This window comes from Elaeis guineensis, chromosome 7 (genome assembly GCF_000442705.2).
Source record: "Elaeis guineensis isolate ETL-2024a chromosome 7, EG11, whole genome shotgun sequence".
Taxonomy (NCBI): Eukaryota; Viridiplantae; Streptophyta; class Magnoliopsida; order Arecales; family Arecaceae; genus Elaeis; species Elaeis guineensis.
The window spans coordinates 99,753,251-99,825,339 of record NC_025999.2 but is presented as its reverse complement, the minus strand read 5'-3'; the positions used below and the strand labels follow the sequence as shown (position 1 = coordinate 99,825,339).

The 72,089-nt window shown below is 36.9% G+C and overlaps 4 protein-coding genes and 1 pseudogene across 8 annotated transcripts; 1 reads left to right on the top strand and 4 right to left on the bottom strand.

Annotated features, from left to right (window-relative positions):
* Positions 1-14,837: 14,837 nt before the first annotated feature.
* On the bottom strand, positions 14,838-18,242 carry LOC105048087 (E3 ubiquitin-protein ligase CCNB1IP1 homolog). Of its 2 annotated transcripts, none has more exons than XM_010927275.4 (8): positions 18,010-18,242; positions 17,019-17,144; positions 16,857-16,929; positions 16,537-16,582; positions 16,414-16,444; positions 15,892-16,147; positions 15,608-15,771; positions 14,838-15,348 (listed from the first exon to the last, which is right to left on the bottom strand). In XM_010927275.4, exons 2-8 carry the CDS (start codon positions 17,086-17,088, stop codon positions 15,107-15,109), a joined length of 882 nt encoding a protein of 293 aa, XP_010925577.1. In that variant the 5' UTR covers positions 17,089-17,144; positions 18,010-18,242; the 3' UTR covers positions 14,838-15,106. The 2 variants fall into 2 exon arrangements, with proteins under 2 accessions (XP_010925577.1, XP_010925576.1); XM_010927274.4 differs by having other exon boundaries at positions 14,838-15,378; positions 18,010-18,241.
* Positions 18,243-21,644: 3,402 nt separating this feature from the next.
* On the top strand, positions 21,645-28,373 carry LOC105048088 (B-box zinc finger protein 22). Its single transcript, XM_010927276.4, has 3 exons — positions 21,645-21,968; positions 26,919-27,347; positions 27,885-28,373. The coding sequence occupies exons 1-3, from the start codon at positions 21,780-21,782 to the stop codon at positions 28,155-28,157; spliced, it is 891 nt and encodes a 296-aa protein (XP_010925578.1). The 5' UTR covers positions 21,645-21,779; the 3' UTR covers positions 28,158-28,373.
* Positions 28,374-41,360: 12,987 nt separating this feature from the next.
* LOC105048148 (protein FLOWERING LOCUS T 1-like) lies at positions 41,361-43,047 on the bottom strand. The gene is made up of 4 exons (XM_073261031.1): positions 42,857-43,047; positions 42,685-42,771; positions 42,511-42,551; positions 41,361-41,596 (listed from the first exon to the last, which is right to left on the bottom strand). The coding sequence occupies exons 1-4, from the start codon at positions 43,045-43,047 to the stop codon at positions 41,361-41,363; spliced, it is 555 nt and encodes a 184-aa protein (XP_073117132.1).
* A 1,924-nt stretch (positions 43,048-44,971) lies between these two features.
* Positions 44,972-54,834, bottom strand: LOC105048089 (transcription elongation factor 1 homolog). 4 transcript variants are annotated; one of them, XM_010927279.4, is made up of 6 exons: positions 54,691-54,755; positions 51,989-52,047; positions 49,006-49,147; positions 48,649-48,719; positions 45,438-45,459; positions 44,972-45,340 (listed from the first exon to the last, which is right to left on the bottom strand). In XM_010927279.4, the coding sequence occupies exons 3-6, from the start codon at positions 49,116-49,118 to the stop codon at positions 45,280-45,282; spliced, it is 267 nt and encodes an 88-aa protein (XP_010925581.1). In that variant the 5' UTR covers positions 49,119-49,147; positions 51,989-52,047; positions 54,691-54,755; the 3' UTR covers positions 44,972-45,279. The 4 variants fall into 4 exon arrangements, with proteins under 4 accessions (XP_010925581.1, XP_010925580.1, XP_010925579.1 ...); XM_010927278.4 differs by having other exon boundaries at positions 51,952-52,047; positions 54,691-54,752; XM_010927277.4 differs by lacking the exon at positions 51,989-52,047 and having other exon boundaries at positions 54,691-54,834.
* Positions 45,471-47,385, bottom strand: LOC109506120 (probable galacturonosyltransferase-like 9; annotated as a pseudogene).
* Positions 54,835-72,089: the final 17,255 nt, after the last annotated feature.

Here is a 72,089-nt window from a genome sequence, read left to right as displayed (position 1 = left end):
GAGATGCTCAATTTGTCTGAAGAATTTAGTTACTTTTGCATCAGTTCGACATGGAGTTTCAAGTGTTAGTCATGGAATTAAATGTCAAGTTCCCAACTAACAATGTTGGTGAAGGACTACCTTAGAAGGTCAATTGGCAATAGGAGACCAACCTTTTAATTTTGCGGTTTAAGCTCACACAACTGAGAAGCAACCTTTGGAGATTCTCACAAACTTGGGAAAGAACTAAGCAAAGAAGGGAAAGTCTAATGGAGAATATCTATCCAACTTTTCTTTATGGTGTTACATAAGTGCAAACAAAGATAAGAAATGTGAGTTTGTAGTTAGATTCATGATATATCCTGAGAAGACTATATTATCATAAATTCAAGAAAAACATTGTTAAGAAGAAAGATAAAGTAATGCCATGATTTGCCATGTGATAATTCTTCTCAAATTTTAAGCTAGAGTTATAAGCAGACCAAACTAAATTTGTAATCTAAAAATTCATACAAAAGATTTTTAACTTTGAAAAGATTATTAATGTGGGACAACATTGACAAGTGTCCACAGAATGCACAAAAACCAAAAGCAAAAAAATAAATAAATAAATAGTTCATTCTTGTAAATTTCTTTGCTTCTATATTCAGATTCTATGATGAATAAAGTTTGGTGACTACTGTGCTAATGCACAATAATCTCCATTTTATATATTAAAAAAAAAAAAGAAAGTAGTCTATTGTGTATGTACTGGTCATTCAACTAAGAAGCGTGTATTCAGTTGATGATTGCAATTTTAAATGGTGAGTGGAACAATGAAAATGCAACGTAGTGGAAGTTGCATCACTCGCAAGTGAAGTGAGCAGAAAGTTACAGACGAACACTATATTGAGGGTGCTAACTGGTCAAGATGGGTTCAGTGGCAACATCGCTGTAATATATATTTGTTGGGCTTCCCTTTATCGTAGTGCTCAAAATAAGAACAACAAACACTCTATTGTAATTGGGACATGATTGCTAAATAAGAACTTTTTATTTTCCTCCTCGTCTTCGAGATACCATCATGTAATGATCATCAAGCTCAACACATCAAGTGCACTTATGCAGCTTTCACACACAACCCGCATCCTTGCAACACATCTTTCTTACATCTAAGAAATCCACCAAGAAAGATATTGTACACATCCCTCCCGGTGAATCACAACAGTAAGATCCTCATTAAAACACTAGTGAGTAAATCTGATTTGTGGCTTGCTGATCCAATTGGGAAGAAGTACAAAATTTTCACTCACTCAACTCAAATCTCTCAGAATAAAATATTAAAAAATATTAAGAAATTTTTAACGGGAGGATTTAAACCCATTCTTTTCGTTGAGAGAATAAACCAATAGACAAATTCTCCATTTGTACTAACGAGGCTCGAGACTTTGAATTCAAATCAAAATTTCTTTTCTAGCTAAAAGAGAAAATAGATGAAAAGCAAAGTACATTGCTTGTTGCTTTCTCCCAATGCATATGCATAAAACTATGGTATAATGCCTCTATTCATACAATTAAGGTTTATCTTTTAAAAATCAAGATCAGATTTCTCTGCCGGTTGGAGCTGCTATTTTTTAACATAAAAAATATTATAAAATTTTAAATTTAGACGGAAGCTAGATATCGACTTCTTCATCAATTTTTCCTTTTGTTAGGTTACCAGATTTCTCCTATACTAGATGTGGTGGCCATCCAAATTTTTATTTTGCATTTGAGCTGAATCTTGCTTCCAAATCCCATCCAAACCAACAACCAAGTCGAATCACATCATGTCCAATGATTCTTCTAGATCACTTAACCAAGACCATCTAACAAAAATTTATTGTTGGGGTGATTCAGCCGACTCTCCGACTTTCGATCAATCTGATAAGCACGATCTGCCGATTATCAATCGATTGTCTGACTGACAGTCGGTAATCCTCAAATTTGACAAACTCCAACTATGCGACTTGACTGATTTCAGACTGATGACCGTTAGTATATCAGAGTTATCAACCGATGTTCATTCGGACTTCCACAACTACCGACATACGATCGACATATTTTGATTACCGATATATGATCGGCTTACCAGAAACTACTAGTACAGAAAGCACATAATGGCCAAAATATGATCAGTGACGGATATAACCACCCATCTCACAATCATATAATGCCGAACAAATGAGACCCACGTGTCTAACCATTACAGATGGTTACCAACTATATGTCTATAAAAGGAGGTAAATGAACAACATTTGGTAAGATCTCTTGAGAGCTAACACTCTACTTCTCTAAATACTTATCTCCTGTTCACTACTTCTCACTGACTTAAGCATTGGAGAATTTTTGTCAGACACAATTTCGATCAGTGTGGACTTCATTTTATAGATGCTCTTCACCGACAACAAGCGTAACAGAGGATTGACGGTAACAAATTGGTGCACCAGATAGGGGAAAGAATATGAGCAATCATGGCAAAGATCAGAGCTCAACATTCTATAGGATCTGTGAGGCAATCTTTCCTCCAAAAAGATCTTCCTCCCCCACCTCCATTGGAAGAGTCCAGCTTTTCGAGTCCTGTAGTTACTACGGATGCATAAATTGTTACTCTAATGCAGCAAATAAAGGTATTAATGGAGGCAGTGCACAACCTCCAACAACAACAGACACAGCAACAGCAGCAACCACCGGCGGAGGAGCCGATGGGTCATTTAGTGCCATCCAGGCACAGCTGCCATCCTCCACGGCGTTCACGCTCTTCATCTCCAAAATGACAACCATCTCGACACTCTCATTGAGTCGAGCAACCGTATTTTCGACATTCTCATCATGCCATTCATCCTTCACGACGATCTCCTTCTTATGTACATAGTATCAAGAAGAAAAAGAGGCCGCATATACCATCTCTTCTGCATCCTCGAGTTCTTTAGGAGATTCTACCCTTGGATTTTTCAGTAACGACGGCTCGACAACTACGAGCGCAAGTTCAAAAAGATCGACCGTCAACTTGCCCAACTTCAAGTAGAAGGTCAGAAGTCATCCAATGACTACGACTTCCACATTGCCCAACCTCTCTCAGCATATCCTGGACGAGCCGATCCCGTCTCAATTCAAGATGCCACAGATGGAGCTATATGATGGCTCCACCGACCCAATTGATCATTTGGAGAGTTATAAGACTCTCATGATAATCTAGGGGGCCATCGATGTCCTCCTATGTATTGACTTCTCGATAATTATTCGAAAGACTGCTCGAGCTTGATATTCTGGGCTTCAGTCGGAGAGCATAAATTTTTTCAAGTAACTCAAGCATTCTTTCGTGGCCTATTTCAATACTAGCTAAAAAGTGCCACGCACATCTGATAATCTCTTCTCCATCAAACAAGACAAGATAGAGACATTGAGAGATTTCGTGGCTCGCTTCAACATGATCATGCTTGAGGTCAGGGACCTCAATGAAGATATGACTATCTCGGCCATGAAGAGAGGTTTGAGGGGATCCCGATTCACCTACTCTCTGGATAAGACTCTCTCCCGAACTTATACCGAACTCTTGGAGTGCGCATACAAGTATATTCATATGGATGAGGGCGCTTCTGACCGATGCCAAACAGAAAAAAATATCAAAAAAAGAAACAAAAAAAAAAGTGAAACTCCGACCGAATCAAGTCGTCAACGATCAATATGCGAGCTTCACCTAGTCGATGGAGTCCAAGGCCGAACAACTATGGTAGCAGGTATGACTCCTATACTCCTCTTTCTACCCCTCGTACATAAATCTTAATGGAGATCGAAGGAGAGGAGTATCTTCGACATCTTCCACTGATGAAAGCGCCATCGAGGAGTCGTGATAAAAAAAGTACTGTCAGTTTAATCATGATCATGGTCACGATATCAAACAGTGTATTCAACTTAGAGATGAAATAGAGGCCCTAGTTCGATGTGACTATCTCGAAAAATTTTGAAAAGATCGTCCGACTCAACCTCCCACCGACCAACAGCCTCAACTACAAGCTGAAAAAACGATCAACAATCGACCAATGATGGGAGTGATCAACATGATCTCTAGATGACCGAAGGACTAGGGAGAAACTTCTTAAGAAGAGTCGGTGAAGAAACAACGACTTGACAATATAATCTCTTTTTCGAAAGATGATGTTTGGAGAATACAAACTTTTCATGATGATGCTATCGTCATCTCGACGATGATAGTAAACTATGATGTAAAAAGAGTTCTAGTCGATAATGAAAGCTCAACTGATGTTCTTTTTTACTCAATTTTCTTTCGAATGCGACTACCGATTGACCGACTCAAAAGAATCTCAACGTTATTAGTCGATTTTACCAGAGATGCAATTACCGTGGAAGAAAAATTACTCTCCCACTAATCGCAGAAATAGATCTACGATAAAGTATCATTCTCTTGATATTCACAGTCGTCCGAGTCCTCTCGACTTACAAGCCATACTTGAACGATCGGGACTTAATGCCTTGAGAGCAATAATCTCAATATATCATTTATTGATCTAATTCTCAACAAAAAAATGAAGTCAGAGAAATGCGTGGAGATCAACAACTTGCTCGATATTACTTTATGGTCTCTACAAAGAATAATCAATCTGAAGACTCTTTGTCCGTTGAGCAATTGATTTCTATCTCATTAAAAGAAGAAGATCCTGAGAAGACGATCCAAATTGGATCATAATTATTTGATCTGGAGCGACAACAACTGATGAATCTACTAAGAGTAAACATCGATATTTTTGCTTGATCGGCAATCGATATGCCAAAAATTTTTTCGAAAGTAATAACCCACCGGCTGAACATTGATCCTAAAGTTAGACCGGTGAGACAAAAAAAAATACCTTTTGCTTCTGAAAGATAGAATGTTATCAACGAAGAAGTCGACAAGCTCCTTGCAGCTGGCTTCATCAAAGAAGCTAATTATCCTGATTAGCTTGCCAATATAGTGATGGTAAGAAAAGCCAATAGAAAATAGAGAATCTGCATCGACTATACAAATTTAAATGAAGCTTGTCTGAAGGACAGTTTTTTCTTATCAAAGATCGACCAACTAGTTGATGCGACTTCGAGACATCGACTTTTGAGCTTTATGGATACTTTTGCAGGCTACAATCAGATTCAGATGGCATCCAAAGATGAGGAGCACACTGTCTTTATAACCGATAAAGGCATCTACAGTTACAAAGTAATGTCATTCAGTTTAAAGAATACCAGAGTCACTTATCAACAGTTAGTTAATAAACTGTTCAAAGTATAAATTGGATGAAATATGGAAGTCTATGTCGATGATATATTGGTGAAAAATTTTCAAACTTCTGATCATGTTCAGGACTTAGAAGAAATCTTCGACACACTTCGATGACATCAGATGAAATTGAATCTGATTAAATGTGCATTCGGAGTAACTTCTAAAAAATTTTTTAGATTTCTTGTATCACAATGAGGAATTGAAGCTAATCCCGAAAAAATAAAGGCTATCATCAATATGAAGCATCTAAGCTCTAAGAAAGAGATACAATAACTCATTGGAAGGTTCGTCACACTCAGCCGATTCATCTCAAAGTCGGTAGAAAGATGTTTATCTTTCTTTAAGACCTTAAGACAAGCAAAAAAAATTCATAGTCGGATGAGTGCCAACAGTCCTTCGAGGATTTGAAAAAATATTTGACATCTCCACCATTACTTACAAAATCGAAGGTGGTACAAACTTTGTATCTCTATTTAGCGACTTTGACAGAGACAGTTAGTTCGATACTCGTCCAGGAGGATAAAAATTGAATTCAATGGCCGATTTATTACACCAGCAAGGTGCTTCATAATACTGAAATAAGATATTTAAAGATCGAAAAGATGATCTATGCTCTAATTATATCGTCACAATGACTTCGTCCATACTTTTAAGCATATCCAATAGTCGTCTTGACAGATCAGCTGTTGAAGGCAATTCTATACCGACCTAATATTTCAGGTCGAATGATGAAATGAATAATAGAACTCAGTAAGTTTGATATTCAATATCATCCACGACCATCAATGAAGGTATAAATTTTGGCAGATTTTATCATCGAGTGCACCATATCCGATAATAATTCTGAGGATGGATCCGACGACAAATCGAAACAAGTTAAAACTCCTGAGGCTGACTTAGCATCGGTGTGGATGCTACATATTGATGGAGCATCAACGCATAAGGTAGTGGAGCCAGTCTCATCCTCACCAATTTCGAAAGAATTGTAATCGAATATGTCCTTCGATTTAATTTTAAAATCTCAAATAACCAAGTCAAGTATAAAGCTCTTCTAGCTGGCTTGAAGATTGCCAAAGAGCTTGATATTAACAACTTAAAGGTCTTTACCGACTCACAGTTGATTACTGGATAAGTTAAGGATGAGTTTGAAGTCCGAGATCCCGTTATGCTGAAATACTTTCAGAAAGTAAAGATCTTATATCGATTTTGAAATATTTTAAGATCTCTCATATTTCAAGAGTAGAGAATGCTCGAGCTGACATACTTTTTCGATTCACAATCACTTGATTCAACTTGCTGGGTCGGACAATCATCGAATATCTTGAACCATCGAGCATTGATAAAGTCGAAGAAGTACTACAAATCAATGACAAGCCAAGCTGGATGGATCCAATCATCCAATATTTGATTGATGAAATTCTACCTGCAAATCCTTCAGAAGCTAAGTGACTATGATGGATGGTCTCGCAATATATTTTGATGAATGAACAACTTTATAAAAAGTCATTCTCTCTTCCCTTACTAAAGTGTTTGAGACCAACGGATGCCACTATGTACTCCGAGAAGTTCATGAAGAAATATATGAAAATCATTTGGGGGATAAATTATTGGCTTATAAAGTTTTACAATAAAGATATTATTGGCCCACCATGAAGAAAGATGCAGCTGAACTTATCCGAAAATATGAACCATATTAGAAGTATGCTAACATACAGCATCAACTGGTCAGCCAACTGATATCAATTATTGCACCATAGCCCTTCGCACAATAAAAAATCAACATACTTGATCCTTTCCCTTTGGCATACGATCTGAGAAAATTTATAATAGTTGCTATTGATTACTTTACCAAATGGATAGAAGCTGAACTCTTGACATAAATCACTGAAAGTAAGGTGGAAGACTTCATTCAGAAATTAATCATATACAGATTCGATCTATCATATATCATTATCACTGACAATGATCGACAATTCAATAATCAAAATTTTAAAAAATTTTATATAAAATTTTATATTACGTACAAGCTCACATCAGTCGACCATCCACAATCCAATGATAAAGTGGAAGTAACAAATCGAACAATCTTACATGGTCTCAATACCAAACTGAATGAAGCTAAAGATTTATAGGTGGAAGAATTATATCCGATCTTATGGGTATATCAGACAACTCTTCGTATACCGACAGGAGAATCGTCATTCAACCTAGTCTACGAAACTGAGATGGTGATTTTACTTGAGATCGGATTGCCATCAGTAAGAGTTGAGCAATATAATGAACTGAGTAATTTTGAATGTCGGAGAGCCAACCTAGACTTACTTCTAAAAATCCAACAGCAAGCTCAAGTTCGGATAGCAGCATATCGGTAAAGAATAGTTCGATATTACAATATAAAAGTCAAGCCGAACGTCTTTCATCCAAGATATCTGGTCTTAAGAAAAGTAGAAGTTTTAAAATATCTGGACCAAGAAAAATTATTTTCAAACTGGGAAGGACCCTATAGAGTAATCGAGACACTTCGACCAGACGCATATCGACTAGAAACCCTCGATGGGAAGACTATCTCTCGAACTTAAAATACTGATAATTTGAAGATATACTATCAATAAAATTATACATATATGATATTCAGAATGAAATACTGAGATTCTGAATCATGAAATATTCAATCAACTATAAGTTTCTACAAAATGGCATCAGACCAACAAGTAATCGGTTAACTTGTACTGACTGTATCTCAGTTTTCATTGTAAAAATTGACTTAAGTCAAATGATGACATCGAATCAACAAATAATCGATCAGCTTGTACTGACTATATCTCAACTTTTCATTGTAAAAACTAACTTAACTACTCATGCCGACTTAGCTGTAGCTAAGTGGAACATTACGCCGACTCAACCCCGATCGAGTAGAAAATACATGACTAAACTACGGTCAGTCAAAAGATATTCGGCTTAATATCATCTATCAAATACCTAAAGTATACAAGCAAAGTTGGCTGACACTCGACTAGCGAACAAATTTTACTATGATTATTGGTCGACATGTAATTCACCGATGGATGATCGATAATCCGACTATCATTCAACGACATTGACAGTACAGGTGTAAAAAAGGATTCCATACTTGAAATTTTTTTTTATTCATTGAAGAAAGATTACAAAATTAAATCCAAGGTCCAATTACAAAATTGGACTTAGTCCGATTATAAAAATTCAAAGAAAAAGTATTACATCGGTCACCAATCAGCTTCTTCTTCACCTTGTTCCGATACAACTTCGGTGGTTGGAGCAGGTTCTGATGTAGCCAGTGCATCTTTTTCAATTGGCATGGTAGTCTCCTCAGTAACCTCTTCTTCCAAAATAGGAGGGATGATGCTGCTCAGATCCAAATCTGGATATAATTTTTTGACTGCATCTCTGCCTTCCTCGTATCTGACACAATAGGAGATGAATTCGCCCTCCAGAATTTCATCCTTGAATTCTTACGATTTTTTGAAATTCTCGATGGCCAGACTCAGAGTATCTTTTGCCGATTCAGCTTCTTCCTTGATGGAGGTCGACTCTGCATCGGCCAGTGCCAACCTCTCCATGGTGGTTCGATGCCTTCCGCACTCTACCTTAAGCTCTTCTATGCATCCGTCTCTATCTCTTTGGAGCTGATTGATGGAATGTTTCTTGCTTTTGATCCGGGATTCAAGAGACACGATGCTTTGTTGAGCCGATCCTAAAGGCCGTCATGCAGGAGATCTCTTCCTGGAGCATCTTCTTCCGTTCAGCTGCCGCCTGAAGTTGTTCAGCAGCAGCAGCTTTCTCGGTATTGGTGACCACCATCTTGTCCACCACGCCCGACGAAGCTCGATGATTTTTTAATATCCGCTCTCTAAAGCGTACATATTGTGTGCCCACTGAAAGCAAAGGACAAGTCAAGTCGGATCAACAAAAAAAAGAGAGGGAGAGAAAAATATCATTAACTTACCCCAAGCATCGTCGGGTAAAACAAAGAAAATATTTTGGACACTGTCCGATCTCTCCTATTCTCTTTGTCAATTGGGAGAAGTGTAGCTTCGATGAGTCGTCTGGCCAATGACGGATTGACCAAGGCCGATTCACCGATAGAGATTCGGATATCGAAAAGAGTGAGGAGATCTGTCGATGATCCATTATCAGCAAAGATAGTCGGTGCCTTTTTTCGCTCCACAGTCGGCGGTCATTCGCTTGAAATTGGCATAAAATTGGAGCTCGACTGCGCCAGAGACCAAGCTACTTGCAGAATGGCTTGTGCAGCAGCAGATAGTTCTGGTTCATCTGCAGATTCAGTCCGAACCCCTGTAGATGGTGCCGCTAATGATTTTGGTGCGGTATCTTCACCTCTTGCTGTCTCAACTCCGATCAACAGCACTTCAGCAAAAGGAAGCATTGTCGGAGCTGACAATGCAATAACCGGCTCACTACTGGGAGCTGTTACCGACGAAATGTCGGCCTCCCTCATCGGTACCGACTCAATGTCACCTCGACTTCTCTTCGACGATCAAGACGGTCCAACGTCGGTCGCTACTCTCTTTTTAGCAACATGTAGATGGATGTCGGTAGCTGAGACGCGCGCTGTCGACCATATAGTTGCAATCAAAAGACAAAGTTCAGTACAAAATTCAGAAACAAACAAAAAATAAAGCGACCGATTATGCTATATCTAAAGAGATTACCAAACTAAGTCCGACATCGTAGAGAGCCTGCTCTGTCATCAGCTCTCATTGTACTGAGACTTTCATATCTTTAAGTTGGAGGAAATCTTTTCGATCGATGATGTCAATCCGACTATGCTCATTGGGACCAGTTCTCAGATCGTCCCAGCATGAAAAAAATCCCCAAGGAGATGAAGAAGAAATGAAGAAATTGATTCTTTCATCTATGAATGGATGATGGAAGATCGAAAATGAAAGAAAGATCCTTTCTTGGATTGAAAAATCACCAACCCTTGGCTTTTGGATGGGGGTGAAGAACAAAGAAAGCTCGAAAAAAAGAAGGACAAGAATTTATTGGGATAAGATGACACAACAGAGCAAAGCTGATAATCAGTCGAATAAAGTTTGGAACCAGCTGAGTGGGACAAAGATAATAATAATCAAAAAGATTTCGAACAAACTCCGAAATCAGAAATCGAAGACTGGCCTGAAGGTCCTCGACATAAAATGCAATCTGACCTGAAGGAGAAGAGTTTACTCATCCATTCAGACCAAAGATAAAGAATTGATATTGCTCTAAGATACGGTACTGTGCCCGAAGTCGTTCGATATTGGGTCCGGACAAGGAAGAGACTTCCATCTCTGAATTCGAAGGAGAATCATTGGTCAGATTCTCCGACCGACTATCATGAGAAGATGAAGCTTTCGCTTTCTTTCCCCTACTTGCCATTGAAAAGAAGAAGAAAACAAAACAAAACCTAGAAGAGAGAAACAAGAACTCGACCTGGAGAACTAGAAAATGATGTGAACGAGGAAAGCTCTCAGCACCTGAGGACAGAACCTTCTGTTGCAAAGGTAAATGATGAATGCAAAAGCGAAAAGTCCAAATGAGAAAGACACTATATATATAGGACCCCTCAATGGTCCGAATGAAGTTATTCGAATCAAAGCTCCCTCAGATTTCGACACATGGCTATATCAAAATCGATCATTGATCGGATGGTTCGATGCATCTACCCTCAGATCACACTACTTCATCACTATCTGCATAAATGGTGCAGAACCAATGATATCCGAACATGTGGCCGAATCGACTAGTCAGAATTGAATCGTCCGAATTTATCGGATGTCGAACTATCTTCTCGAAATGACACCCCAATGATGATTTTGTAGTTATCGAAACGACAAAATGGCTGGAGACCCTTCATATTTTAAAAAATCATTAATGTCTGTAGTCGAATCGGAGCTTGAGACAACATATGGCAACTCTCTTCGTTCAACGTGACAGACCACGTGACAACACGCATGTCAGACTACCTTAAACTTGAGAGTGGGGAGCAACTGTTGGGACGATTCAGCCGACTCTCCGATTATGACTTTTGATTAGCCTGATAAGCACAACCTGCCGATTATCAATCAATTGGCTGACTGACAGTCTACAATCCTCAAATTTGACAAACTCCAATTATGACGACTCAATTGATTTCAGATCGATGACCATCGGCATATCAGAGTTACCGACTGATGCTCATTCAAACTTTCACAACTACCGACATACGATCGACATATTTTGATTACCGACATATGGTCGGCTTACCAAAAACTGTCAATGCAGAAAACGCATAATGGCTAGAACATGATTAGTGGTGGGTATAATCACCCATCCCGCAATCACATAATGTCGGAATAAGTGGAACGAATGTATCTAACCGTGACATATGGTTACCAACTACTCGTCTATAAAAGGAGGCAAATGAACAGCATTTGGTAATGTCTCTTGAGAGCTGAAACTCTGCTTTTCTAAATACTTATCTGCTGTTCACCACTTCCTACTGATTTAAGCATCGGAGGATCCCTGTCGGACATAATTTCGATCAGTGTGGACTTAATTTTGCAGGTACTCTTCACTGATAACAGATATAACAAAAGATTGACCACAACATTTACCATAGAAATATTTGCTTGCAACAGCTACAATAAATAAGCAAACTGAATATGATATACATTTGGTTCATATTGCTTAGATGGGATCTCAGAAGAATGATAAACATGGCTTGATTGTCCTAAAGGTAAGAGTGTACGGTAATCATATTCAATTTTTAAAAATATTAGTTACCTCATACAAATATAAACTCACTATATTCAACAACAATATTGGAATCGTGATAGTGCCCACTAGCTTGCAGCCAATGGCTACCCACAATTGCATTAGAGATCTTAGTTCCAATCCCACCACCATTGATATCCGGAAGGCATACTAAAATAGGGCTATCCTCCATTGGCTAATCCAAAATTGCCTCCCATGTACCAAGACATAATGTTAGACATATGATTTTTGATTTTTTATCTTAAGAGTTAATATTGGCATATATGAATTCACTTAAAATAATGTATTTATAGTTCACTAGTTCTGTTTCATGTTTCTCACATCCAATTAAGTGCTTCTGGAAAAAACATTCCAAATAACTGAATCAGGATACCTGGCATTCTCATAGTGGATATAGTAAGAGACCAGTAGAAAGTACAATTTTAAGAAAATTTTTATTTTGAGGAAAGTGAAATGTTGAAGACTTCAAGGGCTAAACAACTGAAAGTTTTGTATGTGAGGTCTATCGATTCTTTTGTCAAAAAATATCGTTGAAGGGCATCTTAAAATAAAGATACCAGGAATTCAGACCCTGAAAAATAGCTCATGTCCATATCTTTCAATAGAATCGAATCCAATTACTTATTTCATTTTGTTTTTGGATGAATGATTGTTCCTCTCTTACCTCTTCCATTTGAGTGCATAATATGCTCATACTCTAAATCTAAGATGTGTTTCCTCTAACTACAGTTGGATGAAGCTTCAGTGCAGAAACATCTATAACTTTTCCATTGCAAGATTAACTGAAGCAATGCCGATCTAATCTGATCTTGTCATCGCAAAGAATAGTTATCCAGTCACAAAATTAATTGAAGCAGGGTTAATCAACCTATGCAAAATTTTTTGTGCACCACGGGTGATATAAAAAATCCAACGTGGAGTGCAGCATCTCATCCGATTGATTCACATAATCGTCACTTTTCAATACATATTTAATACCTGCAAGTCGATTTTTTCATTTAAAAATTTTGTATGATGAAAATTATAATATTTTATGTTCATATTATGACATCCTGCATCCATAATATGCACAAGATCTCATAATTTTTTTAAAAAATAAGAAATATTTTTTACATTCAAAATTTTCAAGCGAAAAAACCAACCTATAGACATTAAATACATGTTGGAAAGTGATTGGACAAAAATACCTCTTTATATTATGATATCTCAAACCATATTATGACATTCTTGACTATATTACGTAACACGATGTTATAATTTTTTTTAAAAAATAAATATTTTCATCATATAAAATTTTTAAATAAAAAAATTAACTTACAGATATTAAATATGCATTGAGAAACGATGACTACGTAGATCAATTAGATAAAATGGTACGTTGAATTTTTTACATCACTCGCGATGCATAAAAAATTTCTCATCAACCTATTTTGGTCACCGCAAAGAATTTCAGCTACAAAAAGCCAAGAGTCACTGCATCATCCTCTCTTCATCCTGATATAATTTTATCGGATATCTCCCAGAAGACATCCCATAAAATTAAAAGATAACAATAATAACATAATTTTTGGGGGAATAAAAACATGCAAGTGCTCCAAAAGTCCGCGTCTACTGGGTAAAAGGAATGGAGTCTTGGACGCATCCTAGCATATATTACTTTTTCACGTTTCCTATCAAAATCGCTTACTTAAGTGCCAATCACATCACCTCATACCTTCCCCTCATGCCTCAAATTACATCGACCTCACCCCTTCTACTCATAACAACTTAGGGTCTGCTTGCATCCAAAATCCTATAAAATTTATGGGACCAACATAATATGCAAAATCAGATTAGACAGGATGTATATTCTGAATATCTTTGAAATAGACTGTTCCGAATATCATAAAAAGAAAAAAAAAACCTTAAAAGTCCTAAATACTCACAAGATCAAGGTCTGCATCCAAAATTCAACTATTGGATTTGCTAGAGAATTGCAGAAATTAGTTAATTAAAATTTTTCATTAAAATGCGCTCTAAGAAATTTTACCTTAATATGTAAATTGTTACAACCCATATTCAGAAGGTAGTGGGAAAAAGTATCATATCCTAACTCTGCTTTCCTACTGCATTGATCTATGAAAACATCCGTAATATCAACCAAGTCTCCAATCAGTAGAGTCATGACTAGAAAATATTATGGAAGAACAAATGTGGCCAAGTCTGCGAGGCACCCAAAGCTGTGATTTCTCATACACCTCATGTTAGTGTTGCCAATACACATGATTTTTCAAAGCCTTATGTACCATGAGGAGAATTATCTCCCCATATCAGTTAGAATGTGAGGTAATAAAAAAAGCAACATTATTCTTATATGAAGACACTCTATTTACGATATCAACTAGACTGAGGGGATGTTTAGTTCGTAACTAAAATTAAAATGAAAATCAAAATCAAAATAGCTTGAAATCAGAATTGAAATAGCCAAATCCTCTGAAGCATTTGATTCGTGACTGAAATCAGAATCAAAACTGGAATGAAAATTTGAATCGATAGAGGAAAATAGAATTGAGTTCTATATAGACTGAGCCATTCCCATTTTATCTTGAAATCGAAATCGAAATGTGACTCCTCCCAACCAAATGGTTGGAATAAGAGTCATCCATTCCAATTTTGATTCCAGACTCTCACTCTCCCCAACCAAATACCCCCTGAGTATTATGATATCATTGTGTCAGATGATAGTTCCTTTTAACATCTAGCTATTTTGTAAAGAGAAAAGAGAGACTGCTAATGGCAATGACTAAACAGCAACATTCCCAGCTGCCCTCCTATGTTACAGCCTAAAACATCAGTTTGATCAGTCAGAAAAAAAACATTTACAGCAGCATTAAAAAGAGGACCATGTTGATATGTTGCTTGTCTTGATTGAGGCATCAACCAGCAGACTGCATCCCTGCTGAAACAGTATCAAACTCAGAGGCACCACCTGCTTGATAGGCATGTGTCTACTGGAACATTATCCCAACAGCTTATTGAAAACCAACCAGAGAATGAACCTTATGTAAACAAGTGAGGGCGGCTACGTGACAGCTGGGGCCGCTTCATGGGTGAGATTATGAGATTGCGCAAAGTAGAAGCAGGATTGCTCGGACCAAGTCCAAACAAAGAGTGTGCCTGTCTCCTGATTCCAGCATCTACAGGAACTGGTGCAATCTTTGCTGGTGAGCCCCCAGAAAGGTCATAGGCACCCGAGTTGGAATTCTTCTGTCTGGCTGAAGGCCACATGTCCTCTCTCTGCCCTGGAGTTTCAGGGGTAACAACCGAACGATCTGTGACAAATAAATCAACTGGTATTTTGGGGAGAGCTTAAGGAAAACATTAATTAGCTCTCTGCTAAATTTGAAATAGAAATCAGACAACATCATTAGGTTTGCTTTACAAAATTAGTATAGCCAATTGTTCAAATTTGAAGTATGAAAAATCTTCTCCATGATTAATTCTTCAAGTCCATAAATCGAGCTAAAAATTTTACTATAGATTAATTTTGAAACAAATTACCTTGTCTGAGGGGGTCTCTGCTATCCATCATATTACCCATGCCTGAGAACAAGTCTGGTTCAGTTCTTGGAAAAAAGTTGCCTCCAGGTTGGATTGCTGTACGCTTTACAGACTCATACTCACTTCTCAACTGATCATACATCTCATCTAGTTTCCTCTTCTGCCTGGATTCCAGATAACTTTATCAGAACTAAATCCACCTATTGAAACAGAAATAAAAGGATAGGAGGTACAAAATGGATAACATCTCTTTTAATACTTCAAATGAGCAGCAAAAGATCAACCTGGATTTCTCAGCATATTTTTCTTGTAGTTCTTGCTTATCTTTTGATAAGCTTTCAATCTCTTGTTCCATCATCTGGCACCTCTTGGCCATTTTTTGGTATGCCATATGCACTTGCTCCAATTTTTCTGTAAATTTTTCCTGCATGGCCTCACATTTCTGTCGGCATTGCCCAACAAGCTTGTTCAATTTGTACTGCATCTCCAATTCCTTTTGTCCAATGTAAAACATCACACTTCGATATGCACTCTTCATGACTGATTTTTACTGGGTCAAAGTAGGACAGAGGATACATGCTCTTGCATAAATCTGTAACTTAATAATTGCTACATATTTCTGTTTAGTTATTAAAATGAGATAGAATTTGTACTTTTTAAGGGAGCAAACAGAGTCTCAATCCCTCTATTACTTACAAATTGGATGAGCTTTAGTTGACTGGAGCTTTTGTTCCAAATTGCCAGAAGCAAATGAATTTTTAAGATCAGAGAAATTATTTTTTTCAAAAAAATGACAAATAGGATACGAATTTGCGGGGAAACTCCAGCCATTGCCATCTGCAGTAAAAAAATATGATGAGAAAAAAAAAAAAAGAAAACAAACCAAAAATACAAATATCATAGGCTTAGCTTATTTGAGTATTCCTTACATTTATCCATTCATCCCCAGGATTTATGTCCACTGGTCTCATATGGCTGAAACGCAGAAGTTCACGATCTTTTATCAGAATAATAACAAAAGAAAAAAAAATCCCAAATGAAGGACTCAAAAGAAAGGAATAATAAGTTATGCTACACTTTTCCCCTTGGAGGGAAAAGCATCTATTTGCCTCTAGGGGCACTCAAATCATAGATGTTACAAGACTGCTAGGCAAAAATCAGCTGGAGTATTCTCAGATATATCACTAGAAGATTGGTAATAATCATTAAATCTATATTTTCTGGGCTTTGAAGACTAGAGGATGCAAACCTTTTGGAGAGCACTTGATCACAAACTGGACATGCAGCATCGTTGCTGAGTATCTTGCTTGCATCCTCAGTGCCTTTTCATGTGTTAAAGATAATCAACCATGCAACATTCACGTATACATTTTGATAAATAAATAAAAGTGTCCAAGTGGTTGTAGGATACACAAGAGATGACCACAGGTGGTTGATATGGCTTTCCCTTCCAATTCTCGCCAGCAAGCATTGCACCTCATCTCACCACTGGACTTCTAATTCCATGGTACCCGATAATTTTCAAGACCTACGATGCCTGCAAAAGTATAACTGACTCTTTAAGAAAAACGAAAACTTTTTTCTGTCCATTATGGCTGCTCGACAGACAACCTATAGAGGGATCAAGAGAAAGAGATCATTTGAGAGTTAATTATCCATATAAACTCCAGTAAAGGGCAAAGATGAGCACTTGAGCAATGAGGGTTCAAGATCGTTCTTTTTTAAAGACAACAGATAAACAATGCTGGAATAAAGGTATTGATCGTGCAATGGTCGGACAGAGGTACAGGAAAACTATGATATCTGGCTAGGAATCAAAAATATGATTGAACTGAAATCAACCAGTTATATAGCATTAGAAGATCATCAGGAATCGCCTAATTAACAGATTATATTGTTGGCTAAAAAAAATCACGGAATTCCTTCAGAAGACTACATCACGTATCAATCCGATGGAATTAACAAGTCCTTGAGGAGCTACGGTTATTGATTACCCCTCACAAAGATCTGTGGAAAACCTAGGGTAGAAACTCAAAATTTAGGGCAAGCAAGTTGAAAACAACCACAGAGAATACCTTTTGGAAACCACATGCCTACATATCAGAGGTTTTACAGAGATGCCGGTGGAAGAAGAAGAAGAAGAAAAATCAGATTTATTATCCTAGAAATCGGAAAAATTAACAAGTACCAGATAATTTCGAACAGCTAAGAATCCACCGTTAACCTAAGCACAGCACTACGGAAACTAGAAATTCCTCTTTTATACTCGGATCTTGGCGGAAATCACAGGGAAAAAAAAAAGAAAAAAAAATATGGTAGCTTTTTATCAACGAAAAGAAGTCCGCACTTGAATTTGAGATTGGAAAGAAGTAAAGGAAGAGATGACTGGATCAAGGTGATACCGCTGCAAAATAGAGAGATCGGCAGATTTATATTCCGAGATTGATTCGAAGCACCGGGTTCTCGTACCACAAAACCCTACAAAAGTGGCATCTCTCGAGCTGCTTGGGACAGAGAATCGGGAGAAAAGAATTGGAAAGCCAAAAAAAAAATAAAAAACAGGGAGTGGCGGCAGTCGCTCTCTTATGTGGCAGACACGGGCGACCCGCTGAGGCGAGTCGGGGCGACGCCCGCTGAGGCGTCAACCAAGCGATCAGCTACTTGTCTTAGAATGCTGGCTGGGAATTACTCGCAGACCGATATCTTCGCTAGAGCTGATCATCGGCCTGATGGCCCGTTTGGCCCGCCTAGCCTAAGCTAAACTTTGATGGGTTTCTACAGTAAAAATCGGTTCAATCTGAATATCAGAAATCTTTTGTGCGCAGACAGTACAGAATCGTACATACTGTTCGTGTTAATTGATTTTGTACATAAACATATATTGCACTTCGGTCTTATACATGAGTCAATCACCGTGGATAATGCATGCGACCCGCGGTGCACAAAAAATTTCTCATCAATCACATCTGGATTAAAAATTAAATCGATACAGCCTAGCCCGGATACTTATATATATGTACACATATATATACATATATATTATATATATATATATATATTAGAAAATCAACTAGTTATATTATTATAATAATAAAAATACTATATGAGGTCTGTTGGTGGGTCTGGTATTGACCTTGCAGGATTGGATCGGGCTAGGAGAAAAAAATAGAGGCCCGATATCCATGCAGTGGCGGGCCTGGGCTTACTCTGGCCTAAGTTCTATCATAGAGCTCGGCCTGATCCCGGCCCGGCTCGACATTGATCAGCTCTAATTTTCGCCTCCAAGCTCCAGTTGTCCTTCCCGGAACATATCACCCTTTCTTCAGGTGTAACCTCATGATGAATGAAAACTGGGAAGTGATGTAGCTGGTCATATTTGATTTTCTCATCATCTATTCACCCATTATTGATGAGGGACACCAACATGAACGGACGGTGATGGGTGATTTAACTGGAGTCTACCTGATGGGAACATTGTTTGGAGAGTGATGCTTTAATCTAGATGCATGTCATCATCTCATATTATACGCATCAAGGATGAGAAATGATCGCTGTCCTCCATCTTGCATCACATTAATATTAACCGATTCCACCTGAATTAGAGACTCCTAGATGATCCATCAATCAAGATGCCAAGGCCTGATCAGCGATCAGTGTAAAACGTTATGCGTATGCAACCTTGGTTGCCTCAAACGAATCCTCGGATTAACATGAAATAAACGTATTACTACTTGAAGAATGCCAAGCATATAGCCAGATATTAACAGCCTGCTCCCGCGCTGGGAATCATTTGGACAGATACATAAACAAAACTCCAAATTCAAAGCTGCTTGGGATAACTAGCATCTGCAATCGATTGGTCAATAAAACAATAAAAGATTTTCTTAAAATAGCGAAAAGCATAAGGCGATCCAACTTTGATAGATCGAGCTAAACTCCCATCAGGAAAGAGTAGTCAGCAACATTAAACACTTAGAGAAAGACTTCGAGATTTGTTGACCACATAGACCAAGTCAATCTATTTTTTTAAAAAATATCTTTTCTAATGTTTACCCATACCCGCACATAAACCTCTGTGCTCCATTAGTTTAGTTTTTGTCACAGAACTTCAAAGAATAGTTTTTTTTTTTTTTATAATTAATCTATTTATGACTATCGAATTAAAGATGGACGATTTGAATTTCTCCATTAACAATCAATTAGAATACAAATGTACGTAACTGATGAAATAAATATCTTAAAAATAAAAATTATTTAAATATTGAAATGCATAGCAAGTCCCTTAATAAAATTAAATGCAAGATTTTTTTTTTTTTTGATCAAAAGTCTTCACCTCATTTTTTTTCTCCCTCAAATGGCGATATCTTGGTGGGGTAGGTGGTGGTAGAGTTGGAGGTGAGTATTCCTCGTCAAGGGTAGAGGAGGAAAGGTGGGGGTGGGGGGGGTTATACTAAGGATGGAGGAGGAGGAGAGGGGTGGTGGGGTAGTCATCAGGGGTGGAGAAAGAGGGAGCAAGGCTCTCGAGGGGAGAGGAGGAGGGAAAAAATATGGCAGCACAAAGATAAGTGATAAAGAGATAACATTTGTTAACTTTTAGCAAAAATATACGGCAATGTTAATAGATTATTAAATTTTTTTTATTCACTTAGTAATATATTTGATTTTATGATAATAAAGTTTAGTTATTCGACTTATATTTATATTTATATTCATATTTACCATATTCGATTTGCATCCGTATCTATTTAAAATAAATATAAATATAAATATACTGATATCCATCTATATTCGATCCAATTTCAATTCTAACCTCACATTATACAATGTAGCCAACAAGTTCTTTTCTAACTCAGAGTCCATCAAATTTGATCATTTATCATCTAATTGTTCATCAAATATTTTGGCATTCGTAACATTAGGATGTAATTGTGCTGATCTTAATCAAGCTTGATTTGAAATTAGTTCTATGCAAGAACTTTGAGATCAAGTTTAACTTCTATTAGCACTATTGCGAGCTTAATTAACCCGGTTCAGCACAATAATTTATATGCGGACATCCTGAAGCTAGAGTCTCCCTTCTAGCTGGTTTGAGATGCGACTGTCTCGTCATGGGTGACAAAATCTGTCCGGGCCGTGTTAAACTGCCAAATTGATGTTTCCTGCTCCGTTTTCTGGGAAAGATCAAGAGGACGTCACGATGAGAAAAGCGTAAGGAGTGACGTCCGAACGCATTTAGCTGATACCGCAAGTAACAATAACGGCATATTATATCAGTCATGCTTAAGATAAAAATACTAATTAATGGCCCCAGGCATTCGCTGAACCGCGAATCTGGACCATCCAATCGGTACTCCCTGCTCCAGATGGCCGAATATGCGCACGCTATGGTGGACCAGCGACGTCCACGGAACGGTGGTAAGAAGCACTGACGTGGACGTCGAGCAGTTAGACGGCGGACACTTGGGAAGATCTTTCGCCAGTCGAGGCGTGCTCCGATTCTCCTCGGTCCACGTTGTTGACGCCCCGCCCACTGGTGTGTTCACAGCCTAAAGCTGCGGTCTGCCGAACAGGCAACACCAGTCTCCCCTTGCCTTTATGATATGGGGCCCGCGCGACGTGCCTTGTTATCGTAGAGACACGTCAACGTTAGTGCTATTTTCCTACCGCCACCGTTGCAGGCGCTGGTGCGGGTTGCCATGTCCAAGTTGTGCGACGCCGAGGAACAAGGTAAGCGACTGTCGACTCATGAATCTGGACCGTCCACGCTGATTAGTTACTAAAATCTCTCAATGAGATCATTTGGAACATCTTGGCTCCGGTGTCTCGGAGGATGCCAGAAGGAACAGCAGTACTAGCGATATTTCCAACCGCCATATCGGGGGGTCGTGGCGTCACGTGACGTAAGAGAAAGTGTCCGTACGGACGAACGGCCACGTGTCAGTCAGAACCTCCTGCCTCGCAGCGGAATTACGGGAAAATACCATTACCATGCTGCCCACCACCCCGCCTTAAAAAGTTAAAGCATGGCGAAAAGCCAGGAGCAAAGCTAAAGTTGAACCCGGCTCTTTACGACGGAGCAATTCCTCTCTCTCTCTGACGGCGAAATTAGGGTTCGATCTGTTGAAGTAGAGATATTATTGATCGACCGATTGGAATCGAAGGGGAGGGAAGGATGAAGATACAGTGTAATGCTTGCGAGGTGGCGGAGGCGACGGTGCTATGCTGCGCGGACGAGGCGGCGCTGTGCTGGTCGTGCGACGAGAAGGTGCACGCGGCCAACAAGCTCGCCGGTAAGCACCAGAGGGTGCCCCTTCTCTCCGGCGGCTCTTCTCCTCGCGTCCCCAAGTGTGACATCTGCCAGGTTTCATCTCCCTCCCAAACCTCTCCCTTCCTTTTTATCTAATTTTGCTGGTTTCCTTCTGATTTTGTTAGCGGTTTACCTATGAAATTGGTCCCCGATTTCTTCAGCTGTTATGCTAATGTTGCCTGATTTTCTGTTATACTTCTAACACTATTTTCTGGTAATTCTCCCCCCTTTCCCCTTCTTTGGTTAATTTCCTATTTTCGATGTACTGTAATGGGAAGAAAGAGATTTTTAGAATTAATCGATGTTCTTCTTCCAAAAAAAAGGGAATTAGTTGATGTTTTTCGAACTGAAGTAAGTAATTGACTGTAATCACCATGAGGAAGACGAGTGATTGATAGTTGATCGCTCCTAGTTTTACCATCCTCGTATTCCTTTCATGAAAATGCGTATTGATCGCTCAGGTTTTCTTGGGCTTTGGCTTTTCTTCTTGAAAAAGAGTTTGTTGGTTGTTGTTCTCTCTGGCTCTGTCCAATTTTTCATGAAATAGACCCAAGCTAGTGCGGGGCAGAGGTTGGTCATTTTTGAAACAGGTCGGAGTCAAAGTCATCCACTTGAAGCCTTATATTTTCACACCTCCAGTCTAGCTTGACGTAGATACTGCAGGTTCTTGACCTTTAGTTTCGCCTTTGCAAATATGCATATTTTATCAAATTTCAGAGGGGAACCTTCAACTGGCAGTTTGTTAGATGTCCTAAGACACATATATGTATGAGTGTGCCATCTTGCTGATGAAATAGATCTCTATTCTTCATAGCTGTTTGGTAAATTGGCTCTGAAGGGCATCATGGTGACATGAGAATGCAATTGGGAATATATTCTTTCTGCTTTACACCGGCTTGAGTCTAAATAGCAATCCACCTTTGCTTGCATCTCATGCCCTGTTGTGGTTTGTTCGATCATTAATTGTTACAAAATAATCAGATCAATTCCAGGAATTCAATTCATGTAATGCGAACCATGACAGTGTTGTTGGTTTTGATGTTAGGTTAGCAATCTGTAATCTTTCTCACTTTCCATGAAAACTGATTCTCCTTGCAGTGCACGGTAATGATTTTTTGGATCTCATATCAGATGGAGAGTTAAGCCATCTAGTATCATCATATGGATTAACCCATTTATGATCATTAATTTTATACAGAACCTGCTTTTATCTTTTGGACATTTAAGGATACCGAAAACTGCACATAGTCGAGCTACTAAAGGAGAATTCTTCAATTGTGTAGCTGCGTACTAATAACAATTACAGTGTTAGGGATTCTAGTGAATTTCTAAATAGTTTGTGCCACCTAGTAAAGTTTGGAAATCCAAAATCTTCTTTCGATCACTCTCCTAGCCTAATAGTTAAAGCTAATCAATTCATTTGCACTCAAATATAAGTTCTTAAAAATTCATTAACTATATTTTTTTGTTGAAATGATTTGATGCTCTTCTTGGACCATGCATCTTTGAAGCTTGGAATGGAAAATACCAACATCTCTTGAGTTGTAATACTTTGTCAGATACCTTTACAAGTATTCAGTGCATTCATAATTGGAAAGAAAAAATAGATGATGAAATTTTGCTTACAACATATAACATTTTATTGTCCACTCTTTTTTTTTTTTTCATTGAACCAATGCATATTATGCATGGGCAGCCATAACTAAGGTATAGAAATTAATCGTGCTGCAATATTATCATGCTACACCACCCTATCTTGGGAAGGTGGGGTGTACTGTGTTACATACCATACTTGTACATCCCCATGCTGCAGTACTTAAACCTTGACTCATAACTAAAAACTACAAAACTCTAACTATCATTCTTGGTTGCTAATAAAGATCGGAAATTCTGAAATAAGCTAATGGGGAAATTAGAGTATTTATTGGTTTAGTTATTTTGACAAAACAAAACTTTTTTATACTCACAGTTTAGAGTTCAACTCATAACACATGGCAAGAAGAGAACTGAACACTTGGACATGGAGATTAGCTGTTGGTGTGTTTAGAATATGGTGCAGCAATACCAGTGAAATTGAAAGAATATTATAGTACCCAAGGCTCACCATACTGGTGTATACTACCTTGTACTGGGCGTACCATATCGGACTGGTATTGGACTTGGTACGAGTATACTAACAGTGTACCAGCATAGTATTGATATGGGTTTAGTTCCAAAATGGCAAACCTTGGTAGAAACTAATAATTTATTTGGTATTAATTGATTTCAAAATAATTTGGAAACTCTACAAAGGAAAAAGAGGAGGGGGGGGGGCAATATCTGTGTGAAAATAGTGCTTGTGGTATATATACCATGAGAACCCTAGAAGTCTATGAATAATCTAATCTTAGAGAGAATACGGGCCCCAAAGCCATTTTGGTTATGTTGATTTCAACAAGGAAGAGTTTCATGAGGTAAATGAGATGGCTCTCAGTGCTTCATCCAATCAGCTGAACAAATCCTTTTTGACAAGCTTTATGTGGGAACCCTGGCAGACAGCTGGTTCAATTGAAATTTGATGGATCTTATGATGTCCCCAATACAAGGGGAGATGCTGGGCATGTGATAGATAAATTAGATGGGCAGGATTTTCCTCACTGGTTTTGTTGGGGTCAACATGTGATAGGTCACGTCCAATGAAGTTAGGGGAGCATGGAATGGGATCAGGAACCTATTGTCTGTTTCATGACCTCACTGCTACATCTTTCCTTAGCTTCCATGTCTTTTGGGGCCTTTTGTAGTGAATCAGCCTGCTGAACAATTGACAACCATGGGAAGGTATCTCCCAGTAAGAGAAGTGAACTGTTAAATATTCTACCACAACCACTGAGGGTGAATAATCTGTGTTAGTGCATTTTGTTATGAGAATAACCATACTTAGCCTCATGGCTGGTCTGTTAAACGCCACCTGCCTATCCACCCACAGAGAGTCACCTTTCATGTCCCACAGCCCCTTGCAAACCCCCCCCCCCACAAAAAAAACTATCCCACAAGAAAAAAAGAAAGAAAAAAAAAGTGTGGTACATCTGACTAAATGCTCCTGAACCATCCTGAGGAGTCAAAATGTGGATGCAAAAACCCGATGATTTGTTGGTTGACAATAGGTTTTCTTGACAAAATTGAAGAAAAACTACTAGAATATGGTTGTTCAGAACCTCAAAATTGTAGCATTCTCCACCTTAAGGATGTTCATGTCGTAGAGAATACGGTGCTGGTTAAGTTGCGGCTGTACAAGTTAATACAAGGGGCAAGAGGCAACTGTCTTCTGAAACATCTGTTGGTATTTCTGTTAAGGTTTATTATGATGACCCCTACAAGCACCAACAATGTGATCTGGAGACTGTTTCAGGTCTTTCTTTTCCTTCCCGCAGCTCACAGAGTGATTTACTCCTGGCACGGGAAGTCCACCAGTTTTAAAGAGGCAGACCTCTCCTAAAGTTGCAGGCAATGCTAGATGCTTTTAATAATTGAGAGACAAGAAGAAGAACTTAATCATGTTTAATGTTTGGATCTTTCAAATTAATGTTGAACCATGTTATTACTAAAAATACACTTTTGTGGTTTCTAAATTATTATCACAGATCTAAAGAATATTATTCTAGTAGCATGTTATGATCTTTTCCATCAGCTTAGCTTCAAATATTATACTTCACATCACTCTTCACTTGGTTGATACAGATCAAAAACTTCAACTTTGCTCCGATCTTTTTAAAATCTACCATTTGATTATGTTAAGCAATTCGATTTTTTTTGTTTCCTTCCCCCCTGGTCCTAATGTAATTGACAGGTCTGCTGTTAACCCTGTTCTAAGTGATATACTGCCAAAAAAAAAAAAAAATTGATTAACAGGAGATTTTAAATGTCGAAGCAGGACAACACTTGATAACATGCAATACTGAACCTGCATTTTATCAGCGAATACCCACTGCTGTATAAACTTATTGATTTCAGTTGGTATGTCATAAAATAAAAAATTAAAAAAAAAAATCCATTATATTGGGGCCTTAACTTGATCCAGGACCAGCTGACACATGGAAGGACCTTTACATTGCATCTACTCTTTTTCCTTAAATCATTCACTGTATTAAAATAAGAGGTGGTTTTTGACAAGCAGCCATAACATCTCCAGCATTATTGATTCCTGCATAACTTATCAACAGGTGATGAAACTGTAGGCTAAAATCAAAACCTGATTCAACAACGACTCTAAATTTGAGTAAGTTTAAATTTGAAGAGAACAATAAAGAAGAAACTTTCAAAAATGTTCTCTGTTACAGTGAATCATATGAATATAAAAGTAATGTACCAAAGAAAAGAAGATAAAAGCAGAGGAAGAAAATCAAGAATGGCAGAAAAAGAAAAGCTGAAGAGAAGACCAAAGAAAGAAAGAAAGGAAGTAGCGAACTGAATTGCATGGTGTTAAGTTTAGGCCTACATTTGATATCAGATCTCATAAATGTTAATGAAATATGACACTCTCCATTGAATAAAATCAAACACTCAGCTTATTGATTGTACAATCAAAATTATGGAAGGTTATTACCGCAGTCTACTCATTTGATGGATACTATGTAAGCCATCAATACTGAGGGTTTTATGTAATATGATCAATAATGGAAATCCCTATGGGAAATATCAGTATTTCCCCTTATGCTGCATTTCTTTATTGTATTTGTCTCTTGCTAGTTGCCTTATTTTATTTCCCACATTGTTTCATGTACTGATCATCGTGTATGGTTTTGGTTTAGCTTAAATTCAAGTTTAACTTTGCTGGTCTTGTTTGTTACCAGCTAAAATTTACTTTCCTCCTGGTGGAAGTTGTCTCTCAAATGCTGTGTTTTGGATTACCAGTGAAGCAAGTTACATAAGTGCAATATTCATACCTACCTTACTGACCTGTCTGAATGTTCCTAAAAAAACAAATGGGTATCTCTACTTATTGATTCTGAACTTTTCCTCTTTCAGGAAGCTTCTGGTTATTTCTTCTGCTTAGAAGACCGTGCCTTACTTTGTCGGAAATGTGATGTTGCTATACACACTGCAAATCCTCATGTTTCTGCCCATCAAAGATTTCTAGTAACAGGGGTGCAAGTAGGCCTAGAACCCACTGAGCCACTCGCCTCATTTGCTAATGAGCAATTGAATTCTTCAGGAAAAACTGTGGAATGGCCCACTAAATCATTGCCAAAAAGAAGTCATTCTATGTCACTGTCCAGTGAAACTAATGAAGTGTTTTCCAGCCAAGTAGGCAAGGATGAAGGTTTGGCAGCAAGCAAGATGTCATTCTCTGGTGTGACCATGCCTGGAAATATACCTCATTGGTCTTTGGATGAACTCTTTGGATTCACAGATTTTAGCCAAGACTTCGGGTTCATGGAGCATGGTTCTTCTAAGGTAAGTGTCCATGAATATGCTGTTTCATGTGAGAATATACAAAGTTTTGTCATAGTATTTGTTTACATCTAGAGCATTATCTTCTTGCAGTATGTGTTCACTCTTCTTGTCTAATCAGTCTTCTTCCAGGCTGAGCATGCAAAGAACCACTATATCTAACTAGCTCCTTAGCCTGAACTTCCATGCAAACCTTTTGCTGATAACCTCGGTAATCACATGATCGTGTTCTGTCTGAGACATCAGACTCATCTAGAAATGCCAGAGTAGAACAATACCTTCCATGTCAGTCACTGGTTCGATTTTGACCGTAGTGTGTCAAGTTGCAATTCATATTACACTGACTGTTGTTTTGGAAGGTAATGGATGAAAGTTGTCCCTGGATGAAAGTTGTCTCTGCCAGAACATATAACATGTCATTTGGTCCTTAAAAGAGGACATATATCATGTAGCAAAAAGAAAATCCAAACCTGCTGCTTCACAATATTCTGTCATTTGAAATAGATATACTTCTTTTATTGCTTTGATGTTCTTTGACAGGCTGACAGTGCTAAGCTTGGAAGTTCTGAAGGGTCGCCACTTTGCCGTTCTGCTGATGAAGAGCTGGATGCTGGCAATTGCTTGGGCCAGGTGCCTGAGATTCCATGGACAGTGCCAGAGATTCCTTCTCCACCCACAGCTTCAGGGCTCCACTGGCAAAGAAACTTGCACTATCCTGCATCCGATCATGCTGCCTTTGTACCTGATATATACTCCACACGAGGTCCCCGCACTTCCTCAGCTATCGGTTCAAAGCGCTACCGGCTATGCTAACAACCTGGGTGATATGAAACCAACAGTATCATGCAAGGCATGTTATAATGGACGCTGTACACATTTAGAAAGTGCCGCTTGTTCTCAACCCTAATAGTTTAATCCAGTGTTGTGGCAGGTGTTGTTCTTATTGCATTTTGTCCTTGTAAGATCAGCTTTCTATTTTTTTCAACCAATTGCACGGCTCAGTGAATTGCTTTGCCATGGTTCTCCTGACCGGTGATTGTTATATTGTTATGCCTGCATTTATATAATTATATAATTGACTAATTACTAATAACTCGGGATTGGAGACATCGTTGATGCAGGCTTTCTTGTGTAGACGGGAGCAGCAGGAGCACTAATAGAGGGTGCGTTCCACCTGCTGTATGGTCATGCAGATCAGTCGTTTGACATGAGTTGTATGACTTGGATTTGGCTTTTGGTTCAGCAATCCTTGGTCTCTCTAGCTAGCCATTGTTGCTTCTGGTTTTCTGATTGTGGCATGTAATGGGCTCACTTTTTTGAAGCTTTATTGCAATGTTCTGTTTTTATTTGTGATAGCAGAAAGTGTATGCAACAATGAGTGGTGCAAGGGAATTGTTTTGGATAGACATGTTGTGATGTTTGTTGGATTAGAGAATCCTGGAGGTTTTAATGGCAATAGTTTGTCATGAACCTAAGCTCGGGCTTTCTGAATGTGTTTCTTGTATTGCATTTTCAGACCAGCCACAGTTATATAACCTTTGACGTATATATCCTTATATACGAAAAGAAAAAAGGGAGGATATATCATTATTGCGTGATTGGAGTTGATGAGTGAGGTGTGCAGCTGGTTTATTTCTTAGGTCTGCTAGATTGTCTTTGAATTTCTGATTGTTCTTGCATTACAGGTGCTTAGGCAGTCCAGTTTTTTAGTTTAACTTGCTTCTTCTTGGCTTTTGCTGTGAAACTGAAGGGGTGCCCGACCGTGGGCTCATAGTGAGGGAAAGCAAGCCGTCAGACTATTTGTTAAGCTGGTGGTGTTGAGCCACTATTCATCTCTCAAGTAGATGGTGTCATTGGGCAAATCATCATCTGATACCACTTCTAACTTGTGCTAGCATTGTGCACAGAACACATGGCTTCGGAACTGATGGATGCTTGGCCGGCAAAGCATCCTGTATAAAAGAACTGATGAGTTTCTGTTAGATATCAGAAATTCTCAGAAATTCAGAATTAAAAATTTGGAATTATCTAATGCTTGCAGACGATCTTAGAATCTAGTTCACGACTTGCGAATATCCATTGAATGCTCATGATGGTTTATCTGGTGTTGATGGGGAATATTTGGAGTGTCCAAAGGTCATTGGGATTTTGGAATTAAAGGAGAAACTAATACTCTCCCGAAGCGACAAGCGTCGTAAATCTATGAAACCATGTATCCATAATCTGAGATGTGACGTGTCCTCCAATTAATGATGCAGGCAGCCCATTTTGCCGTGGGGCTGCTTACATAAAAAATAATAAAAAAGTGATCTTACATCCATTTATCTAGCACAAAAAAAGGAAAATAGACACGTGCTTTGTACGTGTTTGCTTGGCGACAGTCTTCCATGGACATTCATTACAGGATGGGATTTGATTGATAGAAGTAATCCTCAAATAGTCTTTCCTTGACTAATAGAGATGAGTGACAGGCCGGCTAATAGAGATGAGTGACGGGCCGGGCCGGGCCGCCCACGGCTCAACTCTACACCAGATGGATCGTATCAGGCATGGCCCATTGACTTCAGTGCCGTGACATGTCGTGATTGGCATGGCACACAAGAGGGGGGCCGAGCTGGGCTTGGGTTTTCTGACCTGCAGCCCAGGCCTGACACGGCCCATAAGGGCCTGGGCCGGCACGATCCATGGGCCAGGCACGGCATGGCCCATATGCTAGCCCTGGCCCGCCCCTTGAAATCGATCGTGCCTTACGTTTAGGAATTTTTTAAAATTTTAAAAAAATATACATAAATAAATTAAAAAAAGATTGGGGACTAGAGATTTAAATATGAAGCTATCTTGTTAGGTGGGAGATTTGACATGGATCCCTACCAGTTTATTAATAAATATCAAAATGATACAAGAAGGAAGGGGGGCTAGACCTGACCTCCAGAGTACAATAAAGAGGAAGAGAAAAGAAATAGAATTATAGAGGTGACTCACCTCAATAATTAAAAAATTTAATATAATTAATAAAAAAGATACAATCATACTAACTTGTCTCTGTTCTTACTGAACTCCTTTGAGACCCTCTCTCTGCTCTCTGCTCTTCTGTGCTAGCTTGATAAAAATTTTACTAATTATCGATCTCGTTTGTATCATCTTGATCAGAGGATGCAGTAGAATGTCCATCTTTATCTTGAAGCCTCACGTCCGCATCCAACCAATCTTTGAAGCAGAGCAGCATCTCTATCTTCTCGCTGGTCATCCGACTTCTCTTTTCGTCAAAAACATACGGACTTGCACTAAAAGTGAATATCGATGCTACTATGGACATCAACACAGCTAAAATATCACGTGCAATGGCAGACAAAATAAGATATTGATTTTTAATACTTCTCCACCAAGCTAATACATCTAGAGATTATCTATTTGATTTTTATCATATGTAGAATGAAGATCATTTCGTAAATAAAATTCTAGTTCACTACTTAAAGTAGATGAAAAAGATGCAGATGAACTTGAAGTATGTGTCTGTCTTCTATATGCAATAAAATTAAAAATGGATGATGAATGAGAACTACTAGAAGAAGTGATAGAGCTTTGTGCTAGTACTCTAGATCCATAATTTTTTCATCATATAATGCATAAATATCATAAAAAAATTTTGTTATCTCAGTTTTAACGGGTTCAAGATCCAGTATCATGTTTTCATAATATGCATCAAGTAAAATTAGCATGCCACTCAATTTAATTCATGGATCAAATACAGTAGCTAAATTATGCATAGAACATACTTTGTTCTAATATTCATTCCATTTAGATTCTATTTGTCCAATAATAGATATTAAAACATTATCAAGTTTATATTCTATAAATTTTTTACTAATATCAAATACTTGTTGTAAAAATGAACATGAAGTTAGATAATAAATATCAAAAAAAATATTAATAGCATTATAAAAAGTAACCAAATTTTTTTTTAAAATTTTATCTTTAGTCCAATCAGTTTCAGTCAATACAAAACCTAATCCACGATCATTATATATGTATTTAATAAGTATCTATATGGACATGCATCATGTATCATGGTATATGTTGAATTCCAACGAGTCATTACATCAAGTTTAAATTTTTTAAAATGTTTACCATGATCTACACACAGTTGCTTAAATTTTTGAAGTCTTACTGTTGAAGCATGAATAAAAAAATTATATTTTTAATTTTTGAAATTATATTTTGGACCATGTCCATGTCAGCTTGTACAGAAAGATTTAAGATATGATATGCATATGTAATATGCAATAACTGATTATTTAAAATGGGATACAATGAGTCCTTCAATAATGTAATAGCAGAATTATTATTAAATGCATTGTCAAAAGTAATAGACATAAATTATCATTAATTTCAAATGAACATGACGTTTAGTAAATACTATTTAAAATTTGTTGTTCAGAATATAAAAAATCAAAAATATAAAAAATAAAAAAATATTTATTTAAATTTCAGTCATTATCAATATAAGGAGCAGTAATAGAAATAAAATAATTACTACTTACCGATGCTGACCAAATATCAGAAGTTAATGAAACTTTTGAATTTAAAGTAGAGAGGGTTTTAATTAAATTTTATTTCATTGCTAAAAAATTTGTCATAGCTATCCTTCTAAAAGTATATCTACTAGGTCTTTTGTAAGCAGGCTGTAGAGTTAATTGAATATATTCTTCAAAATTAAAAGACTCATATTCTTCAAAATTTAAAGTAGAGGGTATTTTGGATATAAGAGTCACTTATTCTATAACTCTCTTGATATCTCTTCAAATAGCCAATTCTTCCACTACTGGTATAACTATAAAATTTAATATATTTTTTATATTTTACTTTTCAAACTCCGTTAATAAGAACTCTTTCAAAATCCTCCCAAATTGCACTAGTCCGAAAAGAGGTTTGACCTTGAGTAGTTTCAACAGGAGTAGGAGCAACGGGATTAATTTCCTCTCCCTCAAAAATAGGAGGAACGTCAAAATGGTTCTCATCATAAGATGCCATTTTTAGATTTATGAATTAAAAAATAAAAACTAACTAGAGGTGGAGGAATTGAGTAGAGGCAGTATCGAGATTTGTGAGCTTTTTCTTATACTCCTCGACAAGGACCTCCTCTTGTGCTCTTCAATAAGGACCTCCTTTTGTGTAGTACTTAAACACTTGCTAAATACAAACTAAAAATTAAATTACTAGAACACTTGCAATATTACTAGAAGATAGAAATAGTAGTAGCAGAGAAAAAAAAGAGTAGATTTGGTATGGTGAGAATGGGAGAGGAGGCTATTTGTAGAAATTCATAAATTTTTTTCCTAAAATACCCCTCAAAATAGCTATTTTGTGGCTGATGAGAGGGGTAAAAAGGTAAAAAAATTAAAAAATAATCATTTTTGATCGTTTTTGACCATTATGGGCTGAAACGGGCCTAGGTCGGGCCGTGCCAGCCTCGGCCCGTAACAACCTCAAATGGGTCGTGCCAGGCATGGCCCATTTGTAATTTTTTTTAAAAGAAGGCCTGTGAGCCAACGGGCCGTGCCAAGCACGGCCCGCCACCAATCGGGCCTAGGTCCATGTCAGGCTGAGGTGTTGTGCTAATCGCGCCATACCAGGCACAGTCCGTTTAGCCTCAAGCCCGGTGGGCCTAGGCCGGGCCGTGGCAAGAATAGTCCAGTGCCCTTATCTACTGACTGATTCAGGAGGAATGATGGTCTGAAAATATTGGATAAGATTGATGGAGGGGACTGCTCAATCAGAGAAGCAGAAGATACTATACTATGGAGGACAGCCGGTGAAGGAGGGTGGGGTTATAAATATCCCCCTCTTAGTATTGGGTAGTATGTGTAGGTGGAAGACAAGATTTTTAGGTGAGTTCTTTCACTATAGGTGAAATTTTGTTTGCATTATTTTCTCTGCTTTGGACTCTTTAGACTGTATGGGGTGCTTGCTGTAGGTGTGCCGCAACCATCCATTCCCCATGGTGCATCATCTAAACAAGGAGAGGTTCGGTCCAAATCGAGGTGTGGTTTATTAGCACTTTCACTATCAGAGCTATGGGAGGTTGCTGCATCCTTTGGCAGCCTTCTTCTTCCCGTGCTGCATCATATAGAAGATAGGGTTATTATGATCAATGTGGATGCGAGACCACTGTTGAATGCAATTTGGGAAGGTTACTACGTGCGATAGCCTCCAGTTTCCAAAGATCACCATGGATGATGCTTTAGTAGGCATCTATGGTGGCATTGAAGAAAAGAGAGAGGAGAATAGGGGTCGAAACGGTTACTGAATTTCAGCCCCCCGATCCCTTCGGTTTTCATTTTGGGGGGGTTTCTAGGTTTGGATCCAAAGGAATTAGTTTCGGATTTTAGATTCGGACAGGCTAGTTTGGGTTTTATTAATTGAACTAATGGGTTCGGGCTAAAGGATCCAATTTTGATTAATCGACCTAATATGTTTTGGACTATCGGGTGATAGGTTGTTGGATATTTGATTGGGTAGATTCGGGTTAGAATTTTTGAGTCAGTTTTTCGGGTTAGGTTAGCCTAGATGGTTGGGTTCAACCTAGGTTTTCCAACAAGGTTCGATCTAGGCTTAGGGTCAGGGTTGGGTCCATGATCACAGTCAGCATCAGGTAGTTTGGGCTTAGGGTAATGGTTGGGTTGAGCTTAGGTTTTCGAATAGGGTTTGGTGTGGGCTTAGGGTCAGGGTTGGGTCCTTGATCAAGGTCAGCTTCAGGGAGCCTGAGTTAGGGTAATGTTTGGTTAAGCCTGAGTTTTCCAATAGGGTTCAGTCTGAGCTTAGGGTCAGGACTGGATTTCTGATCAGGGTCAACATCAGAGAGTCTGGGTTAGGGTTAGGGTTAGGGTTTGGCTCGTGGAGGGGGAACAATGGAGGAGGGAGAGCACGATGGGTAGTGAGGGTCCAGGTTAGAGAAATTGTGATGGTGGTCGGTAGGTTGACGGTTGGTGTAGGTAAGGATTAGGGTTTGGTCCACAGGGGTGGTGATGGTGATGGGTTAGGGCTTAGGTTACGGTTGGTGTTAGGTTTTTAAGATGAATGTCGGGACGTCGAAGGGTTAGAGTTGGGATGAGTAGGGTCCAAATTAGGGTTAGGATTTTGATGTGGATGGCGGTTGGGAGGATTAGGATTAGCATCGAGGTTCGAGCTAGGGCTAGGATTATGGTTATGGAGATAGGAATGGCAATGGAGAAGTCTGGTAGAAAATGAAGATGGGGATAAGGAGAAGAAAAAAAATGAGAGCGGGGGTGTTGAATCCAAGATCGGTGGAAGGGAAAGAGGGACGGGATGATAGAAGGTACCAGAAGTGGAGAACCTATTAGTGAGCCAGCGTCATTGCATCTTGCTGACGACAAGCTTCCTCAACATCAGTTGGCTTTAGGCTCCTCGGTGCACGTCCTCGGTCGGCGAAATTGATCAATACCGATGGGATCCGATGAGGGTGAAGTGTCGGGTGCAGATCTGATGGGTGGTTGCAGAGTGGTGAGGGGCTTCAGGGGTGGAGCAGGAGCTGGGGGGAGGGGGTTTTGTCGAAGGTGCGGAGTGGAAATGGTCGAAAGAGGAGACCGACATCCAATAAGGGAGGATCATCGGGTGTGGATCCGATGAGTGGTTGCAGAGCGGTGAGGGACTTCGAGGGTGGGACAGGGGTCAGGGATGGATTTGGGGTAGGTGGCGGAGTGAAAGAATTGAAAGAGGAGGCAGGGTTATTTAGGGGGTCGTTCGCATGGAACGGTTTATGCGTGTGCCACGCATAAAACCCCATCCGCCCTCATGATGCCTAAGAGACCCCATAAAAAATATATGCGGGGACTGGCAGCATAAATATTGTATGCAGGTGATTGCATGTTCTTGATATTTATAATTGTTTTGCGTTGGCATTCTCATATTTGTATCATGCAGAAATTACAATGAATATATATTGCTATGCCTTTTATTTGAATTTATTTGATGAAAAAAATCTGACAAGATAAATGCTATACCATCTTAGTATAAATTGATTTAATTTTTTTAAAAAAATGCACATTAACATAAATTACCAAGAGAATTTTTTTTTTAGAGGGAAGGAAAATTGAATGTGCTTATTAAATAATTTTTTTTTAAATATTAGCATGAATTGATTAATTTTTTTAAAAAAATACTCATTAACATAAATTGATAAGAAATTTTTTTTGAAGGATAGAAAAATTGAATATATTTATTAAATAATTTTTTTTAGAATCAAGTTTATCATAATTTGATTATTTTTTTAAAAAAAATGCTCACTAAAATAAATTATCAAAAAATTTTATTTTAAGAATAGAAAAATTGAATATACTTATTAAATAATTCTGATGAGATCAAGATACTTTAATTCTGATAATTATATATGCGCCCCCTTCCTCTATTTTTATTTTTATTATATCATATAATTTTTATATTTGGATAATATAACTACAAAAAATCTATATATTTTTTCTATAGTTTGGGGGATGGATCCTCTACGTACGAAGATTCATGATATATTAGACGAATGTTCGATTGTTATTTGTTCCGTGTTGCTGAGTTAGAATTTGTGACTCTAAAGTTCTTGATACTTGTTTCTTTTGGTCTATTGAGAATTCTGGAGAGAAGGTTAAAAAGAGGGAACGTGGTGCAGTATCTTCACATGCAATTGATTTAGCTTGTTTTCTTGATAACTGAAGTCACCTTTGTAATCTGATCTTGAATAAGGGTTGTGCTTGGTAGGTGGGCACTAAACGAATAACCCTAACCCTGCTTTTAGTGGTCAATTTCTCTGATTCTTTCAACAATTTGCAGCTTTTTTATCCTAAGCTATACAGATTCTTTTGCAGAAATTAATAACATGTAATCTGCCCATGCACCAGCCAGAAATATCTAAAAATCTGCCAGGGATCTTAATCCCAGCCCCTTTTTTTTTGTGCATCTTATAAGTATTATTTTGTGCACAAATAGTCAAGGGGAAGTTGAGGCTAACATTAATCGTTGTTGTCTGGGAAAAAGTTCAATTGCTTGCACTGTTTTAGTCTTAATAAGGTTGACCTTGAATGGTCTAAATACGACTTGCTGGCTAATTGATGTGTCAATGTGATGTTATTTCTCCAGTGCCCAAAAATAAACATCATAGCAAGTTGAAATATTTGGGGTCTAAAGGGCAAAACCTATTTGGAAAGCCAAATCTTCCACCAATGATGCTTAGCTGCTCCAGGAACATGGTCGCGGTCTTACAGTCTATTCCTAATGCCTCACTCGATCTCATATCAAGTAACTTCTGTTGCTGCTGCTGCTGTTGTTTGGAATGTAGAAATCAAAATAGTATATCTTTATAATTTTATAATATTCTACATTGTTTTAGGCAAACATTTCTAAAGCTTTCAAAGTCTAATTCCTTTGAGAGCTCTGCCTCTATGTAACTCCCAGTTCAATACTTTCAGTAGCTAACCTCTATTCTTTGAGCTTTTTTTTTTTTTTTTTTTGCTGAGTGCTATTTGCTTTTGTGCAGTAGTAATCTTATTTCTTTTGCTTTTTGATCGTTCACTTTCTATTCTATTTCTCAGCTGTACAGTAGGGATCCATCCACCACTACTTTTACTTCTTTCATGGTATTAACCAAGCTCGTGATAGGTCCCATTAACCTTTTGTGCTGCATTACTGGATTGTATAAAATGGCTAATATCACCCCACTTCGTCATCATATTTTCTACTCAATATCAATAGTCCAAGTATCAAGATGAGTATTTCCAGCTTCCTTGTATATCTTAGGTCCATTTAGCTGTTAGGCACTGCTGGTTGATCGCAATAAGCATAAATCATTTTGACAAGCTCTCTCAGGATATCGTCTACCAAGCCCCTGCTTATCACTATTAGTTCTTCATCCTACAATGATAGGAGTCATTCTAGAGTTTGCTTTTAGCATAATTCGCTGGGAATAAGTAAAGCACACAGCATCCTGATCCTGCTATTTAACATCATCTTCTTATGGGAATCAATGTATCAAGATTAACAATGTCTTCAACAATCTTCATAATGATTTTTGTGTGGGCTATTCTATCTCTCAAGAATTTCAGGTGTCCTTCTTCATTACATGCATCTTTTATTAAGTTTCAGTGACTTATGCATTTCCTGTTGTAAGCATACTTGGGATTTTTCTGATTTACTTTTTTTTCACCAATATATTCTGACAGGTTAATTTTTGCTATGAAACTTGTTATTTGATAATTGGAGTTCTAGAAGTAGCATAATCCCAGATGATTCAGTATGTTTGAAAGTGCAATTCAAATCTTGAACTAGCAGAAGAAATCAATCTCTTAGTTAATGATCGAAGCATTTAAAGGTAATTGTGAGCCTTCATTTTGTTGTTATATTAAAGGCTTTTTAGTGGATTTGGAATTTAGATATCATCTTATTTACATCATTTGCCTATAATGCTAGCACCTCTTCTAAATTTCAATTTGTAATTGTATATGTGTGTGTATGTGCATGTATGCAGGTGGATGGGCTGGTGCACGTGTGCACTTGTGTGGTGTGTGTACATGATGCATGTCTGTGTGTTCAAGCTATGAACACTTTTCCTCGTCCCCATGGGTCTAACATGAACTGCCTAGAATATCTAAAGTGACTTGCCAATATATTTCTCCATGTATGCTAGGATCAGAGATGTCTATCAAACTTGAGAAATGGTCATGTTTTAATATCATATGTGTAAAACTATACTCAAGCATGTGACTTATGAAAAAAATTTCATAATCTTTGGTGAGGGAAATGAAAAATATAAATTGACCATAGGTATGATGTTTCACAGAAGTTGTTCATTGAGCTAAAACTTTTATGCCATTAGTTGGTGGTTATTAAATGAAAGTAAAGAAAGTCTGGGTATTAAATAAAAGATTTCCAGATTGAGGGTTGCTGTAGTTGTGTAGTGGGGACCATTACACAAAGAAGACTATTGCACAAAGAGAAAAAAGATATATGGTCTTACTAGAGGTGGTGTTTATTTGTTGCTACCTACATATAATTCTAGATATTGGAAATATCAACATACCCTGTGCATGTATTTCTTTTGATTGATGTTGGAAGGGTGTTTTACCAGCATTATTAATGGCGTTATGTTATGATCAATCTTGACCCTCCATTCAGCCAACAAGTTCTTCCAAGCCATATATCTGTATAATCAAGTATCGAACTAAATGGTATCAATGCAGTATATTGGGCAAATCATGCATTTGCACTCACCAAACTTGAGGAACATGGTAGTGTTGTGCAGGATGCAGCAAAAGCAATGGAACGCGAACCTAAATATTTCAAAGTAAGGAAGTCATAAAGTTCTATTTTCAATATACATATGTATGGCCCTCTCAAATGCATACCTTGACAATTTCTTTGACAAGGTTATTATAGATGGGGTGCAGCATATCTTGCTACGGAGAAGTTCAAGGAAGCTTTGAAAGATATTCAATGGGCATGTTTAAGCCCAATTCATCTTGCTACATGCTAAATATGATAATCTTACATGCTTGATGTTAAAAAGTTCAGATGGATAGACAAACACACACATACATGGAATGGGCATCTAACCAATTGAAAATATCTGGTTTTTCGCATGGTTCCTATGCTGTATTGTGTGGCCTGTTCAAGTTGTCAAATGGATATCTCATGACGTGTATATATGAGACTCTGAAAGTTCCTATCTCATTTAAATTTAAGTTGAAATTTTAGTTATTAAATTTATTCTGTTGCTTGATTATGATATCATGATAAGATGTCTTGCATGCTTGTAGGGAGAGTTCTCTATGAGTGATACAGCAGTTGTTGTGTCCTCGGCTAACAATTTCAGTTTGGGCATCCTCTCATCATTCTTATTTATTCTTGTGAAAGTTATAATAAAAAATTCTCGCAATTTTTATGAATTTTGTAATTTAAATAATTTTGGAAATTGTCATGAGTAATTATACATGCCAATATCATGTGTTTGCCTTTTGGAACTGTTTATTGGTTAATCTCAAAATCTTCCACTGTTGAAGAGTCATGTAATTAACTCTATTACATCTTTTACTGGTTATGCTGCATGGAGTTAAGATTTTACAAAAATTTAAGAGCCTTCTCTCAATGAAAATGCACTTTCAGCAACCTGTTTGTCTTTCCCACTATGTTTCGCCAGTGCCCAATTAATTTTATTTGTTTGCCTACTTTGATGCTAATCTTTAATTAACTTCTCACTCTCTTATTTTAGGGAAGTAGATATTTTGGAACTAGGTTTGGTAAGGTGTTTGGTAGAGTAATAAGGAGAAATAGGGTGCGCTAGTGAGGACGTTGGTGAAAGAGTAGGAATTTAGGGCGATAACCATAAGTGAAGTCATCATCCAGACACAATTAAGTGGTTGATTTATAAGATTTGGGTTTTCGAAGCTTTATACAGTTGTATGGCTCGAAGAGACTGTGACATGGGCTGCAGTTGGAAGAGTTCTTCATAGGGAGGTAAGACCCCCTAAATTTAGTAGAACTGGAACTGTCAAGGTAGAAGATTATGTCTCTGGATAGAGGAGGATGAAGGAATATTACTTGAAAGATGGTTTAAGTTTTTTGTATGCTGTGCAAGAAAACACATATCTCTGAGGATTTTACCAGATTGAAAACTTCAGGAACCTAAGCTTTTACTATGCTTTAAATCAAAAAAAAAAAAAAAAAATGCTGTACATCAAACTTTGCACACCAAAATGGAATTTATTGCATGGTTATACTTTTCCATCCGTCTACAGTCCTTCACTAAAACATCATCCGCTAGAAATAAGCATAACATGTTGCCTAATGAGTGTTATTAGAGAATTGATGCTTCCATGAATGTGTTAGAAATGACCGGTTCTTGCTAAGAAGTTTTCCTATGACCATTAAAATCCTTTTTTTAATTTTTTTTCTCCTTTTTTCTTGTTATTGAGCTTCCTAGCATGCTGAAGACCAAAAGTCTGGCAATCTAGTACTTGCAGTTCTTATCTTCTTGGGAGGGTTTAATTGATTGGTTATGTCTGTATTAATGTTTTAGCTGGTCATCTTCTTTGAGATTCTGCGAATTCAATTAATGAGAACTTTAAAATTTGTATTTGGTAAATTGGTATTCTACTACCACAGCCATTCAAATGTTTTTCTTTTTTAAACATATGCATCTGTGCAAACTTGTTCAATTCTATGTAATATCACTTCTTATACGTATACTGATGACCCTTATGTCAAACTTTGCAGCCGCACCCAGATGTTAAGCCAATGGCATATGCAAACTTCTTTCTCTGGTTATTCTTGTGATCTGTCAGGTGAATGCAGCATAAAAGCATTTTGACATGCTCTCGCCCTTTTGAACACACTGCATGTAATCAGCTATTGCGGGACATCGGAAGCAGATTCCTGCCTTCTCTTTTGGCAACCGATGTGCCATTGACCAATGTGATTATAATCCCGGCTGTCACCCATCCTAGGAGGACGGTTTTTTGTTTATTTATAACGACGTTATTTTTTTCAGGAATGCCGCCAAGGCTAGTTTAAAGAGGTGCTCACTCATTTAGTTGGTCATGTAATTGTGCAATAATGCGTTCATCATGTGAAATTTGCTTTTTGATCCTTTCACATCAGAAAACCAAGCTGTTCGGCTTTATTGGAATTTATCATGGATTTTTGCTGGATTCGCCTCAATTTGTAATGTAGATTATTAGTGCATGCCTCAACATATCTTGTGAGTTTTTTTCTGGATGATCTGGATATTTCACCTTACTTTCGCTTATATATAGTTATGCATTCTTGTATTTCAGTTCGGGATGCCCGGTATTTTTCTTCCCTTGCTGAATTGGTGATGTTTGGGTGTATGGGCGTTGACATGTTCATTATTTACAAAATATACAAGGTAAGATAAAATAGTTGGAGACACTGACTCGATATCTATTTAAAAATAGCTAGTGTTTGCAGTTCCGTGGCAGGATATAGCTTTATTTGACATCAATGTTCTCTTCTGAATCTTCTGCTGCTGGAACCCCTCTCCCGCTGGCAGTTGAAGTATGCAGCGGCAACCGGCAGGCCAAGATGGTGTTGGTGAGCAAAAGCTCTGGTGTTGAAGTTGTGCCGCATTGGAGGAGCAAATACCGTCTCTCTGCCTAACTGGTGGAACAGCACGAACACCATCCGGTGGATCCCTAACACCGGTTCTGGGGTCTCATAACTTATTATCTCCCTCCCTGAAAGCCACCACCAGCAATTCCATGTTCTAAGAAGACAGTTGCCTTTATTTTCTAGTATAAAACGAGCCGTTTAGGGTAACCTTACGGGGCCAAATGGCCTTTGTCGTCTTGAGACGTTGCCAAGAAGTTCCCTGGTAGGTTAATGGGGCTCCCTTTCTAGTTTTAACTCTAGCAAGCCCATTTGCATGTTGTCGTTTTTGTTCTTTCTTTCTTTTTCCTCTCAGTAAATGAAACGACCAGGATGTACATCCACCTTCCTGCTCGCTCACGCGCGTGCACACAGACATGGAAGAAAGGAAAATGAAAAGGAAAGAGGAGGAGGAAGCAAGAAGGAAGAAAAGAAAGAGAGGGAGGGAAAAAAAAAAAAGAAGTTATAGCTCGCAAGCGTGTATGTGTGTACAAAATGATCAATTAATAATTATTGGTTGGATCTGATTCACATTAGATCATAGATTATTTAATCCTTTTTCCTTTATTTTCCCTCCTTGATAAACGTTTTATCGTGCATTTAATACTCTCTCTCTCTCCTTAACAACACGTGTTACCGTATATTTAATCCCGTTTCCTTCATACCGAGCATCAGATTATCACTTTGGACCAGGTCCAACTGATAATTCCTCATATAAAACTGGGTTGCGTGGTGCTTACATAGAGATATAAAGATATGTTATGCACCAAAGCCGTGTCCGATGATAAGAAGCAGCCATGTATCATGCAAGTGCGCATCATCCGCCCTCTGCCTTGCCATGCAAACATATCTCATCCCCTCGTATATGGCATTATGTATGAGTGATTATGGCCTTTTTTTTTTCCCCTCGAGCCGTACAGATTCTAAGATGAAGATCGGATTATCTGATGGCCCTACTACTTCTAAACCAAACTAAGAGAAAAGAAAAAAAGAAAACGCTTACCGAAATTTGTATCGGTTGATCCAGGGATGTCAGTAACCAACCTGCAAAACCAGAGCTGAAACTACTTAGCACCATACAAAAGTGTGTGCGCCATGCCATTTTACGTTAAGAGTAAGAAAAATCAAAAGTAAGAATAATAATTCAGACGACCAATAAGCCCCAGTCAGAGCTCACCAGTGCAAGTATTCTCTTAACGTCGGGTTGCTTGGGTTTGGTGCATCCGGGTCCACCATCACCTTTAACAGAGAAGAGGCCAAGCCAGCGACAAGAAGCATGAGAGAGAGAGAGAGAGAGCATGGTTTTCGTGAGCCGTTTAGACAATAAACGAATGGAATTATAACTTACGAGCGTATAGAATGTCCGGAGATCTTCTCCTCCAATGTCAACCCGAGGTTTATTAACTATGGCAGAGGGTTTTTGCTCTGCACCATTCAAAAGTGGCCTATTACTATAGAAAATCTTTAGGGATACGGTCCTAGGGAATGGGTCCACCACATCCCCCACCACCTGACTTAAAATCAAGGCGTCTCCAGACATTGAAATTATAAATATAGGAATGAAGATATATGGTATGGTGGATCAAATACTATAGCCTGAGGAAGAGGATGAGAAAAAGTGCGGAGGAGAACTGAAGAAGAAAGCTCGAGTAAGTGAGGGAGATGAGCAGCGTTTATATAGAAGCCTGTCTGGTCGCTAGATTCTCCCTCTTGTTTAATTGTAATGACAGGTTGGATTCAGGAAAGCTGGCAGAGCTGCTATGATAGGGCGAGGTCTATCTGAACGGCGGTGATTCGACTTTGTCTCTCACTCTCTCTCTCTCTCCGTTAATGAGTTAATGAGAACCTGTACCTTTACCATAAAAAAAAAAAAAAAAAAAGGTGTTAATGAGAATCAATCCTTTTGATAAATTATTAGAGACTTTTTGCTAAAATATCTCTGTTACATTTTCAGTCACTGCATTAAAATAGAATCATGGCAATTGCAAGGAAAAAAAAAGGGAGAGGACTGAGCCGTTAAAGAAAAACTTTGTAGGAGATGATGAGGAATATAACAATACAGGATAAAAAAAAAAGGGGCAATCTACTTTGCACCTAGACTTTATTCCTGCCTGGCTTTCATCGTGACTCACATTCCTCGTTCTACCTTCATAGTCTTCCAACAGCGGTTAGAAGTGCGGACAGGGCACATGGTAAAACTACGACTTGTATTCCAGAGCATTTTGTTAAGAATGCGATGCGAAACCTGTACCACGAGCGTCACCGGCCCCCTCCAGGACAGAATCGTATGGCCGGCGCGTATGCCCATGCGCTTTTCTCCCGCTTTAAAGCAGGGAAGCGGGTCCCATTATTATAGACTGCATACCGAATAGGTCCAACATCCAAAAGCATCCGGGTAGGGAACGTTATTACTGAGCTATTTGCTCGAGCGCAGTCAGCCTGATTGATGCCTGTTTGGTTGTCTATTACTCAGTTCGGTCTTAAACAACTTACTTTGCTGCTTGGTCCAAATGGAGTTGAAGGGCTCAATCAAGAGAAAAATACTACCAATTGGCTTGGATTCACATTCATAGGGAGGGAGCTGATTAGCTGAAACCACTTCAAGAATTCGGGGCTTCCAGCCAGCCCCTTTGTATCAAACCAGATTTTCCGGAGCTATTTTTGAGCTCAAATCTTAATGTTTCAAACACACTTTTCTAATAGCTGTGATACTATTTGAGCAATATCTTAAGAGAATATTTGGTTAATCAAAATAAAACTCCTTCCAATTAAACGGTTTAAATGAAAATTATACATTCCTATTACCATTCCCAACTCCAACTTCTGTCAACCAAACACCCTAAAAAGCTGTAAGAGGAGTCATCTACTTGCAAAACTGAACGGACTCGCAACATTGCAAGACCAAAGCCCTTCAGTTACTGAGACTCATTTTGTTCATAGGAAAACAACAACAAAAAAAAAAAAAAGGCCTGTAGAAAATGAAAAATTAATTCACATTTGGTCACAGATTTCAAAAAAATAAGATGGAAAAGTAGCTTTTCATAGAAATAACTTTCTCATATTTTATTAAAAAAATCCATGTAAGATATTAAAAAATTTCTTTCCACAAATTAAAAATTATGTTCATTTTTTTTTTCAAAAATATCTTCAAACTATTATTCAAATAGATCAAACTTGGACCCTTTAAATAGTTTAGAATAAGGGACCCGACATGACTAACTTTGCTTCATATCCAAAATGCTTTATTGCCAATAATTATTCTAAAAGTAATTATCATGACGTTATAAGAAGTATAGTCATGAAGTTATTGACAATGATCTATCTCCTGCTTCAAGCATTCCTAGGCCGCAAACTAAATTAGATAGTGAAGCTTCAATAGAGATCCATTTATCTCAACATTTTCCTTGCGTTGATGCTGTTGGTGTTAGTGTTCCATATATTATACGTGAGCATATTAAATCAAATTTTACAAACATAGTAGATATTTTATACTGAGTCCCGTCCTTGCATTCTACTATTAAACAAGCACCAGAGAAACATTACAGGCACTCATACAGCTACAATATCCTCGTACCCCCTCATACATTCAAGGGTACAATAAACAAGTATCTCTGCTGTCTTCCACTATTGCGAGGTTCTCTGTCTTTCCACTATTGCAAAGTTCTCTGATTCAAATGATTTCATGAACATTTGATGCCTATGGTCAAGCATATATTATTAGATAAATTTTACATCGGCTTCCTTGCTTCACTAACCCATCCAAACTAGATGCTTAGGCAGCATCATCTTCAAGGTTGTTGACACGTTCACATTCATCTATCCATTCACTGTATCTGCAACATAAAGATCTTTTTCAGTCAGAATATTCTCATTTCATATCCATCAAACTACCAACAAAAGAACTGATACACCATAGGATCATTAACTTACATGTCAATTGGCTCGGTCAATGCTGCACAAAAAAAAAAAAAAAGAAGAAGAAGAAGAAGAAGAAGAAGAAAGTTACTAACCATATTTTTGACAATTTAATGATGACTGATAGGACAATAGGATCCAACACAATGAGCTTAGCTATTGGATGTAATTTACGAAACAATATATATGATGTGTGTGCACGTGTTTAGCTATTGGATGTAATTTACGAAACAATATATATGATATGTGTGTGCACGCGTGTGCGTGTGTGTAGAGCCAAACTAGAATCAAATCGATCAAATTTGAATTTAGATCCGATCAGATCAAAACTCTATAATAGAGATTCTACATCCATGATCCAAACCGTTGAATATGATCTAATACCTCAAAACTACTTGTATACTAAAAATCATATGATTTGAAAACTCCTAACCTATACATCAAGTAGTCAAAAATTGGATAGTCTAAATAAAATTAAGTTAAATGTATCTTTTAATCACTTAAAGCATAAGCTAGGAATATTCAAATCATATAATTCTTGGTGTGTAAACACTTTTCGGATAGTAGATGATATCCAACGGCTTTGATCATTCATGTAGGACTCCTATTGTCCAATTTTAATCCGATCGAATCCGAGTCCAAATCCGATCGATCTTACCCAAATCTGTTCACACACACACACATATATATACATGGGGTTAATTACCTAAAAAATCTCATATTTTTTAGGGATTTTTAATTTTAGCATAGCCCTTTTAATTTTTTTAATCAAGTATATGTACTATATATAATTTGTTGCAATATTGGCCTACCATCAATCGATGTTGAAGTGAGCCGTTAAGATGCTGATGTGAAAATGAGGTGTAAAATTTGATTAAATTATTCAAAATGAGTCAGAATCTCAGTGGGAAGGAAGGACCCCATCTTCGATCGCCATCGATCCTGCTCTTACGCTGCCATCCCCTATGAGGTGCCTCTACCTAGTCTTGTATGCCACCGACTCGACGTCGCCAGATGCCCTCGATGGAGCGACCGACAGTTCTCGAACAAGTTGTCACCGCCGAGGCCATGCTGGTTCCAACGATAGTCCACCCCCCTCCACCTCGCTGGCGAACACCCGCAAGAACAGCAGTAGTGATTTCAGATTGTAGATCCGCCTCATTCTTTGCACCTTCATCCAGGGCTCGATCTTCTGGCGGTACTCCCCGACCCGCCACCGTGCTAGGTCCATCACCATCACCCCAGTATTAACGTAGCACGGCGGCCTCCGCCGCCCGTAGAAAACCCTCTGCCCATCCTAGCTCTCCCAAAACTCCATGAAGTAGCAACTAAAGTTGGCATGGCAGTATTTCGACGCGACGATCACAGCCGCCTCCAGGAGGCACGTCTCCCAGAGGCGGCGGATGTCGTCGACGACAATGAAATCAAAGTCGAGGTAGATGACCTGCTCGATGCAGGGCTCGAGGAGGTCGGCGAGGTAGCTACAGGCGTAGTTGAGGGGGTTCTCCAAGGCCTCCCGCACAGAAATGGAGATAAGGCCGCAGACCAATTTCTCCCAGAATGGATAGATCTTGAAGCGAAGAGAAGGGAAAACGGAGCGAATAATGCGGTGGAGGTCAGAGGAGGAGGGGCCAGCGGAGGCAATGAAGTGGAAGAAGAGAGATTTGGGGCAGGAGGCATGTTTGAGGAGGAAGAAGATGGCGGCGACGAAGCCACAAAGGTAGTAGGAATTGAGGGTCATTGCGATGTGAACATAGGAGTCGCAGGTGGTAGCGCCACTGTGGGAATGGAAGGCCGGGCAGGCATCGTCGTTCCGAAACTGGGGTGCCTCCGCAGACCGCCCAACGCCGGCGGGGACACCAAGGGGACCTTCTGCTTCGCTTTTGCCGAAATTAAGAGCGAGGTGTCCATCATCGATATCATCTAGCAGTAAAGTTTTCGAGTGGTCTTCGATGGCGCCAAGTCAAGGGTGGGGTTTCTGCCCCACGAGTGCTAATCTCGATGGCGATAGCCGTCGACGTTTGGCAGAGAGTTCAAAAGGCAAAGGATAACACATCATTCTCTCGTGCTTAATAATGTGGATAACACGTCATCCTTATAAGATAACACATCAGATAGGAGGTTGACACCGTGCATTCGACATTAGCATCTTAACGGCTAACTTCAACACCGATTGACGACGGACCAACAGTGCAACAAATTATATAATACACATATTTGATTGAAAAAATTAAAAGATTATGCTAAAATTGAAAATCCCGAAAAAGTACAGAATTTTTTAGGTAATTAACCCATATATATATATATATATATATATATATATATCTAACTTCAACACCGGTCGACGACGGACCAACAATGCAACAAATTATATAATACACATATTTGATTGAAAAAATTAAAAGATTATGCTAAAATTAAAAATTTCGAAAAAGTACAAAATTTTTTAGGTAATTAACCCATATATATATATATATATATATATATATATATATATATATATATATATATATATATATAAGCAGTTTAGATATAGTATATCATATCCAATAGTTTGGATCATTGATGTTAGACCGTCATCATCCAATCATGACTTGACAAGATCTGAACAAAAATACACTCGACCATATCCTAATCTACTTCTCTCTCCATACATATATGCAAATGCACATATATACATTTATATACATATATATATATATATATATATATATATATATATAAGTAGTTTAGATATAGTATATCACATCCAATAGCTCGGATCATTGATGTTAGACCGTCATCATCCAATCATGACCCGACAAGATCTGAATAAAAATACACTCAACCACAATCCTAATCTACTTCTCTCTCCATACATATATACAAACGCGCGTGCGCGCGCGCACGCACACACGCACACGCACATATATATATATATATATATATATATATATAATCTCTGTGTGTGTACACATGTGCATGCGTGCATACTTCTTCCCTTTGCTTGATAAGCCTAGATCCAGTTCAAGTTGACTCAGAAATCTTTGAGAAATACTCAAAATTGGTAATGGTTCTATACATTTATGACTCCATGATAAGGTTTGAATATTAGCTGGAAATTAGATAATTATAGTAAATTCAAACTTCCGCTTACCATTTACCATTTTATTTTCTTTTTTCTTTGGAAAAAAAAGAAAAGTCATGTCCCATATATCTCTTTCCAATCAGGAAATATAACTCATACCAGTGATAGTAGTGCTGAAACTTTCTTGACAAATCCGGCATGCAGCCTCCCCAATCAAATTTTTCATGTCACTGCAAAAGCATATGAATGAATGAACAAATAACGATCATGTCCTTTTCAGAAAATAACATCATTGCACAATTCTACTCTATGCTAACAAACCTTCTTGTTGCTTGCCACTATGTACATCAAGCCAAACACTTCATCTGTGCGTGTTGTTGGGGTTTGAAAGAATCAAAAGAAAGACTAATATTCAATGTCAACGTGGAGTGTAGAAGATGTGCAGTACAAATGCTTCCTTTACACTTAAATCTACCATAGACCATCAACAGGAATGCAACAGAGGATGATGCTTACATCCGACATTCAACGCTACTCCCATGGTTGCAGAATGGGCAACAAAAGACAGTATCAAGTTTGTCCATTCGCTTCTTAGGAGGTGGCTTCGCCCTGGACTTCCTCTTCCCCATGATTTAACTCTCTTTCTGCTTCGGTATCACTGAAAATAAAAAAAAGCAAGTACAAGAAAAGGATAAGTTACCTAGTCTTTCATATTTGAAATAGACCATAAGTTTCAAAAGATTAGAATTTACATTTTAAATGCCATTGAAATCATTGCTGTCAGCATCTTAAAATCCGCAATCTAGGACTCGTGATCCAGATCAAAATACCCAAACAATTTGGATCTCATCCCTGGTTCTGGTTAATCCAGATGCAATAGAATCATTTATTGGTTTCTTGACTTTTATAATGACCTATTCATCACTAATAAAACCTTGAACGCATGTGGACAGCATCTATTTTAGGATCTAAGAAAATGAATATTAAGAGTTCTGAAGCATAGAAAGTTAAATGCAAAATCCTCTGTAGAGATATGATTCTTTCTTTTACTGCAATATTATACCGCAAAGCAAATTCAGAATTATGGTTTATTTGGTCTTTAGGAGCACAAAGCTCACCCTTATGATGCCTAGGATGAGGAAGAAAAAATTTATTTATTATGGTTTTGCATCTGAGTCTGACATCACGCCTTTTTTTGGTTGAATGTTGCTATAACTAGGTGTATGATGCAATAAAGCAGACCTTTATCGTTCATATGCAATTATTTAATTTTCCTATCATTTAGTTTGCATAGACTTATGCTTCCAACCTTTCATAGATTTCTTTATATTTTTTTGGAAGAAATCAGAGAAAATCTAACAATCTGATACACTCTTCTGAGTATGATTTAAATCCTGGTCTTGACAACAGCGACCAAAACCATACATACAAATCAGTTCTTTTTCCACTAGTAGAATAGCAATAAACTTCCAACCTTTTATCAATTTCTTTATATTTTTTTGGAACAAATCAGAAAAAAATCTAACAATCCGCAGTTCAATCCAAATCTGATCCACTCTTCGGATGATTTAAATCCTGGTCTTGACAACAGTGATCAAAATCGCTTATACAAATCAATTCTTTTTCCCCTAGTAGAATAGCAATAAAAACAATTTTCCAAGTAAAGACCTCTCTTGGCTCTTACTTCAATTCTTCCCCAAAAGACTTGGGTTCACATCTCCGATAAGGAAATTTGCTTTGCTTCCATGTTTTATGACAGATAAAGATGCTCATTTGTCTTATATTTGTTAATTTCATGTTTTATGACAGATAAAGCTGCTCACTTGTCTTACATCCTTCGATTTAAATTTGACTTGACCAACTTATTATTACCACACTTTTCAAAGATGATCCGCCAACGCAGGGCAGCATACACACTCATCTTGGCTTTTGTACCATATTTAAGGACGAAAAATAATGTTACTTTATTAGTGTGGGATGCTGCCGAGCTGACACTTGCAATGCACAAACTACATATAATTTAATATGATACATTTCATTTGTAGAATTTCTCTTCATTCTAATATTTTTAATATACTATTTTTGAGCCACGTTATGCTCTCAGTGCCTGCCTAGGTACTACTTGGTCACCTGGTCAGCCCTTTTATTATTTAGGAAGTCTTTCAAAAATAATGGTTATCCTAACTTCCTGATATACAAATATGGTATTCCAGCCATTAAATGGAGGAAACTTCTATGTCAAGTGCCAACTTCCACAGATAAAAGTCATTTCTAGTCCACTCCTACATATTTACAAGTCACATGGTGGTGTACTAGCGTCTATTTGTCATGGACTCACAGCACAAAAAGCTTAGGCTATTGGGTGGAGGACTACTCAAGGTTATAAACCCACATGACGCCCCTCATTAGGCAATGTGGAACTTTGACAATCTCCCCTACCCAACCTCAAGACACACTCATCATGCACAGGCTCCGACTTGAAAGGGGCCCATACATGGCCCAAGTCCTATGCGAGCAGCCCAAGTATCCCTAGTGAGGGACCCACATGATTGATAAGGCTCCGATATACCAGGCCTCGCTCTAATACCACCTAACTCAGACTCAGCCAGGAAAAAAACAAAAGCTCAAGCTATTGTGTGGAGGAGCAGCCCAGGTTTATAACCCATGCGACACCCCCTCACCAATCGACATGGGACTATAACATATTGCTACCATGTATTCTAGTCATTTCTAGCCCAAAAAGTTGGTATCATCCTTCTCAATTTTCTTAATCTAATTTTAGGATCATAGAAATATGGTTAAATAAAAGTTACCAATAAATGAGCTTTTAAGACATCAAATAGCACACTGATTAAACATTTCTAGAGAGTCTTAGCTTCTCCATTTCATATATATGCCTCTTCCTTAAAACTGAACATATTCACACTCATAATAATTGCTTCCCCTTCAGCGACAAAACTTTCACTACCACATACCTAATTCTTAATAGCAGTACAAAATCGTATGAATTACTGATCAAAATCGATAGGCACAACCTGACGCACCCATGTTCATCTAGTTCCTAAATCCTCAACATCAAAGTTCAAAAAACATGGTTTTAATTTCTATTAAGCCAAACATATTTCATTTTCAGCAGGATCAGTCCTAGCATTGGCAGCTATGACTACAATTTCAAAATTTCAGATTAAAAGCATGCATGCATGCACAAATACAACAATTTTGGCAGTAATATTAAAAATGTATGCTTGCGCACAAAACATCCACGTATTCATGCATTCTTGCACAAACACATACATGCGGAGGAAAAAAGGAAAAATCAAAACAAAGATATAAAAATTGAATAGGTCAAGAGATTATACTAGATACCATTTTAGCATACTGCATTATCCGAAATATTTTATATAGTTTTGGTGGTTTCAAGCTACATTAGCCAGAACTTTGCTCTAACTAAAGCACCCACACCTGACATGTAGAAATGAGTAAAGGTATGAGATTTCACATGAGTGTTTAGCACTAGAAGGATCTGACAACTGCACACATTCCCACACCCTCAAACGCCTGCCAAGTATATGCAACATAAGCTTTGAGACAAAATAAAGCACATAATTATACATGACATATTATTTTATCTTCTTAAAAAGTAAAATATAACAATTTGAACAATTAAGATCTGAGCTCAAATCTCAAGAAGTTTGAGCTCAAATCCAAATTATTCATTCTTCAAGCGGATACAATCTACCCCACAATTCACAAACTATTTTTACACTTTCCTCATATAAAGATTTCAAACCAAAAATTGGTTAGATTTCTCCAAATGTTTAAAACTCGAACAACCAAATTCTTCCAACGATCTCAGATCTTAGAAAAAACATGTTAAATCTTTCATCACACATGAAGTTTTATCTCTCTTTTAATCCCCCCTACAAAAAAAAATGACATTACTTAGCCAACCATGCGTGACAAAATAAAGAAAAAAGCGAAAACAGCATACAAGTATTTATTAGACTTCACACCTATAATCAGTTTTAGGCACTTTAGCCTACCAAAGCTCTACCAATTTTAAATCCTTCTTAGTCTCAGTCAACACTTTGAATATTGGTCACCATTACCAAATTAAGGTCAATTACAGCATGCCTCCTCACAAACGGAAATGATCCTCTGGCTAAAAGGAAAAAAAAAAAACTCTCTTTTAACTTGTTATCAAATGCCATGCCTACCCTTCTTTTTTTTTTTTTTTTGATAATGTATATACAAATCATCCTTATGAACAAACGAATTTTTATAGTGAAGTTTTTTCTATTATAAATGCAATCATTCAAGTAGAACCTTCTTTAAATTAAACAAGGCTGCAAAACATGTAATTATTTTAAAACCTTATACTTCACAAAACAGAACATATAGAAGTCTATAAAATAATTAAAGGAGTATTTAATGAGATAAATGAGAAAAAAAACTAGGGATGATTTGCAATACTACAGAAGTGGATCTAGAAACTTGTCATCTCTACTGTACAATAATTACATCTTGTTATTGATTTACATCATATTGGAGATATGTTTGAATGCAAAAACAAAGATACCATATCAAAAATCCTGGCTCTACCATATAAAGAACAAAGATACCATAAATAACAAAGTACCATAGCAATACTGGATGAACTCCATGTTTTTTGGGCATCATTTCTTTCAGCCATCAAAATATGAAAACAAAACATGTTTAGAGAAATTGAAAAAAATAACATAGAGGAAGCAAAATGTAATATATAGACCAATGTCAAAGAATCTCTGTTTCATTCGAGTCATATAAATCTTTACCAAAGCGTTGTTTATGATGAGGGTGTCCATGATAGAACAGTTACTAATGTACATGCTTTGCCATTCTCAGGGAAAAAGTTTAAATGCATGTGGGACCATTAGTTACATTTCATGAGATTGGACATGCTTGATATGACAATAGCATATCAGGTACCTTGTACCGCCCCCACATAGCCTTAGATATGATGCCTTCAAGCATTCTGCTCCTCTCAACTACCCAAGCATGGTTTTAGATTTCCAGACCAGATAAAGGCAATCTTATTATTCCATGCCCATTAAATGCAACCTAGCTACAATAACTAAAAATATAATTTTAAATTATTTTCCTAACAATTAAAATGATGGTGATGACAAATTGCCCCACTGCGACCTAACCAGCTCTACAGCCCCATCAGTCAAATTGCATACGAAAAAAAAAATGTGGGATAAACAGGCCGTGTCTGCTCCGAAACCACGAGGTCCTCTTCAACTATCCCAAGATGTCTTCTGGGAAGACAACTCAAGTAACCAGATATATAAAACCCTAGATGCTTCAAACCTTGAAATAATTGTCCAAAAAAAAAAAAAAATTTACAAAATCGTGGACACAGACAAGGACCTAAATTTGAACTAGTAACCCAGGGAACCCAGAGGAAAAAAAAGCCTGTAATTACAGTCGAGGACCCAAATTCGCCAATGAGAACCTAGAAGGGCAACAAGATAAAGGAAAAGAAAGTGGCGATCTGATGAGAATTAACATGATGCCTATAAGTATTCTAGGCATTTCAACTACCAAAATCAGTTCAAGTTTTCCCAGTAAAGGCAATCTTACTCCTTCGTGACCGATAAATTGAAACTACTTAGAAATTACGAGCACTGGGAATAAAGTCATGTACTGCTTCTACTCCTAATTAAAATTAAAAATAATAATAATAAGCAATTTCTCAAGATGAGATCCGACCAAATTAACAGCAAACCCTCTGAGTAAAATAACGTAAACAAAATTTTAAAAAAAATGAAGAAATAATGGCAAAACAAGCCAACACGTGATCTTCTTGATTCCTATAACAATTCAAGTAACCATATATACAAAACCCTAGGCACTTCAAATGTTGAAATGATTGGCGTTAAAAAGTCCATCAGAAAACCCACAAAATTACAGACACAAAGAAGACCCACATTCCAATTAGCAATACACAAGAAACGAAATCCCTTTGAAAAAATCCATGAGTTAAAAGAGAAAAATCGAAACCCTAAATGATCGCGAAAAGTCCAAGACCCAATTTTGGCGAACGACAAAACCCTAGGAGGGCGATAAGAGAAGGTAAAAGAAGCGGCAATCTGATGACATCTGACGTTACAGAAGAGGAGAGAAGAGAAGAGAAGAGAAAAGGAAGCGAGAACTCGCCTCGAAGAGCCGCGGCGTTTGGCGACAAGGGAAGGCAATGGTTCGCGTTCCGTCGGGGAAAGAAGAGCCGTCGATGGGAGGCAGCTTATATAGGGGTAAGCCGAAGCGGGCGGCGCTCACGCCCCGACGACTGCTTGGGTGCCTCGCGACACGTGGCCTCGTGTTTGAGTATCCCCGGTGGTCTAACTAGCGGAAGGATCGGGTCCAGTGGACCGGTTCAATAGTCACCCACCACATCACCCATCACCATCTTATACATCAAAAATACCATCTATTATTTAAATAATTAAATTTTTTTCTACAAACATATATATATATATATATATATATATATATATATATATATATATATAAAAATATAAATTTTTTATATATAGCCACATCACCTAGCATTATTAAAAAAATTAATAATTTAAAATTAAAATAATTAAAATATTTTTATAGATAGATATGAAAAAAATTATATAAATACATATGCAACTAATAATTTATGAGGATATACATATATCAATTTAAAAAAATAATCATATAAATTTGAATATTCAAAAATATATATATATATAATTCAAAATTAAGTGAGAGGTGCCTGTTATCTAATGTATATATTTTTTAAAATTTGTACCGATCTGTACTACTATAGAAAAAGGTTACGGTAGCACCATAGCCAAAAAGACCGCCGTTATACCCTATGGTAGCGATTTCGTAACCGCTGCCACTGTCACCATCACCGTTGGTTTATAGCAGCGGTTGTTGCAGCAGTTGCTGTAATCGCTGCTATATATAGGATACAGCAACGGTTACTCAATTACTGCTATATAACTGCTGCTATAGCCATTTTATAACAGTGGTTCTACAATCGCTGCTTTAGATTTTTATAACAGCGGTTACAATATTGTTGTCATATTTCAAATAACGGCAGCAATTTTACAATTGCTGCTATAGATATACGGCAGCGGTTTGTCAATCAATGTCATAAATTTTGGCAGCAGTTGGCACAAAACTATAATAGCGGTTAGCACAGCTACGGCAGTGGTTGCGCAATCGCTGCCATAGCCTGTTGACTAGCAAAAAAAATTAAAATTATTATTTTTTATCATTTTTTTACCTGATAGACGCAGTTCAATATATAATTACTCGGACTAAAACTTACAAAAACTAAAAATTTTACATAAAACTCAATAACAAACATAATATTTCTTAAATACTCAAATTGTATTACTCAAATTGTATTACAATATTTTTTAAATAAAAATAAAATACATCAAAAATTAAGCAAATCAAAATCCTCCTCTCCAAGTATCTCGTCATCACAGAGAGGGGCTGAAGTAGGATCGAAAGGGACTGTAGCAGGAGCTAGAGGGGCTGGAGTTGAAATGCTAGCCAACATATCCTGAATGCTTGAAAAATCAGCTCTAAGATGAGCGGATAATTATGTCACCATAGCGGATGTGACGCTCTGTAGCTAAGATACGCGCTCCTCAGCCTAAAATGCACTCTTCTGAGCCTGAACTGGCTGCGTCAAGATCTCATTAAGCTACTCCCGACTGATGACCCCGGAAGCATATGAGGAGATGCTCGCCTCAGACCAATAGCTTGTCGGCATATGTCCTGGCCTATAATGAATCCTTTCAGAGTGCTCAGGTCCCAAGACCTGAGACAGATGATCATAGGAGCCAGAGATGTCAGGATCCTCACTCGCAAGCACATCTAACTGCTCCTATAATTATAAATTTAAATAAAATTTTATAAAAAAATACTATAACACTAATCATACTAATCATACTTCAGTTATTATTTACAAAAATTCTCTCAATCGCGACGTTCATCGGCCTGCCCTTTTTGTTCATATGACTTGATCGGAAGATGTCACTACAGCTAGACATCACCTCCTTTCTCGTTAACTATAACAATTAATCAGCTTGCTAGAAATATGCAAAAACAACAATTCAATAACTTGTAAACTAAAGGATTAAAATTTATTACCTCTCTATGCACACGACTAGCCATAGACTCACGACCAAGTGTGCGTGTACTCTTGAGCAGTCCAGTTCTTCCGGTTCTAATGAGATACAGCCTAAAAAGTATTTAAATTATATAAGTTAAAATCAAATATAATTATCAGTATAATAAAAAATTTATAAGTTACAAATTAAACCTAGAACTCCTAGCTCCTCCAATACATGACCATCCCCTCCCACTAACTCAAGGAACAGTTCTGAATCCAAAGAACAAGCTCCTCCTCTATATTCTTATGATGCTCCAGCCACCTTTTGTGGAGCTTGATGTTGTAGTTTCAGTACAACTTCCTAATCTTCTACAATCGGACATCTCGAGCTCTCTCATAATCTGAAAAGTCATACCTCCTCTGTACAAAGTTATCAGAAGTCTGTTACGAAATTATTATAATCAAACATAGTGCAAATATATCACATGCATATATATATATATATATGTATATATATATATATATATATATATATGTATATATATATATATATATGTATGTATATATATATATAAAAGATATATTTATCCAAATCTCCTCCCATACCCGATCCTTGACACCAGCGTCTATCAATCGTTAGTCTACGGGCAGTATGGGAATGATGTCGGATACCTCACAAGCACACCAAAAAAGGAATGCATTTGCTGCACGATCTCCCCTACTGACATCCCCTCCTGATCGTACTTCATCATGATCTGATGCTAGCGATTCCACACATACGGCATGCATGTGGGATCGTGCGTATAAGATAATTTTTTAAATAAACGATCTTTGTTACTACTTTAATTATTTGTACGATTGTGATCATAAAATTCAAACCGCACGTATATGAACGATCCAAAACTTTATGTCTCTTGATACTTATTCTTAAAGTCCTTAAATAATTATGCTTGTACTTTTATAAGATCTGCTTAACGTAGATGATTCATATAGGCACGGTTTGAATTTTATGATTCCCACCGTATAAATAATTAAAATAGTAGTAAAAATTATTTATCTAAAAAATTATTTTATAATCATTGTTTGACTTTTAGATCACTCTTTTTTTATTTAACAGCTGAAATCATCCTATGTTAAATTGACCATGATAATGATGTTCAATTGAAGTGAAATTTTGATAGTATGTTGCAAATATCATCGAAATCATCATTGTAAATTTTTAGATCCATTGGTGGTCTTTATCTATCAAATCATCATGCAGTCATTTGTGACTGTCAAAATCAAATTTTATTGATCGACATAGCTAGGGCTATCGGATTGAGGCAGTCTTTTGTAACGACACTCTAACGATAATTATTTAGATAATGAATGGTGAAGATGGACTTTAAATTCTAAAATTATACCATATTCTGATAAAAATATGAAAAAATTTATATTTAGGTCCTATAGCAGCGATTGCTTAATAACCGCTACTATAGGTCTATTGCAGCGGGCAAGTAACTGCTGTCATAATGGTATAAAAGTGGTTATAAGTAATCAGTGCCATAGGTTTGAGATATGGCCATGGTTATATGTCTGCAGTTATATGTAACTGCTGCTATAGATCGAACATATGACAACGGTTATATGTAACCACTGCCATAGGTTCAACCTATGATCGCGGTTATAACCACTGCCATAGGTCCAACATATGATAGCGGTTAATTAATCACTGTCACATCTCAAGCCTATAGCAGCGATTACGCACAACCGCTCTATAGCAGCGATTACGCATAACCGCTCTATAGCAGCGATTACGTATAACCACTGCCATATATCTAACTTATGGCAGGGTTATGTATAACCGCTGCTATAGATCCCACTAGTGCTGTCAACAGGCCGGGTCCTGGTCTGAGATCTGTGGGTATTTACCCCATGTATCCAGGTTTGGTATTAGTATTGGATCCATTTATTTGGATCCGGATCCGGATCAGATAAACCATCATGTAAACGGATAGGGTCTGGATATTTAATATCCATATCTGATAGATCTGAAACCCGAATAATATATATATAATATTATATATATATATATATATTAAAATTATTTTGAGCTGTTAGATCAAAGATCCAACGGAGTCAATACATATATATAACGGGCCTGAGACCTCCGTTAGATAGGTCTACAGAGGAGTCAATACATGTTGTTTTTGATGAAACTAATGATCTTCCTTCAAAAAAGAATGAAGATATTGATGATGCAGATCCTCTTATAGAAGGGATAAAGGAGATCACCCTAAAAGACTCAACAATTCAAAATAAAGAAGAACATGAAAACAAACAAGAGGATGAAGGTGAAGAACAAAAAGAACAACCACAAGGCTCAAATGATCTACTTAAAGAATGGAGGTATGATCACAATCACCTCAAAAAATTGATCATTGGTGATCCTACACATGGAGTAAGAACTCGTTCCTCTCTTAGAGATGCATACAATTATTTTACATTTATTTTTTATTTTAAACCTAAAATCATAGATGAAACTGAAAAAGATTACAATTAGATAAATGCAATGCAAGAAGAACTTAATCAATTCGAAAGAAATAATGTATGGACTTTAGTTTTAAGACCTAAAAATTATCCAGTAATTGGCACAAAATGGATATATAGAAATAAACTGAATGAACATGGAAATGTAATTAGGAATAAAGTAAGATTGATTGTAAAGGGTTATAATCAAGAAGAGAAAATTGATTTTGATGAGACCTTTGCACCTGTTGCTAGATTAGAAGTAATTACATTTTTACTTGCATGTGCTTGTTTTATGAATTTTAAGTTATTCCAAATGGATGTCAAAAGTGCTTTTCTAAATAGATATATTGCTGAAGAAGTTTATGTAGAACAATCTCCTGATTTTGAAAATCATGCTTTTCCTAATCATGTTTTTAAATTAAACAAAGCATTATATGATTTGAAACAAGCACATAGGGCTTGGTATGAAAGGCTAAGTAAATTTTTGCTTAATAATAATTTTTCAAGAAAAAATATAGATATAACTCTTTTCATTAAAAGAAATCAAGATGATATCTTAGTTATACAAATATACGTTGATGACATTATTTTTGGATCTACTAATAAAATTCTTTGTCAAGATTTTGCTAAACTCATGCAAGAGAAGTTCGAGATGAGCATGATGGGAGAACTTATATTCTTCCTCAGACTCCAAATCAAACAAACAAAGGAAGGAATCTCCATCATCCAAAGTAAATATACAAGAGAACTACTCAAAAGATTTGGAATGGAGGATTTCAAAGTAATTGGTACACCCATGAGCCCATCATGTAAGCTTGACAAAGATAAAGGAGGTAAAAATGTAGACTTAAAATTTTATAGAGGCATAATTGATTCTTTATTGTATTTAACTGCTAGTAAATCAGATATTATGTTTAGTGTTTGTCTTTATGCTCGTTTTCAATCAAATCCAAAAGAATCATACTTGAATGCAGTTAAAAAAATCCTTAGATATTTAAATGATACACAAACTCCAAGACTATGGTATTCTAAGGACTCATCAATTATCTTAATAGGATATTCAGATATCGATTTTGCTGGATGTAGATTAGATAAAAAAAATACTAGTGAAACTTGTCAATTTTTTGGAGTTAACTTAATCTCTTGGTTTAGCAAGAAATAAAATTCGGTGGCACTGTCTATGACCGAGGTCAAATACATTGCAGCTGGAAGTTATTGTGCTCAAATCTTGTGGATTAAGCAACAACTTGAGGACTTTGACATCAAACACAATAAAACTCTCATAAGATGTGATAACATTAGTGCTATCAATCTAACTAAAAATTTAATTCAGCATTCTAGATCAAAATATATTAAAATTAGACATCATTTCATAAGAGAATATGTTCAAAACAATAATACAATTCTTGACTATGTATATATGAGAAATAATTGGCTGACATTTTTACCAAGACCTTAAGTGAAGATAGATTTTATAAAATTAGAAGAGAACTAGGAATCCTTGATCCATCAGCTTAAGTATCTCTCTAATTCCAAGTTCTTAATACCAAAAATTTATTGAAGCAAATTTGTTGAGCTCAATTCACATCTCTTCTTTTCTCTTAAAAGCTCAAAACTATACTTCACATAATCAATCTCTAGGTAGACATTTTTTTCTCAAAGTTTCAAATTTTTTTAAATTTTTTCATCATTTTATGAATTTTTTTGTGCCATGAGTCGACCCCCAGGGTCTACCCCAGGGTAAACTTGTAATTCTGTCCAAACCCTTCGGGCGCTCTCTTTTTATTGAAAAATTTTCTTTGAGCCGACTCAGCTTTCTTCTTCTTCTTCCCACCAAACCAAAAGCTCTCCCTCTCTTCTCTCTCAAATCGAAGATTTTTCTCAAATCTCTCTTCCTGCCGATTTTCACCCTTCAAATCGTCAGTTTAGAAACCAACTTCTTCTCCTCTTTCTTTCTCGTTTGGACGGTTCGAGCTTGCCCTAGATTCTACCTCTTTTCTCCAAATCGATGCTTCACCTCTCCAAAATCTTGACTTTTCTACTAGAATCCTTTCCTCTCTATCTCATTTAGTCTCCTAAACTCCTTGCAAGTCCTTCTTGTCCAAATGGCTCCCAAAATGAAGCTCCCACAGAGAAAAAAATCTGTTCGTGGGTTGAAAAAGATCGAGAGTAGAAAAAGAATAGCAGCTGAGCCCTCTCCTGCTCCAATCCTAGCTCCAGGTCCTGCTTCAGCTTCTGCACAGTCCCCAATCAGTCCAAGCAAAGTACCTCTCTCTGATCGAAAAGTGAAATCTGAGAAAAATATAGATTTCAAGTTTTTTGAAAAAGAAGGGTTCTCTATTAGATCAAAGATTAAAAATCAAAGATGAAAGTTTTACTGTCTATTGAAAGAAAATACTTATATTGATCTGACCAGATAATTTTATTTGAATTTAAGTTACTTTAATGGAACAGTAAAGTCTACAGTAAAAGGTGTTGATATTATTCTTGATCCTTTACATTTAGGACAAATTCTACACTTGCTTTGTGAAGGCTATACTAATATGGAGCTCCCAATTAAAGAAGAAGGAATTAATGCTATCTTAGGCAGAACTTTTACTGGTAGTTTAAATAAATTAGAAGCCAAGATACTTTCAGAAGAAATGAGACTTTTACTTCACATAGTGACCAAACTTTTTGTCCCTAAGAGTGGCAGGCATGACCTCTTATCCGGTAGGGATATTTGTATCATGTATCATGTGATCACTGAAACCTCCTTGAACCTTCCTATTCTGATGATTGAGGCCATGAGAGAGACCCTAAATAAGTCTAAGGTTCACTTGCCTTTTGGTATGGCACTCACCTTGATCTTTAGAAGGTTCGAAGTCAGTTTTGAGGGGAGGCAGTTACTAGGTTGTCTCATTCTGACGTCATCAACTGCCATACACTGCACCGCATGGATTTTTCAAAATTGATGGCGGTTGGTCAAAGGATGTCGAGGAAAGAGCAGAGGAGCCAGCTGAGGAGAGAGCAGAGGAGGAGAGACTGTTTTCACCTTCTTGTGATCACAAAGCATCTTCAGATATTCAGTTCGTGTCTGATCACGAGGCTGGTCCTCAGAGTCTGTGAGGAGGTATGTTTCTGTATCACAGTGTGGGAGCAGAGTAGATCATTCAGATATCAGACTGGCAGATGATCAGATTGAGATGATATCCCAACGTGTTGCCTCCATTTTATCTCAGCAGTTTGCCATCTCAGTCTTTGCTCAGAGATCGACATCTCAGGATGACTCAGATCAGACTTTAATCCCTCAATCTCTACCATCTTTCAGATACTTACTGCTCAGTCCATACGTATTGAGCAGCTTGAGGGATATATTTTGAGACTGACAGGTAGAATTTTAGATTTGCAGGGATAAGTTTTAGCCTTAGCTCATCTCCAACCACAAGAGAACATCACGGAGGTCTCAGACCTATCTGCAGAGGTGGCTAGACTTCGAGGAGTTTTAGAGAGTGGATTTGACTTTTTGAGGAGAGAGATCAGGGGCTCCAGTGAGACTGTCTTTACTCAGATTGGTGCTTTGATGCAGTCCATATCGAGAGCTTTGAAATAATTGGACACCATCAGACTTTTCTTCCAGCACAGTCCATATCTTCCCAGCTCTAGGATCCTCTCGCCCCTCTACTCGTGTCGGTACTTCTACCCATGATCGAGGTAGACGTGGTCGAGGTTGTGTCCGTAGATTTGATCCTACATCTCTTCATCATATCTCTGATTCTTTGATTCTGATGACTCCAGCCATGACATCTATTAGATCTAGAATAGTTAATCTTTTTTTTATTTTTGTCTAGGATCTATCTTATGGCTTTGTATTTTATTGGCTGATTGACTCTTGGATAGTTGTTATCCATGATTTTTGTATGATCTATGTATTTTGACTTAATGTATTCAGTCACATTTTGATATATACATTTTTTATGCTTTAAATTTAATGAATGTCTTTGGATTAATGTTTATGAATGGGATCAATTAAAATATTTTAATTATAAGATATGAAAATGACTCATATATGTGTGATGAAATATCATGAATACAATATCTTCTAAATGAGCAAATTGATATGTCTTTTATAATTGCTATAGTGAAGGGGAGTAGAGAAATAAACAATGAAAGAGGGAGAGTAAAGAAATAAAATATGGTATCAAAAAGAGAGAGTAGAGAAAATATGTCCTTTATGTTATCCTTTTTTTACTCGTTTCAAAATCTCTTAAGATCTTAATTGATGCTGTCAAAAAGAGAGAGTAGAGAATCAAAAATGAGATCGAGCAATAAGTAATAGAGAAATAGAATCGAGAGCAATAAGCAAAATTATCAAAGCAAATGAGCAAAATTATCAAAGCAAATGTATCAAAGAACCAAAATTATCACAATTTTCAAAGCAAATGATCTAATAAGCAAATTTTAAATTGATCTTCAAACTACTCATGATGCATTTCATTCAAATAACTGGCTATGATGTTTAAGTGATGCATCTTCATAAATTTGAAATTCATGTTCAATGCTTATATATGTCATACTCTACTTTTGCTCAAGTATTTTATCATCATCAAAAAGAGGGAGATTGTTGCTCTTTGAATTGATTTTGATGATTACAAAGTATTTGAGGGGGTTACTAATTATTTTGGCTTGAAAAAAGATTTATTATTTTTCAGAGGCAAAATCGTAATTTATCAAGTCCTAATTCGAAAGCCTCAAAAGTAAGAATAGAAGATTTATGATCTATTGGAGGAAATTTCATAATTTTTGGATGTATATTTTGAAAGAAAATAATATTTATAAAATTGAGTCGATCTCATGAGTCGACTCATGTCAAATGGGACTGAACGGCATGCTGTTTTTTGACTGGCACACCCAATTGAGTCGATCCCTGTGCATGAGTCGACCTCTGTTGCTGTACATGCCAAAATTACAGAAAAATCATTTTCTGTTCTGTGCCATATAAGTCGACCCCATGAGTCGACTCATGTGTATGAGTCGATCCTATGAGTCGACCCCTACGATGAAAAAACTCCGTAATGGTTAGTTTTTCAGCTCGTTTTGGCATATTTAATGCTCATTTAATGATCTCCAACGGCTCTAAAACTATCCAAATCACTCTCCACCATCATTTGAAGCTATAAAAGGCACTTAAAGGAGGGAATAAAGAAGGTTTTTAAAGCATTCATTTCAGCCCTAAGCAAAGAGCCCTCTTGAAGTTAAAGAAGCTTTCATTTCAAGTTCACCAACTCCTCAAGAGCTCATTCAAGTCTTCAACCATCTTGAGAAAAATCAAAAAGCTTCCTTCTTATTGTGTAAAGTGCATTTAAAGTTTTATTTGCTCATTAAAGGAGCTACATTTGTATTTCTGTGTGATTAACTATTATACTCTATTTTTGAGTTGATCTTTAGTTTTGGAAAGATTCTAAAACGTGAAAAGATTGATCCGAACCTTGAATCGAATTATATTTGGTGGCTTGTATCCGAAAAATAAGTATTTTAGTTTGGGATAGCTGGAGTCGGAGATACCGACGTTGTATTCTTGTTGAATACAGTTTAGTGGATTTAAATTCTTAAGTAGAGTTGGAGAGTGGATGTAGGAGCAAGGTTGGCACCGAACCACTATAAATTTGATTGTTTGTGGTGTGCTTACTTGTTCTCTATCTTATTTTCTTTTTCTTCTTACACTCTTGCATCTAATATCTTCACTTTGCTTAAATCACTCGCTTCAACTAACTTGCTTTTATTACTTAATCTTGTGGTTCTAGATTAATTTTAAATTTTCAAAAATCTAATTCACCCCTCCTCTTGGATTGCATAGTTGGACAACAAATGGTATCAGAGCTCAGTGCTCTAGCTCTACTTTGATTTAACCATCAAAGAGCTAAAGATCTATGACAACTCAAGTTGGTGCTTCACTAGCCGAGAAGCAGTCCACAAACCGACCTTCACTTTTCAATGAATCAAATTATACCTATTGAAAAATTGGATGAAAATCTTTATTCAAGCACTTGACTATGATATGTGGAGTATCATAGTAAATGGACCACATACATTCATTAAAATAATTGATGGTGTGAAATCAACCAAATCAGAAAAAGAATGGGATGAGGTTGACAAGAAAATGACTTAACTTAATGCAAAAGCCATGAATATTTTATATTGTGCTCTAGATATTAATGAATTCAATCGTATTTCAATATGCATGTCAGTTAAGAAAATATGAGATAGATTAGAAGTAACTCATGAAGGAACTAATCAAGTGAAGGAATCAAAAATTAACATGTTTGTGCATAAATATAAACTCTTTAAAATGGAGCATGATGAATCAATAATGATATATTTACTCATTTTACTGATATTATTAATGGTCTAAAAAGTCTTGGTAAGTCTTATTCTAATAGTAATCTCGTGAGAAAGATTCTTAGGTCTTTACTAAGGACTTGAGAGGCCAAAGTAACCACAATCCAAGAAGCCAAAATCTGAATATCTTATCCTTGGAGGAGCTTCTAGGATCGCTAATGACACACGAGCGAAGTATGAAATAACATCAAAAAAAGATATCAAAAAGAAGAGGACAATCGTCCTGAAATTCACTGTTCAACTTGATGAGGAATCCGATGATACGAAAAATGAAGAGCATGATGAAGAAATTGTCCTCATTACTAGAAAGTTTAAGAAGTTTTTGAAAAAAAAAAGATAAGAAATGAGAAAGAGGCCACCTACAAAAGGAGAACATAACAAAGAGAAGGATAAGAAGCAACTCCTTATTTGTTATGAATGTAAGAAGCCGGGATACTTTAAGTCTGAATGTCCACAACTTAAGAAGGGTCTCAAGAAGTACAAAAAAAAGGCTATGATGGCTACATGGAGCGGAAGTGATGAGTCAAGCTCCGAAGAAGAAGATTAAATGAACAAACCAACTTGTATCTTATGACACATGAAAATGAGGTAAACACTAAAACTCCTAATGACTTTACCTTTGAAGAATTTCATGAAGCATTTTATGATCTAATTGATGAACTAAAGAAACTAGGGTAAAGAACAAAAATTGAAATCAAAAAATTAATCTTTACAAAAAGAAAATGAGATTATTTAAATAAAAAATTAATTTTATCTCAAAAAAATTTGAACTTAAAAAATGAGATTGTCAAGTTAAAACTAACGGTTGAAAAGTTCACTTTAAGTTTAAATAAACTTCAAATGATACTTGACAATCAAAAGATCATTTATGGTAAAGTCGGTCTTAGATATAATCCTTTAAAAAAAAAATTTTGAAAAATATTTTTGTAAACTCATCATGCAATAAGTTTTCAAATATTACTTGCTTTAAATGTGGTAAAGTAGGACACAAATCCTATACATATTTTTCTAACAAATCTGAAAATTATAATGTGAAGAAAATATGGGTTCCAAAAGGAACCATTGTGACTAACCAAAGAGGACCCAAGAAAACTTGGGTACCTAAAGTCAAAATTTGATTTTTGCATGTAGGTGTGTCTTGCATCCCAAGGAACAAATCGAAAATGGTATCTTGATAGCGGATGCTCAAGACACATGATTGGTGATGAATTCCAATTCATCATACTTGATGCTAAAGATGGAGGGATGGTCACCTTTGGAGATAATGACAAAAGAAAGATCATCAATATAGGTAACATTGGTATCACTCCCTTCAAGTATATTAAAAATTTTTATTAGTAGATGGTTTGAAGCATAATCTATTAAGTATCAGTCAATTTTATAAAAAAAGATACAAAGTCATTTTTGAATCTTCATTATGCATAGTAACTAGTCATATTGATGAAAGTATTAAATTTGTTGGGCATAGACATAGTAATGTCTATATGGTAGATTTGAATGATCTTTTCAAAATAAATATGCAATGCCTAGTAGTCTTGAATGCCAAGATTAATGAGACTAGTTGGCTTTGGCATCGTAGGTTTGCACATATTAGTATGCATTCACTTTCAAAACTTATTAAAAAGAAATTGGTTACCGGCTTACCCAAATTGAATTTTAAAAAGGATAGAATTTGTGATGCATGCCAACTGGGTAAACAAATAAGAGTTTCATTCAAATCTAAAAATATTGTTTCAACTTTTAGGCCATTAGAACTATTGCATATGAATTTATTTGGACCCACTAAAACTACTAGTCTAGGTGAAAAATGATATGGCTTTGTGATTTTTGATGATTTCTCTCATTTTACATGGGTCTTCTTTTTGGCATATAAGGATGAAATTTTTTATGTGTTCTCAAAATTTTATCGAAAAGTCACTAATGAAAAAGGTATTGTCCACAACTTTTCAGTACCTAGGATACCCAACAAAATGGGATAGTAGAAAAGAAAAATAGAACCCTCGAAGAAATGATCCGTACCATACTATATGAAAACAACCTCCCAAGATATTTTTGAGTGGAAGCAATTAACACGGCATGTTACATATTAAACCGTGCTTTAATTAGACTAATTTTAAAGAAAACTCCCTATGAGTTTTGGAAAGGAAGAAAACCAAATATTGCATATTTTTATATTTTCGGTTGCGATGTTTTATTTTGAATAATGGTAAAAAAAGATTAGAAAAATTTAATACAAAATTCGATGAAGCTATTTTTCTTAGTTACTCCTCTTCTAACAAAATTTTTAGAGTTTTTAACAAAAAAACTTTAGTAGTAGAGGAGTCAATACATGTTGTTTTTATGAAATTAACAATCTTCCTTCAAGGAAGAATAAAGTATTGATGATGCAGATCCTCTTATAGAAGGGATGAAGGAGATCATCCTAAAAGACTCAACAATTCAAAATGAAGAAGAACATGAAAACAAACAAGAGGATGAAGGTGAAGAACAACAAGAACAACCTCAAGGCTCAAATGATCTACTTAAAGAATGGAGGTATGATCACAATCACCCCAAAAAATTGATCATTGGTGATCCTACACATGGAGTAAGAACTCGTTCCTCTCTTAGAGATGCATACAATCATTTTGCATTAGTTTTTCATTTTGAACCTAAAATCATAGATGAAGCTGAAAAAGATTACAACTAGATAAATGCAATGCAAGAAGAACTTAATCAATTCGAAAGAAATAATGTATAGACTTTAGTATCAAGACCTAAAAATTATCCAATAATTGACACAAAATGGGTATATATAAATAAACTGGATGAACATAAAAATATAATTAGGAATAAAGCAAGATTGGTTGTAAAGATTATAATCAAGAAGAAAAAATTGATTTTGATGAGACCTTTGCACCTGTTGCTAGATTAGAAGCAATTAGACTTTTACTTGCATATGCTTGCTTTATGAATTTTAAGTTATTCCAAATGGATGTCAAAGTGCTTTTCTAAATAGATATATTGCTGAAGAAGTTTATGTAGAACAACCTCCGATTTTAAAAATCATGCTTTTTCTAATCATATTTTTAAATTAAACAAAGTATTATATGGTTTGAAACAAGCACCTAGGGCTTGGTATGAAAGGCTAAGTAAATTTATGCTTAATAATAATTTTTTAAGAGAAAATATAGACATAACTCTTTTCATTAAAAGAAATCAAGATGTTATCTTAGTTATACAAATATACGTTGATGACATTATTTTTGGATCTACTAATAAAACTCTTTATTAAGATTTTGCTAAGCTCATGCAGGAAAGTTCGAGATGAGCATGATAGGAGAACTTACATTCTTCCTCGGACTCCAAATCAAACAAACCAAAGAAAGAAATCTCCATCACCCAAAGCAAATATACAAGAGAACTACTAAAAGATTTGGAATGGAGAGTTTAAAATAATTGGTACACCCATAAGTCTATCATGTAAGTTTGACAAGGATAAAGGAGGTAAAAATATAGACTTAAAATATAAATATTATGTTTAATATTTATCTTTATGCTCGCTTTCAATCAAATCCAAAAGAATCATATTTGAATGTAGTTAAAAAATCTTTAGATATTTAAATGGTACATAAACTCTAAGACTATGGTATTCTAAGGACTCATCAATTGACTTAATTGGATATTCAGATGTCGATTTTGCTGGATGTAGATTAGATAGAAAAAGTAATAGTAGAACTTGCCAATTTTTTGAAGTTAACTTAATTTTTTGGTTTAGCAAGAAGCAAAATTTGATGGTACTGTCTACGATCGAGATCGAATACATTATAGTCGGAAGTTGTTGTGCTCAAATCTTATGGATTAAGCAATAACTTGAGGACTTTGACATCAAACTCAATAAAACTTCCATAAGATGTGATAACACTAGTGCTATCAATCTAACTAAAAATCTAATTCAGCACTTTAGATCAAAACATATTGAAATTAGACATCATTTCATAAGAGAACATGTTCAAAATAATAATACAATTCTTGACTATGTATGTACTGAGAAACAATTGGCTGATATTTTTACCAAGGCCTTAAGTGAAGATAGATTTTGTGAAATTAGAAGAGAACTAGGAATCCTTGATCCATCAGCTTAAGTATCTCTCTAATTCTAAATTCTTAATGTCAAAAATTCATTGAAGCAAATTTGTTGAGCTCAATTCACATCTCTTCTTTTCTCTTAAAAGCTCAAAACTGTACTTCACATGATCAATCTCTAGGTAGACACTTTTTCCTCAAAGTTTCAGATTTTTTCAAATTTTTTCATCATTCTTATGAATTTTTCTGTGCCATGAGTCGACCCTAGGATAAACTTGTAATTCTGTCAAAATCCTTCGGGTGCTTTCTTTTTATTGAAATTTTTTTTTTGAGCTGACTCAGCCCTTCTTCTTCTTCCTCCCACCGAATCAAAAGCTCTCCCTCTCTTCTCCCTCAAACCGAAGATTTCTCTCAAATCTCTCTTCCCACCGATTTTCACCCTTCAAATCGTCCGTTTAGGAACCAACTTCCTCTCCTCTTTCTTCCTCATTTGGGCGGTTCGAGCTTGTCCTAGATTCTACCTGTCTTCTCCAAATCGGTGCTTCACCTCTCCAAAATCTTGGCTTTTCTACTAGAATCCTTTTCTCTTTACCTCATTTAGTCTCCTAAACTTCTTACAAGTCCTTGTCCAAATGGCTCTCAAAATGAAGCTCCTACAGAGAAGAAGATCTGTTCGCGGGTTGGAAGAGACTGAGTGCAGAAAAAGAATAGCAGCCGAGCCCTCTCCTACTCCAATCCCAACTCCAGGTCTTGCTTCAGCTTCTACATAGTCCCCAATCAGTCCGAACAACGTACCTCTCTCTGATCGAAAAGTGGAATCCGAAAAGAATATAGATTTCAAGTTTTTTGAAAAAAAGGGTTCTCTATTGGATTAAAGATTAAAATCAAGGATGGAAGTTTTACTGTCTATTGAAAGAAAACACTTATGTTGATCTGGTCAGATAATTTTATTTGAATTTAAGTTACTAATATGGAAGGCTATACTAATATGGAGCTCCTAATTAAAAAAGAAGGAATTAATGCTATCTTAGGTAGAACTTTTACTGGTAGTTTAAATAAATTAGAAGCCAAGATACTTTCAGTGAAAATGAGGCTTTTACTTCACATGATGACCAAACTTTTTATCCCTAGGAGTGGCAGGCATGATCTCTTATCCGGTAGGGATATTTGTATCATGTATCATGTGATCACTGAGACCCCCTTGACCCTTCCTATTCTGATGATTGAGGCCATGAGAGAGATCCTAAATAGGTCTAAGGCTCACTTGCCTTTTGGTATGGCACTCATCCTGATCTTTAGGAGGCTCGAAATCAGTTTTGAAGGGGAGGCAGTTACTAGGTTATTTCATTCTGACACCATCAACCGCCACACACTGCACCGCATGGATTTTTCAAAGACTGATGGCGGTTGGTCAAAGGATGTCAAGGAAAGAGCAGAGGAGCCAGCTGAGGAGAGAGAGCAGAGGGGGAGAGATTGTTTTCATCTTCTTGTGATCACAAAGTATCTTCAGATATTCAGTTCGTGTCTGATCACGAGGTTGGTCCTTCAGAGTCTGTGAGGAGGCATGTTTCTGTATCACAATCTGAAAGCGGAGTAGATCATTCAGATATCAGACTGGCAGACGATCAGATTGAGATGATGTCCCAACGTGTTGCCTCCATTTTATCTCAGCAGTTTGTCACCTCAGTCTTTGCTCAGAGGTCGACATCTCAGGATGACTCAGACCAGATTTTGATCCCTCATATCTCTACCATCTTTCAGATGCTTACTGCTCAGTCCGTACATATTGAGCAGCTTGAGGAATATATTTTGAGACTGACAGGCAGAGTTTTAGACTTGCAGGGATAAGTTTTAGCCTTAGCCCATCTCCAGCCGCAAGAGAACATCATGGAGGTCTCAGACCTATCTGCAGAGGTGACTAGACTTCGAGGAGTTTTAGAGAGTGGATTTGATTTTTTGAGGAGAGAGATCAGGGGCTCCAGTGAGACTGTCTCTACTCAGATTGGTGCTTTGATGCAATCCATGTCGAGAGCTTTGGAATAATTGGACACCATCAGACTTTCTCTTCTAGCATAGTTCATATCTTTCCTAGCTCCAGGATCCTCTCGCCTCTGTACTCATGCCGTCCGTGGATTTGATCCTATATCTCCTCATCATATCTCTGATTCTTTTATTTCTGATGACTCCAGCCATGACATCTATTAGATCTAGAATAGTTAATCTTTTTTTTTATTTTTATCTAGGATCTATCTTATGGCCTTTGTATTTTGTTGGCTGATTGACTCTTGGATAGTTGTTATCCATGATTTTTGTATGATCTATGTATTTTGACTTAATGTATTCAGTCACATTTTGATATATATATTTTTTATGCTTTGAATTTTAATGAATGTCTTTGGATTAATGTTTATGAATGGGATCAATTAAAATATTTTAATTATAAGATATGAAAAATAACTCATATATGTGTGATGAATTATTATGAATAGCAATATCTTCT

Excerpts from the sequence above, each read along its gene's own strand:
- LOC105048087 (XM_010927274.4), bottom strand. The coding sequence starts at position 17,088 with ATGAGGTGCAATGCTTGCTGGCGAGAATTGGAAGGGAAAGCCATATCA. Across the intron at positions 16,930-17,018 it reads CACCTGTGGTCATCTCTTGT|GCACTGAGGATGCAAGCAAG; the intron begins GTATCCTACAAC and ends ACACATGAAAAG. Across the intron at positions 15,772-15,891 it reads AAATATGCTGAGAAATCCAG|GCAGAAGAGGAAACTAGATG; the intron begins GTTGATCTTTTG and ends TCTGGAATCCAG.
- LOC105048088 (XM_010927276.4), top strand. The coding sequence starts at position 21,780 with ATGAAGATACAGTGTAATGCTTGCGAGGTGGCGGAGGCGACGGTGCTA. Across the intron at positions 21,969-26,918 it reads CCAAGTGTGACATCTGCCAG|GAAGCTTCTGGTTATTTCTT; the intron begins GTTTCATCTCCC and ends TTCCTCTTTCAG. Across the intron at positions 27,348-27,884 it reads TGGAGCATGGTTCTTCTAAG|GCTGACAGTGCTAAGCTTGG; the intron begins GTAAGTGTCCAT and ends GTTCTTTGACAG.
- LOC105048148 (XM_073261031.1), bottom strand. The coding sequence starts at position 43,047 with ATGTCTGGAGACGCCTTGATTTTAAGTCAGGTGGTGGGGGATGTGGTG. Across the intron at positions 42,772-42,856 it reads CTCCGGACATTCTATACGCT|TGGCTTGGCCTCTTCTCTGT; the intron begins CGTAAGTTATAA and ends GCTTCTTGTCGC. Across the intron at positions 41,597-42,510 it reads ATCAACCGATACAAATTTCG|GGAGGGAGATAATAAGTTAT; the intron begins GTAAGCGTTTTC and ends GGTGGCTTTCAG.
- LOC105048089 (XM_010927277.4), bottom strand. The coding sequence starts at position 49,118 with ATGGGGAAGAGGAAGTCCAGGGCGAAGCCACCTCCTAAGAAGCGAATG. Across the intron at positions 48,720-49,005 it reads AGTAGCGTTGAATGTCGGAT|TGACATGAAAAATTTGATTG; the intron begins GTAAGCATCATC and ends ATGCTTTTGCAG. Across the intron at positions 45,341-45,437 it reads TTGACCGAGCCAATTGACAT|ATACAGTGAATGGATAGATG; the intron begins GTAAGTTAATGA and ends TTTATGTTGCAG.